Genomic DNA, 72,089 nt, shown 5'->3' with positions numbered 1-72,089 from the left:
TCATTTTTATGCTAATTCATTTATTAGATTACCAAATATATACTTTTATGATCTTTATTTTCAATCAATATAATTGAAGGGACACAGTTGTTCTTGGTACGTGAAAGGTCACAAAAAATTTTTGATAATTTATAAGTTTGAGAAGAATCTTTTTACATTTTATAAGAGAAGTCATTTAATATTTGGGAAAGTTCTCAAAAATCATCAAATTCTTTAATTTTGCAGAATGGAATACTACGTTCCAGAGAGCCTAAGTACGTTGTCACACACTAACCAGAAACAGACCTGGGCCTAGAACTCAGGTCTGAGTCACCTGACTTCTACTGGACCACAATCAAGGGAGCACACTCTCTTCTTACTCGTAATTTCTAATACTAAGGTATTTTCAAAAGCACAGTTGGGAGAAAGTGTAAATAAATAAAACAGATGATTTTATATAAAAAAGTAACAATTGCTACCCACAATTTCTATACCATATGAGTGTTTCCTTTCTTGAAGTTTTCTTTTTTTTTAATAGTAAGCCCATTTTGGTAACAAGAAAAAAGACATGAAATTTGTCTTCTTTAGTAACAAAAAAAAAAAGGTTCTGTTGAAATTAAAAAGACACTAACTAATGTTTAATCTACTACAGCAACTTAAGAATATTATTTGATTTTGGAAAAGCTCTGAGAGATTTTTTTAAAACTCATATCCATGTGACTATTAGTTCAGCCATGCACATCTCCACATAACATCTACTAGAGTGTCCAGTTTTCTGCTGGATCCAGCTGTTGTCAGGCCCAATGCTCTGGCTGGGTACAGAATGATGCAGCTTCTGAAAAGCATGTGCTCAGTTCCACTTCAAGGCTGATTTTCTCTGCAAAGTCTAAGTGGAAGAAAACATGCCTGTCCACCTGACTGGATTCCCCTGCAGGCTTAGAGAAACAAGGTTGCCTAGTCAGATGGGCATACAGGAAGATAAAGGAGAGTCTGTCACAATTTTATGATAAATAAGAGAGAAAAGGATTTGACATTAAACAAGATTTTCTTACCTGTTGAACAGCATTTGAGCATATTTTTCAGAGTTTCCAAAATAGCAGATTGAGATTCTAAGTTGGAAAGGAAGAAGATAGTCAATATATTAAAAAATAAATTTTCTCATTTCCTCAATCGGAAAACAAAACTAAATAAAATATATCTTTAACCATAAGTACCAAAAACATCTAGTTTATCTTCCAGTTATAATTCTGTGTTATGAGAACATAAATACTTTTCAATATATGTAATATGTACAGTGACTGACAGTCATGCCTTTAATTACTTTTGAATTAGACTAGCCCTATGCCCTTATTGACAGACATCAATCATAATTACTTTTCTCAATTCCTATTTTCTATTTTGTGTCAGAGAGTACCTGCTGAGACATTCACTTTTTATATTATTCACTTAGCATAAGTCTGTAAAATTATGGATGACAACTCAGCCATCTTGAAGGATGGGGTCTCAAATGCTATATCTCCCTATTGACAAATCACCTTCTGGTTTGAATGAAAGACAATGAGCACTGTCACAAGAGACGCTCGGAAAAAAAGGATCTTGCTCCTTTTGTCTGTCCTTTGGGAGTCTGTGAGACTGCAAACTCTTCATACTGGAAAACCTTAGTGAGGAACAGGTCCAGGAATCTTTTTAAAGCTTGGGGACACTTTCTTCTACGTGAAGCTTGCATCGAAGTTTATAAGCATAAGAAAAAAAACAAAGAGCCTTCAGGGCCAGCTGGGTGGGGCCAGCGGTTAAGTGCGCGCGCTCTGCTGCAGCAGCCCAGGGTTCGCCGGTTCGGATCCTGGGCACGCACCGATGCACCACTTGTCAGGCCATGGTGTGATGACATCCCATATAAAGTGGAGGAAGATGTGCATGGATGTTAGCCCAGGGCCAGTCTTTCTCAGCAAAAAGAGGAGGAGTGATAGATGTTAGCTCAGGACCGATCTTCCTCACAAATCAAACAAAGAAACAAACAAAAACCAAGAACCTTCAGGAATATCCAGTGCTCCATGGATCGGAGTCTGAAAACCACTCATCTTTTCCCTCCTCCGCATTTAACTGATGAAACATAACACAAACAGTTGGTGACAACCTGAAGACTAGAGTTCGTCTCCTGACTGTCACATCACTCCCACCCCCAACTGCTGTGCAGACCAGACGCCTGACAAGATACAGCAGTCACTCCTGGGGCTAATTTAGACATTGCCAATTTAGCAGCATTTTATTTGATGTGCTTGACAAGACTATAGAAAAATAAAATGTATTTACTACTTAAATTGTATAACGTATAGTTAAATGACATTGAAAGTTTTCATTTCACTTACAACACAATTTTTATGGGCCCAGGGGCCTTCTTTCATCTGCTCACCCTCCCCGGCATCTCAAACCTTCTCTGCCTTTCCCCTCTTGCTCACTGTGCTCCAGCCACACTGGCTTCTTGCTGCCCAACAACATCCGAGTCACAGTTCCTCCACAGCATCTCTGCAGCCCTGAGATATCTGCATGTCCTCCAGCTCTGTCCCTTCCCTCTGGGCCTTGCTCCAGCCTCCCTGTGCTCTCTAATTAAAGTAGCAACCCATTCACTCTCTAGCTCTCCCCATTGCCTGTCACTTACCTTCTTGACACAGATCATCACACGATAGACTAAGTAATTCACTTGTCTGCCTACTTATCCATTATCTCACTTAGCCAACAAAAACAAGTTCTGTGTAGACAGAGATTTTGTAGAAAAATTTTTCCTTAGTGTATCCCAAGCCTGGCATACAGTAGGTGTTTAAATATTTGTTGAGTAATTGTAAGAGGGAATGAAAGGAGTGATCGGAAGAATGATCACACCATGGAAGTAAGTGCCACCATGAAGAGTGGACATCCTGGGAAGGGAAAGAGGGAGGAAAGATTTTATATCAGGCAACATGGGTACCACTGTGCCTTTACTGCTTCCTGCACCTCAGCTTGTCGACGTAAATAATCCATAATCAATCTATAAATCAAAATTGGCGTGAGTTTATTATGAGCCAACTTTTGAGGACCATGGCCTGTGGCCTTCCTTCCCTAAGGAAGGAAGGGCACCAAAGAAGTGGGGTGTACAGAGCGGTTATATACCATCAAAGAGCATGTATCGCAAGTGATTGCAATGTCCCTTTTACAATAGCCACGAGATCAGCCCTGCCAAATTGCCCTGCCAGAAGAGCTATTGATGGACACAGCAGGGAGCAGATCTGCTGTCTCGATGGGCATGGCTGGTGTCACGTCTGTTGTCTGGAGCTGGGTGGTCACAGGATGACTGTATCAATCAAATTCAAGCCTAGGGAGAAATGCTTATTTTTAAGGAAATGTCAATGAGGGGGAAGTTACATTCTTATCTTAAGGGCATTTACTCTTCTCTTTGGGACATGACAAAGCTTATACACAGTGCAGGCGACAGATCCTTTTGGAAAAACAAATTCAGGCTGAATTAGCTTTACCCCAAATGGCTTCCTCATGTGTTCCAATATATCCTATTGCTTGCCGTTTATTTATCAAGCTCAGTATGTCTTTCAAACAGAAATCATCGAAAATAGCATCAAGTAGTCACTTATCAACAGATGTCACTGTGGCAACAGAATATGAACAAGTGATCTTCAAATATAACCATTCTCCCAAATACTGTATTTCAGTGACATAATCAAAAAGGGATTCTTCTCTCTTATACTGACAAATCTCCACTCTGAACTTAGCATTAGAGGTAGTCAATTTTGAATAAAGACCTTTAACATCAAAGCCAGCCAATAGTTCTTGTTAAAGCAAATCCAAACTCGGGAACACTTTTGTTTTCAGTCACCTCCAATCCTCTTAAACTCAAGATAAGTTTCTGGTTTTTTGCAGATGGAGAAAAGCTTCTCTTCCTCTTTTTCTATTCAGATAGTGCAGGGAAGAGCCCAAGGTGTCTCCTGGTGGAACACTAACAGTTCTTCACATTAGAAATGCATGCAATGTTTCCTAGTTTCTTTTCTATAGGCCGAGGTATGATGATATGGCCCAAGGAGCAAACATCTGGGCTCCAGCAATAAATAAGACTGTGTGCAGTTTACCACAACAATGAACTACAAAGATGTATCAGGAAATATTTTGAACACCTACACTTAAGCTCTCAGTTTCCCTCTGTCTAATTCCATGGCTACCTGAACTGAATTCACTCTTCATCCCCATCCCATTTGTGATAGTTTTTATTTCCTTGAATCAGCATGTTATAACATCTAAGAGAAATTTATCAAAATACTCTCTTCAAAATAGCTAGCTGATGGTCTGCCCCATGGCTTAGCGGTTAAGTACCCGCACTCCGCTGCTGTTGGCCCAGGTTCTGATCCCGGGCGTGCACCGATGCACTGATTCACTGGCCATGCTGGGGCCGTGTCCCACATGCAGCAACTGGAAGGATGTGCAGCTGTGATATACAACTATCTACTGGGGCTTTGGGGGGAAAAAATGAAAAATAGATAAAATCTTTAAAAAACATAGCTAGCTGAAGTATAGGAGTTGTAGAGGGTCAAGATTTTAAGGTGAAAGTGATGTACCGAGTAACTGTACTACAAAATAAAAAGAAAATGAATGAGAACAATAAGAGACAGAAAAAAATGATAAGGAGAAAGAATATAATAGAGAGTAAAAGTAAGAAAAAGAGAAAAAAGAAGAAAGAAAGTGTAAGCAAAGAGAGAGGGTTAGGAGAAGCATGAGAAATGGCAGAAAGGGGCACGAGCAGAGGGAAGACACCAGGCTCAGAGCGAATGACAAGTCAACTGGCTTCTGAGCAGGGCTCAGGTCTAGAGTCACTGGGCTGCATCTGAGAACTCCACTCACTTCTAACATCCTGAGAAAGACCATGCCTCATCCAAACTTTAATGGCGCTGGTTACCAGCGCTATCTTCTCCCAGGACCTGCTGGAGCTTTGAGAACTGCCTCTCTCAGCTCTGTGACTGACAGAGTCCCCATTAAATATTCATCAACTTGAGATGGTTGTTTTGAAAGAGTAACCCAAAGAGAGCTTTTTCAAGGGTACATTTAAACCTGCCAAATCCATCACTCATCCTTCCAAAGATTTAAGAAACTAAACTGTTAAAAAAAAATTTAAAAAACCTACTGTTAAGCAAAGTAGCAGAAAACTTTCCTGGCAAACTTTAAATGTTCCATCTTTTTTGAAGTTACCTCACAAAATTCTGAGCATAGTCTAAAATTCTGGGCTCCCTACAGTGCCAAATATGTTTCAGAAATGATCTCTTTTTCATCACAAAGTAAGCCTATGCCTTATGAAGCAAAATAAACTTGGATGAGCTTTATCTTGTAGAGAGAGGGCAGCAAGAACAAGAGTAGGATGTGCCTCTCTGCTATGAAGGATAATTAATAAAATCACACCAAAATATACAAAATATGCCTCTAAAACTGAATGAAGCAGACTCTAAAGAGTTTTACATTTTAAATGCACTTATATAAAATAATACATCAGTTTGTCTAAAATATAATCAATTTTATAGAAGAAGAATTCTTTAAGTTTCATTTAAATAGCATGACATGATTAGCTGCATAATAAATGGTAGATATTTTAATTCGGGTATACCATGTCCTTCCACCAATGAAGGTGGGCTTAAACCTGTAATTTTCCTAAAAGGCACCAACCGTATGTTACATTTATTTGATTATTTAATAGTATGGATCTGTCTTCATTGCCAATGAAGGATGTCTACACACACGCTTTAGCTTGCATATGTAAGAGGAAATGCAGGATGAGTTTATAAAAAGAAAAATTGAAAATGAACATTGTCTTTAGGAGACGTGGTCAATCTGTTCAAGAACATTTTCTCCCTTGGTCAAGTGAGAAGCTGTAAGAGAGAATGCTATCAGCCTCTTCCATGGCCCCTAATAGAATTCTGCATTACCTCAATTACACATGTGCTAAAGTGTTTGTAATAAACCTGGAAATGAGTTGATGATACTGTATTCGCATTACATCACACAGACTCTCTTTCATTAGGCACGATTCAAAACATTTTTTTGGACATTAGATGCCATACAAGTTTTTCTTCTCTGACAGACTGTAGCTTTTAATCTTATGGACATGAAATGATAGAGAATTGTTCCCCTTTCCCTTTCTACTTTAAACCTAAGTGATAAATTTCCAACTACCTTTAAAAACTACAGGTCTTTCTGAAACACATTTTAGTGTGCTGGTTTACTTTAGCTTCATTTCTTTGTTCTATCCTAAACTCCTTTCAGTGTGATCTATGTTCCTTTGTATTCCTAGATATTTAAAATCTGCTCTAACCTATATTGGAGGAATGTTGGGTTACAAATCTTTCACCCAGCATGTAAACTCAATTTTTAGGGTTTCTACACAAAAAGTTTCTGCCATGTTTCTACCAGCTCTCCTTCCATATATTTTCCTCCAGGATTTCCTGCGACAAAATTGCCTTTCTAAAAACCAATCCTCTGTTCACCCTCTTGGCCTGTCACATTTTCATAGAAAAACAAAGGACTGGATTTTCCAAAGATGCAACAAGAATGATCAAGTGCTGATTCACACCTAGATATCCTGCTTCTGTTCTCCATGAATTTTAAAACTATAGTTAATTATGTCTTTCATTTTCTCTCAATCTATTGAGTAACCTTGGCACTGAGCCCCTAAATTAGTTCACAGACTGCTTCAGCAGACGCAAAACTCTCTCTCAAATGCTTGCATTCATGTGCTGAGTAGGTATTGTATTTATTTAGATCTTATTCAACAAGAGATCTTCATTGATTCACTCAAATACTTAAGTATATATTATGTGCCCAAAGGTCTTGAAATGTTGAAGGTCTGCAAGGAAGACAGATATGTATAAACAGATAAATTACGTTATAGAAATAATTTGATAGAAAGAGATATGAATAAAATGCCATGGGACTCCAGGAAAAAGAACCACTATTGGTTGACCTACAACTAATATATATAACAATGTACTGGGGCTTTGATGGAAAAAAAAAAAAAACACCATGGGTGGTGGATAGGATTTATACCATATAACTAAAAGAAAATGAAAAGAGAGAAGATAAAGAGAAAACAAGATAAACGGAAAGGTTTTCTTCTTCTTAATGTTTCTGCCACCAACTTATGGAGTACACTGCTTACTTATGTCCTTTCTAGCCAGTCTTATCCTTCAGCCAGCTTCTAGAGACTTCAAAATTTCAATTGTAACAAGCTGGGGTTCTCCGTGCAGAAAATGACAAGTATGTAGGGAGCCAGGAGGTGAGCAAAAGATTCACAGGACTCTGCAGCCATTCTGCAGCTCAATGGTGGGGAGGGACACCGAGGCATCACCTTGGCCATTCTTTCCAAGTTCACATAAAGGAGGGTCGGTTCCTTCCTCAATATATGAAGATGGAGATAAACCTCTTTCACAGAATGGATTATGGAAAAATTAGTGTGAGAGCCATGAAAAAGACAGAGGAGATAGCACCATGATTCTGAAGTAACTGGACATGTGAATTAGTAATCAATATAAAGAAGAGCTGAAGACAAGAAAAAGAGCTAAAAACAAGCTCATAATTTTCTACAATGGAAATGAAAGTCTTTCTTCTTCAAAAGAAAAATGTCATTGAACCTTTTCCATTAAAATAAAATTGAAAGGGGCCACATGTTGCAAATAATGGTTTTAATCATGATGTCATTAAACAATAATGTGTAGCAATCAGTTGTTAAGTGCACTGCAAATTGTTCATTCCTTAACAATTATGTTATCAAAGTTTGCAATTGATATATATATTTTAGTAAATAGTAGACAGTGTGCAAATTTGTCACCATATTATTGACAATGTTACTCTTACAACTGAAAGCATGACTAGGAGCGAGAGGGTGGTGTGACCCCAGATTGCCAGAGTCACAGCAAGAAAAGTTAAGAAAGCGCCATCAGGTCATTTGGACAAAACTATGTTATATGGCTGTTGGGTTTATAACTGATAAATTGGAGAAAAACAAGTCACTACAGTAAATTATTGTCTACTTACCTCAGTCACCCTCTCCAAGAACACATATTTTAAAATGAGACAAGTTATTATATTTAAAATTACCAGTTCTGGCATTTTAGAAACTATATCAAATAATGAAGTAAAAACTAGGTTAGAAACATCCTGGTATCAATTCTAACTACCATCTTTTACCAAACTAAAACTCTAATTTTCACTAATTCACTTGCAATCTAGTCCTCCTCCAATATACAAAATCAACAACTTCAAATGTTTCATAACTTTTTTTAACTTTCCCTAAAATTTTAGAAGATAATATAAATATATCTCTTGGAAAAGTTGAGAAAGGTAGAGACACAAGGAAATGTAAAGATGAAAATATTACCTTAATAAATGATGTAAAACACAAGATATGAACAACTGTTAAAAGAATTCTCTGTGAAATTGATAATTCTACTATCTGTACACCTGCTTATTACCTATCAGTAATTTGATACATAAACAAATAGAATAATGTATTTAATGGGATCAATTCTTTCAGTTGTGTGCTTTTCCTTTTAAAACTACATCTGCTTTTATGTGCTGGCTTTATTTTCAGGTGGTATCACATTAGAACACCCTCATCTCTGAAGATTTTTGCAATAAGGAACTCTACCTTGGCCCTTGATCAACTGTACTCTGTGTTATGATAAAATCAGAGCCCTACATGGAACAATGTTTCCTAAATCCTATCTCCCGTGCGTTGTTCATGTCAGGGAGTACATTCCACCAAGTAAACACTAAACAGTGTTTCAAAGCATGGGATATTAAATGGAGGACATACAGAGTTGGGTGTGGGACCCCATTCAGTACCTCAGTGCCAAGAAGAAAGAGTTCCAGAGACTGGGATAAAAATAAGAGGTTATGAGCGGGAGGATCCATCTGCAGGCCATTAAGCAAGAGCCTGGAATAAAACTGTTGACACCATGGACCATGGTTGGTTTTACAGGGAACTCACGAGGAAGTGAAGGACATGAAATAATGATAATTATAATAACAGCAGCAAACACTTCTACTGAGCCAAGCACTACACTCTGAATGTTAATTCTGTGCTTGAAGATACATTAACACACATAATCCTCAAAATATCCCGACGTAGTAGATGTTGGTCTTTTCACAATTATATAGATGAAGAGACTGGGTGCAGTGACTAGAAAACTCATACAGGTTACACAGCTCATGAATGGCAGAGCTCAAGCTAAATGCTGTGATGCTATGCTCTTTTACTACAACTCCAAGTTAAGTCTCTAATGACTATTTCCACTGGCAACTGCCAAGACATTAGTAGTCCCTCCATGGAGGTAAGCATGGGCATGGCAGGGACACAGCTGAGGGAGGCTAAAAGACCCGAGGTGTGGCACAGCAGTTGCCAAGGGGCTCCCTTCACAGAAGGGGGCAAGAACACACCCAAAAAAATTGGCAGCAGGCACCAAGGCTCTTTCCATCGGACATGATCCCCCAAGGAAAGGGGCCCGGCGCAGGTGGATGAGCCAAGAGGCAAGCCTCCTTTGGAAAGAGCACGCGATCTGCGCCAGCCTTCATGTCGCCCTGGGTGTGGCATTTGCGCCCTGAGGCAGAGGGCCTCATGCCACACTCCGGCGCGGATTTCTCCCCAGAGCCATGGCCAGGGACTAAGAAGGCCAGACCTTCCCGACTCCAGAGAGGAGGCTGGGACCTGTTGCGGGAAGGGATTGCCCAGTAGGGCCAGTAGGGCCCTGGCTCCCTAGTCCTGCAGTGCCATACGTCTGTCTTGGCACTTCTGACTTCAAGAGCGTTTCATACACCTGGACTGGCTACACTCGCAAAGTGCAGGCATGGGGTGAAGCCATAGCTTTGTCTTTCCAGGAAGAAATGAGCCACGGGACAAAGCAGCTGGCCAGGCAGAGCCTTGAGCTTGAAGCCTGGTACACCTGTGGCCGTAAGGGCCAGAGCAATGCTTTCAAGGAAGGGAATCGGCCTTCAAGCTGAGTGGGAGTGGGGGAGGGGAGGGAGACAGCAGCTGAAGCCAAGTCCAGACGGGCGGCAATGGAACAGCTACAGCTGGGTGGCGCCAGCCAGTCAGTCAGAGTCTGGCGGGTGGGCGGGGCCTTCACTGAGGACCCCCGAGGCCAGCCCTAGGCCCCGCTGATCGCGCACGCGCCCTTGGCCTGTACGGGGGTGTGGGGGGTTGAACCCAAGCCCTCAGGGCTCCTGGAGCGGTCAGAGAAAGAAGGGCCCATGGGAGAGTTATGGAGGTGGGCAGGGCGAAGCATCTTACTTTCCTCAGGTCCCCGAGGCAGGGAGAGAGAGAGAGAGACAGAAAGAGAGAGAGAGGGAGAGAGAGAGAGACATCTGAGCTCTCAGTCACTGCCTCCACCGCTGGCTGGTGCCAACTGACACGCCATCCCACTTCCACCTACCACCCCCACGCCCGCCCCGGGGCCAGCCACACCACAGAGTGGCCGGTTCCTGGTCACCTCCATGCTGGCCCTTCCAGACCTGACCCCAGTGCAGGGGAAATGGTTCAGACAAGCCTTTACATGTTCATCTACATGACAATGGCCTTCTTCCCCTCTCCCATCCCCCAGGCCCACCCAAGACATATACCTTTGTCATTAGCTCAGGAGAGGATGCAAGATGAGAATCTCTGCCCTGTGTGGAGAGACTCAGTTTCCCGGGTTTCTCCCATGGACATATGTTCTTCAGCTGGGTCTGATTTTCTCCAGCCAACCTGTTTTGTTAAGGATTTGGCCAGCCATCAGAACCTGAAGGGAAAGGGCAGAGAGGGATTCTCTCTCTGCCCTCGACAGCCCCGAGCTGGGTCGGTGCCTCAGACCTGGCCAGGGGCAGCCCACACCCCGGTGCCCTCTCACGGGTCATCCAAGGGCAGGCTTGGTGCCAGCCTCACCTCACTCGCCACTGCCACGACCATCGTCCTCCCTCAGGAGGCCTGGGCAGGACAGGGACCCGGGTGTGGAAGGCCTCCAGATCTCAGGTCTGGCACACCACTTGGCAGGCTGCTTCCTCCTCTGACGGGGCCCAGCACACGCCCCAGGAGACTTGGCAGCTGTACCCAGGGCTATGTCCCCCAGAACTCGTCCCCTTCGAAGGGGCCTGGCCCAGGTGCCAGGTTTGGCTGGTTGGCCAGACTCCTTTGGAGGAAGCAGTGAAGCCAAGCCAGGCTTGCAGTGGCCCTGCGCGTGACACCTGCGACCTCAGGCAGAAGGCCTCACGCGTGCCCTCCTTGGCGGATTTCTCCCTGGAGCCGTGGTCTGGGCACTAGGAAGGCCAGGCCTTCCCGACTCCAGGGAGGAGGCTGGGACCTGTCACCGGAAGGGCTTGCCCACTTGGCCCTGGCTCCCTAGCCCTGTGGTGCCATCTACCTGTCTCTGCCCTTCTGACTCCACAGAGCCTTTCCTACACCTGACCTGGCTGCAGACGCAAAGTGCAGATGTGGGGTGAGGCCATGGTTTTTTCTTTCCAGGAAAAAAGGAGCCCCTGGATGAAGCAGCTGGCCCAGGCAGATCCTTGAGCTAGAAGCCCAGTATGCCTCTGGCCATCAGGGCCAGAGCAATACTTCCAAGGAAGGGAAGCGGCCTTCAAGCTGAGTGGGAGTGGGGGAGGGGAGGGAGAGAACAGCTGAAGCCAAGTCCAGAAGGGCCGCAATGGAACAGCTGCAGTGGGGAGGCGCCAGAGGTCTGCCCGCCGGTCAGAGCCTGGCGGGTGGGCGGGACCTTCACTGAGGACCCTTGAAGCCAGCCCTAGGCCCTGGCGGTCACGCATGTGCCCTTGGCCTGTGCGGGGGTGTGGGGGTTGAACACAAGCCAGCAGGACACCCGGAGCGGTCAGAGAAAGAAGGGCCCATGGGCGATGTAGGCGAGGTGGGAAGGGTGTATCACCTTCCTCTCCTCATGTCCCTGAGGGAGAGAAAGAGAGAGAGAGAAAAAGAGAGAGAGAGAGAGAGGAAGAGAGAGAGAGATCCATGACGTCTGAGTCGCTGCCTCCACCGCTGGCTGCTGCCAACTCACACACCATGCCACTTGCACCCACCGCCCCCACACCCGCCCCAGGGCCAGCCCCACCACAGAGAGGAGGGTTCCTGGTCACCTCCGTGCCGGCCCTTCCGGACCTGACTCCAGTGCAGGAGAAACTGGTCAGACAAACCTTTACATGTCTCTCTGAATGACAATCGTCTTCATCCCTTCTCCCATCCCACAGGCCCACCCACGACATCCACCTTTGTCATTAGCACAGGAGAGGATGCAAGATGAAACTCTCTGTCATTGTGGCGAGAGACTCAGTTTCCCGGGTTTCTCCCACGGACTCATGTTCTTCAGCTGGGTCTGGTTTTCTCCAGCCAACCTGTCTTGTTAACGATTTGGCCAGCCCTAAGAACCTGCAGGGAACGGTCAGAGGGGGATTCTCTCTCCCCCTTTCCTTCCCTTCTCTCTCCCCCTCCAGGTTTGCAGGAGGTGATTCCCCTCTCCTCCTCCCTCGCTGAGATATTTTCTCTCAGAACAGACAGTTTTCTTCTCTTCTTCCTTTCTCTCTCCTCTCTCTCCAGGGCTCCTTGCTACTCCTTCATTTATTTATTTATTTAATTTTAATTTTTGTTTATTGCAGTTACATTGGTTTGTAACACTGTATAAATTTTAGGTGTATATCATTATGCTTCTATTTCTGCATAGATTACATCGTGTTCACCACTCAAATACCAATTACAAACCATCACCACTGCTTTCTAATCATTGGTTTGATTTCCTGTTTGACCAAACAGTTATTCATGAGAGTGTTTATTGGCTTATAAATTGTCTGATTTGCTTAAGATATGTTGGCACTTAATGAGGATTTTTGCGTGCAAGTTGGTTAAGGAACTGGATTTCAATTCTGCCCGTTCCTCTGATGAGCTACTGAGTCAGAATATCTGTGGTTCGCCATGTATCTCTCTTCTGGCAGCTTCAGGAATTGATTGCTATGTCGATATTGCTTGCTGGACAAGGATAGAACTTAATTTTATAATAATATGCTTTCTTTGCTTTGAAGTAGGGTGTTTGATATTTATATGCAGGCACGTGTGTGTGTATGTTCCAAACATATTTAATGATAAATCAAGATTAACAATATATATGATTCCTATATTGACTTTTTTTGGACAAATACTGAGAAGTTAATTGAATACTCTTACTTTGGTTGTAGTTAAGTTCACTTTACTTCATATTTTTAAAATCCTTTTTTAAATATATGATACTATAATTGAACATATACATTTTGCCTGCTAACCACCTTTTAGTCCCTAAACATTTTGCCTTCAGATATGTGTACCTTTATACACATTCATATATAAAAGTTTCATATAAGTTGTGGCTTTACTTTTGTGAGCACGTGTATGGAATATCACTGACTATCTCCTTTCTTTCAGCATCTATGTTCAGTGTTAGTTTCCTATGTCTTCATGGAGTGTAGAGTAACAGTCAATATTGAAAAAGTGATTTCAGTAACTTCAGTATAGTATAACTGCTATATGTAGCATTATCTCTGTGGTTCTATTTTTAAAGTTTGTACTTTGCTTTTTTTCTTTTTTCCTTGTTTTGCTCCATTTAAAGTAATTTTCCTTATTAAACTTTTCTCCACCATGTTGGATATATACATCTTTTTCACATTCTATTTTAGAAATTTTTTCTGCTGAGGAAACTTGGCCCTGGGCTAACATCCATGACCATCTTCCTCTACTTTATATGCGACAACACCACAGCATGGCTTGATGAGCGGTGCAGAGGTCCGCACTCGGGATCTAAAGCCATGAACCCTAGACTACCAAAGCAGAGCGTGCAAACTTAACCAATATGACACCAGGGTGGCCGCTATTTTACAATAATTTTAATTTGAGAAATAAGAAGAACCCAGAATCTGAAGTCTTGCCTCACTGCCTCCTCAATGTTAGATGAAAAATTAATTAGTATTTTACTTCTTTTCTTTTTCTCCAAATCCAGTGTCTCTAAGTATAGATTAAGCTCTTGGTTCAGGATGGTTTTAAATTTTATGCACATTCTTTAAAGTAGTTTGTGTTTTGCATTTTTTAAAAATCACATTAACACAAAGTACTGAGACAATTGTTTTAATTTTTCAGTGTTCACTTCTTTGGTACGGTGGTTTTTTTTTGAAACCTGTCAACCTCAAACTTGATTATGGATCTGAATTATCTGGAAGGCTTGTTAAAACACAGAAGGTTTGCTGTACCCCACCCCAAACATTCTGATTCAGTAGGTCTTGTGTGGAGACTAGCATCTCCACATTGTGATTCAAAGCTCCTGTGCCTAACATTCCTTATTTTTTTTTCATTTCAGAGGCAGTAAAATCCGTATCTGAGTGTGCGGGATGTCCCTACCCAAGCCTTTGATTTTTCACAGGTGTTATGCCACAATAATCTTCTTGTACTCCTAACTCCATCTCAGCATTTGGAGGCCCCAACTGACATAAAAACGTTCTTCATTTTTCCTCTAAAGTGCTGCTTTATCTTCAGAAATGTGACACAATCTGCAATAAGTTTAATGTGGATGCTGTTCTCTGCTCTTTAGACATTGCAATTTATTTATACAACACATGCACAATTCTTCCTTGTTCTCAGTATTTAATGCTCTATCATTGGAAACACATGGGGCTTCTGGACATTCTGGACACTCTCCCTTCTCCAAGTTTAATTGATCATGTCATACCTGAACTAAGTTGAACTAAAGTTGGCCATATCATGGCTTGTCACATGATGATCAGGTATATTTGTAGTATGTGTGCACCTCACAGAAACAGAATGTTCCTGAAGTGTGCATCTCAATGATTCTTCTCCTAAAATTTGATTAAATATGTTCTAAATAGAGGTTCTTAGTTTCAGTTAAATGTACCTAATCCATACATACATTACTGTAAAATTTTCTATATCTTAAACTTATTTTGTTGAATAGCGTGTAAATTATTTCTATACCCCCAAGCTCACACGTTTGATTTTAGAATTTATTTTCTTTTCAAGTTAAATAAAGAATTTATTTTAAAAGAAAGAAATGCAAAGAAGTATCCAAAAAAATGAAATACTAGGAGTATGGAGGACTAGATACCTCAAAGGAGTTTCCCTCCAAAAAACACTATCTTCCATAAAATATAATGATATTGTATTCTTGAGTTTACATGATGTAAGCCAAGTCTCAAAGGACAGAAGAAGGAAATTGTAGGCACTAGACAAATTTGGATTCACCCAGTGGTCAAAGGCCAGTATGATCCTCTAATGAAAGGATTTGTCTTTGAGTCACCAGTGACTTGAGGGAATGAATCTGGGAGTCACAGACTAGTTGTGAGTCACACAAAAAAGGCACTTAACTTGGTGTCATCTCACATGACTGTGAGCAGAAACCAGTGACATAGTTTTCTGGAGGAAAGAATCTAAACTAAAGCCTTACATTCTGTACACATTAAAATCAGACAAATATGAGCTCATAATCAAAGTTCTCCAAACAAATAAGGAATACATGCCATTGTCGATAAGAGTCATAAGACATAAGAAAATTAAAAGTAAAACAATAGATTTAAACACTAAAACCTTCACTATTAGACTTACCAACTTCAAGATATAAAATAACTGTGTATAAAAAATGGAACAACAAAAAATGGAATAACAAAATCAAACAGGAGACTCTAGAAATGATCTGACATATTTGGCAAAGGGCCTTATAGAACTTTAAGAGAGGAAAAATACATAACTGTTGAGTTTTAAAACTTCATAGATGTGTTCTCCAACAGAAGAGAAAATAGAAAACCAAATTTGAATTCTGAAGGAAATAGAATGCAGCATAGAAAGACAAGGAACTAAAAAACATGAAAGATAATTTAGATATGGAGATGATGAGAGAGAGTAAAGAAAAAGGAGAAATAAAGTACTGTACAACAAAAACAAGTGAGTCATGAGGGTAAATCTGAAAGTTAAAGGGTCTATAAATTTCTCAGGAGATGAGAAACTATATCCACGTCAGGCAATGTGGGCTGGTGGTAAAATAGAAGTAGAGAATATAATTCTCACCCAAATAGAGGAGATACAATAGAATATGGAAAACAAGTATAAATCAATAAATTTTAAAGGGAAATAACATAATAAAATTTGTGGAAAAAATAGAAGGAAAACATAGTGCCAGCAAAAGAAGGATATAAATAATCACAACAAATGTAAATGGAATAAATTCTCCAGTTAAATACAGATTGTTAAATTTGAGGTGACAATGATAAATTTAGCTATATCTTGTTTACAAGTCTTGTGAAAACTAAAAAACATGGAAAACTAGAAATTCAAAACAGAATAGGAGATATAAAGATATGCTAGGAAAATATCAATCAAAAATCAACCCACGGTAGCTATAATAATATGAGATAAAAAAGATGAGGGAAAAAGCATCATTAGGAATTAAGTGGTTAAACTCCAATGGTATATAAGTTCAACTTATCATGAAGATATAGTCGTTGTACTACACACGATGTCATGTGAAGATAATATAGCCTCAACTAGGAAAGGAAGGAGGAGAAGGAAGAGGAGGAGAAGGAGAAGAAGGAGAAGACAAGAAGAAACAAAAGGAGGAGGAGGAGGAGGAAGTACAGGAGAAGGAGTCAGAGGAAGAGGAGAGGTAGACATAATATATCATCATAGTGAAGAATTTCAACTTTCCTCTGAGACAGAGAATAACATATATCTAATAATAGAGTATTTTAAAAAAAAATTAGCAAGTTGGATTTAATGGATACACATCGAACCGAATACCCAACAAGTGAAGAACACCTATTCTTCACAAGGAGAGTGGGAACATTATCAAGCAGTGATCATGAACTAGGGTACTAATCAATCCTCAAATAATAGAACACTTGAAATAAGTACAAGTGACTGCTCTATTTTATTCCTGATGCTATTACAAATCCCAGGCAATAGAAATGCAGAGAATTTTCTTTGGCTTAGGTGTTATTTGTGTGTAGAATGTCTGTAGAAAACATGAAGACAATATGGGCTATCGGGAATAGGTACAGTTAAAGATGTTAATGATTAATTTTAATTTTATATTTTTAAAATAAAAAATGGATGAGAAGCTTTTTAAACTTTACAATGCTGTGTCTCTTAGATTCCTAAGTGTTTCTATTCCCTTCAGTCCTTCTTGATTCTTTCAATTGTTCCTGCCTGTTGATGATTCCTCCTTCATTGGATCTCTGAAGTTCACCTTAGTTTCCTGGTTTTGATGGTGGCAGACGCACAGGTTTGAGGGGACAGAGGTTTAGGCAGTTTGATTGACAGCCTTCTGTTGCATCATTCTCAACGTGCACATGTCATGCGTCTATGCTTGTCACGTATCTTCCAGTTGCAACTATTCTTCCTCCCCAGGGCTTTCTCCAATCTCATGCTAATATTGTTGCTCTTATAGGAAGGATTTTATGGTGTGCTCACATAAACAAGCATTTTGGATCCTGAACCAAAGAGCCATTTACAAGTCTACTCTCAATGTGATCTGTTTTTCCATTCATTATACTTTCTTCTGTGTATTTAACCAGTTTCTTTCATGAGTGTGGAATTCAGTAAGGACGGTCCACAGCTGGAGTCATGTGATTTTCTTTAGTTATAAATTCTAAGGCTTCAGGAGTGTCATCTGTTGCCAGAGACATTCGAATCAATAGCAAATTCATTTTAGTAAAGTCATTGTATTGCATTTGAAGGAAATCATTTTGAATATTTTCCCTAAGGATCCTTATCCCTCTATGCAGGTTTCAGTACAAGAACTATTAGTATGTTCTTGTCTTGGTTTTTGCCATTGAGGAAATCAACAGGAACCCTCATATCTTGTCCAACATGTCTCTGGGATTTGATCTCTATAATGCCCTGCGCAGTGAAAGGAGGACATTGGAGAGTTCCCTGATTTGGCTCTCAGGGTTGGGTAAGGAGATCCCTAATTATGACTGCAGGAGAGAGAGTAAGTCTCTAGAGGTCCTTACAGGAACTACCTGGGCAATTTCTGCCCAGATTGGAACACTGCTGGAACTGTACAAATTTCCACAGGTAAGACAGGGTGGGATGGGGAGAGATGAAACCACGTCTCCTTTGGTGCCATTCTCAGGGGCCTAAAAAGGAAGAAAGGAGGACACTGTGTTTGTGCATCTCCCAAAGGATATGGTCTCAAAGGGTCCGTGTACAGGACCTCGATGGAGTATGACATTTCCTTTCTTTGGAGTAGAGAGAAGTTTGAGGGGGAAGGAAACAAAGCAGTTTCCTGGAACTCTGACTGATCTTATTTTATAGAAAGCTTTCAGGGAGTGGAAAATGATTAGAAAATGAAATGAGCAATTGTCTCCTTCTACCACTCCAGGTGTTGCTGAACAGCCTTCAGGACTGAGAGTGTGATTTTTGCCAATCCTCTCCCTCATATTGCTTCCAATTGTCGTTTCCTTTTAGCTTACATATTGTCCTTTTGATCTTACCCTGAATGATGAATGAACAGTTTCCATCTCTCTATTAGATTGGCCCCAGGGACACATCTCTAGCCATTGTCATGGACTCTTTGCTGCTTCATTTCAGTTGGAGCTGGGTGGGGCTGGTCATCTCGGAAGACAAGAAAGGTGTTGTGTTTCTCTAAGACTTGAGAGGAGAGATGGACAAGAATGGAATCTGTGCAGCCTTTGTGGAAAAGTTTCCTGTGACTGAAAGGTCATATTACTGAAGGACATTGTCATATGATTTGCAAGTAGAGGAAACAGAAGGGAATGTGGTTATCATTTATGGTGATGCCAACTCTCTCGTAAGCTTGAGCTTTTCTACTTGGGAGTATTTAGTGATATGGAAAGTCTGGGTCACGACATCAGAGTCGGATTTTATCCACAGTGAGAGAGATTTCATCCTCGACTCATTCCATGGGACTCTCATTTTTTCACACCACCATAGTGAGGTCCCTGGCTTTGGAAAATTTATTCAGACAGTTAACACTTCCAAAGATCCAGAAGACATTTACCTCACTATGTTGTGGTTTCCCTTTATTCCTTGCACGATTTCTGAGTCTTACTGTAAAACACTGCAGAATTGTCCACCTAATGCCTCCTTAGGATGGCTGCCTTGGCAGATTTTTGACACAAGCATGACTGAATGGAGTTACAGTGTGTAAAATGCTGTGTATGCTGTTGCCTGGAACCTTCACAAGATGCTTCTTCAACATGCAGAAATGCAGCCAATGCGCAGTGGGGAAGGTCTGGTGTTTTGTCCCTGGCAGGTAAAGTCTCTTCGACTCAACAGAATGTACACTCGTAAAAGTGACTTTCTTATGGTTCCACAGGTGCTCAAACCAAGCAGTTAAGATTCTTTCTCCAAGAAAAACACAAGAGTTTCTATACTTGTTTCATCTCTAGGAGGTATATCTAGTCCTGAGAAGTAAGTCATCTACAAGAAGGTTCTAGTGGCAACGAGGAAGTGAGCTATGAGTCAATATCAATGCTTTGTGTTACAAAGGATCCCAACATCCTTCTTGCCTAACGTTTCAATAGGGAATATCCTGTCTTCTCCCATGAAGCTCCTCAATGACAAGAAGAGAACTTGTCCTTTATGTGCCTATCTGGTGCTGAACATCATAGTGAATACTTTACATAAATGATCTCATTTAATTCTGCAACCACTTTAGGTATTGCTAACATCTTTTTGCAGATTGATTGTCTGGGAAAATTCAGAGAGTGCATGAGGGTGGCTAGATTGGACCTTGTACTCGAGATTTGTCTGAATCCTATCACCACTGATCATCTTGATATTCTTGTCCTTAGGCATTTTCTCTTGAAACTAACTGATATTTTAGAAACATTATGATATTTTAGTTCTCCATATGATTTCATTTGCTTTACTTCATTGGATAATTGTAATAAAGGTAAATTATGAAGCAAGGATTACAGACAATGAAAGGCTGTCCCCAATTCAGGATTTTTCTTTTTAACACCCGTGCCCACTTCACCACAGGATGATGTGTCTCTTTTAGCTGCACCTCTTTCTGAGGCACATAGAACTTAACAATCCTGCTGGTGACTCAGTGAATTTGGCTGATGAAGGAAAATCAGATTCAGAGTAAACCATTCTCAGCTTTTGGAATTTTCCCGAAGGTCTTGGACTTAAGGTAAAAGTAGGAGAATATTCCCAACAGGCTCCATGTGGTCAAGAATTGTCTTTAGCTGAGGCGGTGATTGAGTGGGACACGGGAATTACTGAGGTGAGTTGAACCCAATCACAATTACTTACACCACACATGAATAACCAAAATCTTGTTGGGGTTTTGTGCCCCCTCAGAGCTTCATAAAGGGCCACATATGGGAATTTGACAATTCACTTCCAACTGAAGTAATTTTTTCATTTACCAACAATCCAAGATGGAAGCAAGACATTCATAAACAAAAGATTGCAAGTTGCTGAAGGTTCAGAAGGTGGTTAGTAATTTTCAGGAATAATTTTTTTTCAAAAATTAAGTTATGTACATGTTTTCTAGAGATAATTTTATTGCACACTTAGTACACTACAGTATAGTGTATACATAACTTCTTTATGCACTAGGAAATCAAAAAATTGGTGTGACTCACTTTATTGCAATATTTCATTTATTGTGGTGCTCTGGAAACAAACCCACAGTATTTCTGAGGTGTGCCAGTGTTTCATATCATACAATAAGCATGGTGTCCAAACAATGAATTGGATTTAGATATTTCAAGATTAAGTTTGTTAAGGCCCAATACTCTAAAACACTCTAGTTACTTGAAAATTAGGTAAAAGTCACAGCTGTTACCAAGTGTTATCTGATTTTCTCCAGACTCCACACTCTGTACGCAGTGAGAGTTGCAGTCCGGGATTCAGGAAGAGCCCTCAAGAGAGCAAGGCTGCCTGTTGTATTGCTTGCATTCCCAGCCCAGAGAATGTGATTTCCAATGAGATAGGTGAGTATATGCCTTGCAGCGACATTCTCCAATTCTATTTTTTTTTTGAAGGGAAACATTTGTCCTGAGCTATCTAACATCTGTTGCCAACCTTGTTCTTTTATTATTGTCCCAAAAACTGTAGTACATAGTTTTATATCCTAGTTGTAAATCATTCTAGTTCTTCTATGTGAGCCACCACCACAGCATGGTAATTCACAGAGAGATGGTGTGGTTTCATGTCCAGGAAACCAACATGGGCCACTGAAGTGGTGAGCACTGAACTTTCACCAATAGGTTATCAGGGCTGGCTCTCCACCTCTCTTTTGTATGCACCGTTCTCCCAAAGAAACAGAAAAGCTGTGATGAGGACTACAGGGTCAAAATGTTGCCTTCCTCCATTTAGTAATTTAACTTTTATAGCCAATAATATTTCCTCCCAAAATGATACACTCTCTCTCTACCTTCAACTAGCTTGCTTGTCTCATTTTAGCATCTTTGCCGGCATTATTATCTCAAGGAAACCTTTTTGACCACTCCACAGTAATTAACTTAAATCTCTCTCATGGAATCTAACACATGGTATTGTAAGTCCTTACTTTTCATCTTCTTTAAAGCTACATTTAGATCACATTGAACAAATCCTTATTTTTCCAGTGCCTGATGCTGTTCTTGGCACAGAGCAGGAGCTCAGAAAGGTTGTGTTTGATTTAAGAAGTAAGTATTTCCATGGTGTACAATGAGCTTATGGTACAGCTTGGTTTCTGCTCTCCTCGAGTTCACAGGTGAGTAGAGGAGACAACATACAGTGATGCGAATTCAAGCTGGTGACATATGGCTGCAATATAGGTACACAGAGACACATGGGATGAAATAAGTGATAGTATATATGTTTGTGGCGACGGAAGTGTCATGGACTTCTTCATAGAGGCAGTAGCATTAGTATTATATCAGACTAATGAAAGCGGATTAAATTCTTGGTGGAATTCTTAGAAAGGGCAGAAACTGGCACATTAGCCATGCATTTGATATTCTAGGGAGCTGAGAAAAGGTTCAACATGACTAGAACACAGACAATGTGGGTTTGGGAGTTGGGTCATGAAGTAGAAGAGGAACAGAAAACCAAAACTGAAGATTTTTCATACAATAATTAACATCTTGGAATTACTCAGATTTATGATCTTAACCGGTGCAATGCTGGAATCCCCTCAATGTTGGCTTTATCTAATTTTATTTTTGTGATTGATATGAAGCTTAATTTCACAACATCTTTTGTATAATTTCAATTTTTTTGAAATGTACTGAGATTAATGATATAGTCTGGCATATCGTCAATTTGGATAAAGTTTCCACGTGCACATTTGGCATGTGGTAACTTTGGGTGTATGTTTCATATGCACATCTAAAGAACACTACGTCCACTAACTTCAATTCCTACATGCTTGGAGATTAATAAATACACTTGTAAACAACCGATGATTAATGAGTAAACTATGATGGAAATTAGAATGTATTTCCAATTAAAAATACTATTCATCAAATCTTAAGGGGTGGAGTTAAATCTATCCTTAAAGAGAAATATATAATCTTAGATTGTATATACTTACATATTACTGTGTATATTTAAATAAATAAAAGTTGAATTTCTAAGTTCTAAGCATTCATCACAAACTAGAAAAAGAGCAGAAAAGTAAACACAAGGAAAAGAGAAAACACAAAATGATAAATATTAGAGGAAGTGTTAACAAAATAAAAGACAAATATCAAAAGGTTAAATAAAACTTAATTAGATTCTAATAAATGACAAATATGCTCAATAAAATCCTAGTACCAGTGTTCAAACAAAGAGAAAAATTACAACAAAATTATACCAAGGTTGAAAAGGGAGTAATCTGTGCAGATCATATGGAAAATTTTTAACATGAAGAAAACATAAATAACATCATGTTGATACAATGAAAATTTAGAGAAAATTCACAAATTTCTAGGCAAATAAAAGTGACCAAACTGCCTCAAGAAAAAATGAAATATCTGAATATTGCCATACCTATTACAGAAATTGAGACCATCCTTTAAAATATTTCTACACAATTTTATTGTAGGCTATTTATTTGGTACAAAGCTGATGAATCTTCCCAAATATTCAAGAAAGAAATAATATACATCTACTCAAACTCTTCCAGAGAATAGGAAAAAGTGAAAACTTTTTGACTCACTTTGAGAGACGAGATTAACATTGGTACCAAAATCTAACATAATCATTGTAGGAAAGGAAATTACAGGCCACTCTCTTTCTTGGATTAAATTCATTTATCCTAAAAAAAAATCAAATCAAATCAAGGTTCCAAATCTAGCCATATTTTATAAGAAGGACATATCATGACCAAATTAGGTTCATGCAATGTAATTCAATACACTAATCTCTGAAAAAAGAGAAATAATAATCTCAATAACTGTAAGAAAAACTAGTAAAATTAAACACCTATTCATATTTTAAAACAAACAACAACAACAGAAAAAACACTTACCAAATAAGGAACAGAAGGAAACTCTCTTACTCCCATACACAGTATTCACAGAATGGAACTTTATCTTACACTGTTGAAAGCAAGATTAAGAGAAGAATGTTCAACATCACTGCCTCTATAAGCGGTTTTGCTGGAGGTCTTGCCTGATACAATAGTGGCAGGAAAAGAAATAAAAGGAATAATTTACTTCAAAGGAAGAAGTAAAATTGATGTTATCTTAAGATGATATTATGGTATAAATGTAAAATCCATATAAATTAAGGTATTAACTGAGTTTATTGGTGGCTGAATACAAGGTTAATATAGAAAGTTTTGCTTCCATCTACCCGTCATAAGCATTCAAAATTTAAATTTTAAAAAATGACGTTTACAACATCTTAAAGTATGAAGTACCTAGAAATAACTTTAATGAGACTTTCAAAAGATATCTGTCCACAAATTTATAGAACAGCATTTAGAAAAATGAAGGAAAACTGAAAGAAGTGGAGGGATAAATCAAATTCGTGACTGAACAGACTCAAAATTCTACAGATTTCACAACTGTCCAAATTAATCTACAGCTTCCACAAAATTGCAGCGAAAATGATGACCCGTTCTTTGGAAATTACAATTGATACAATTCTTATGGAAATGATAAAGGAAAAACTTAGCTACAAAAATGTTGAAGACAATGAATAGAGTGGGAGGACTTACTCTACCTGACATCAAGTATTATAGCATCACAATAGACGAGGTTCATCAAGAGGATAAACAAGAAAATCAATGGAACCAAATGGTAAGTTCAGATACAAGCTGCTCATATAAGGACTCACGTATAGATGTCTGATTTACAAGGAAACACTGAGGAGGAGTGGGAAAATGAAAGACTTTTCAAAAAACCATGTTGGGTAAATTGGCTGTCTTCATGAAGAAGACAATGACTCGCCAACCCTACCTCACACCATCCACAGAAAACGTTATCAGGCAGATTGTAGTTCTAAACGTGAAAAGTAAGAGAATTTAAAGGGACATAAAGAGGAAGGAGCAATGCCCCTGTAGAAGGAAAAAACATGTATTGATCCCTGCAGGGATGAGTGGGCACGGAACAGTTTCAGAACCACATGAAGATTTCAGAATCTTAAAAATCAGAGCAGAGGTAGTAGAGGTAGGCAAGACCAAGGTTATACAGTCTTTTTGGTCTTCCTAAGAGTTTGTCGGATTTTTTAATGGAGGATAAACATGATCCCACTTACATGTAGAAGTATCACTTGTGATGCAGGACAAGGGTAGGGAACCAGAGTAAAATGATATTATGATAACATAGGAGAGAAGTGACTAAAATCTTAACAGAAGTGGTGGAAGTGAAATCAAGATGAAATGTTTTGGAGATCATTTTAGATGGTAGAAGGGGTCTCATTTTGAAACTGCCAAGGAGTGAGGTCTATGACTTGGTCATCTCTGTTTCCCTAGAATGTAGCATATTATCTGGCTCATGAAGGTTTTTCAATAACTGCTTGCTCATTGAACGAGTAAATCTAGGCCATAGCTTGTAAAGGGTATAGCTGAGAGATACAGGGAGAACATTTGGTTTTCTGTTGAGAAAAAAGTGCTTTCATGAATATGAAAGATAAATACTGAGAAGGATAATAGCTTTGTTTACTTGACCAGAAAGAAGATGGGCAGTATTAACTGGGAATGGTTCTCTGCAGAGCATTCTGTTATTTGGTGCCTGGAGCAACAAAGGAAGACAATTGGCTAAACTTATCCAATGCCTTCTTTGGGGGCATGCGAATGAGAGAGAATGACTGAACCTGGGCTGAGGACAATTTGCATCTCCCCCAGACATGGATCAGTGTGTGAAGTGTCCAGATCATCAGTATGCCAACAGAGGGTGTGACTGCTGCCTCAAAAAAGATGTGACCTTTCTGGCTTATGCAGAGCCCTTGGGGATGGCCCTGGCCTGCACAGCTCTGTGCTTTTCTGTCCTCACAGCTGTGATCCGGGGGTCTTTGTGAAACACCAAGACACTCCCATAGTCAAGGCCAATAATCGGACTCTCAGCTACGTCCTGCTCATCTCCCTCACCCTCTGCTTCCTCTGCTCCTTACTCTTCATTGGTCGTCCCAAGACAGCCACCTGCAGTCTTCAACAAATCACATTTGGAGTTGTATTTACTGTGGCTGTTTCCACTGTCTTGGCCAAAACTATGACTGTGGCTGTGGCCTTCAAGGTCACTGCACAAGGGAGAAGGATGAGGCAGTGGTTGGTGGCAGAGGAACCTAACTTCATCATTCCCATCTGCTCCTTTATCCAGCTGAGTCTCTGTGGAATCTGGCTGGGAAACTCTCCTCCCTTCATTGACACAGATGCACAATCTGAACACCGCCACAACTTCATCGTGTGCAACAAGGGCTCGGTCACTGCTTTCTACGGTGTCCTGGGATACCTGCGCTCCTTGGCCCTGGGCAGCTTCACTGTGGCTTTCCTGGCCCAGAATCTGCCTGACACCTTTAATGAAGCCAAGATCCTGACGTTCAGCATGCTGGTGTTCTGCAGTGTCTGGGTCACCTTCCTCCCCATCTACCACAGCACCAAGCGCAAGGTCATGGTGGCCGTGGATGTCTGCTCCTTCTTGGCATCCAGTGTGGGGCTATTAGGCTGCATCTTTGCTCCCAAGTGCTACGTTATTTTCCTAAGGCCAGAGAGAAACACATCAAATGTGTTAACGAATTAAACACATTCAGCGAGAAAATAATCGAAATGTAAGTTATTTTCATAGGTCACAAGAACTTGTCTACACTTAAAAAATAAACTACCACACTTTTGCAGATCCTCTTTAAGTACCAACTAAACTTACCTTACATCTCCACTTAACTTTTTGCTTTACGTTTGTTTTGGCTTTGTACAATATTCCTCAAGCATTCAAATGAACAAATACAAACACATTCATACTAATTCTCCTCTAAAATTATGTGTGAAAGATTGCGAAAATGGCCACACATCAGTCTTACCCCACTGTCTGTTTGGTCGTAGCATCCCACGTTCACTCTGGGTAGACTTGGCCTTGTAACTTGCTTTGGCCAATGGGACATAAACAAATGACATAAGCAAAGGCATGAAAAACATTTGCTCATTGTTGGTACTTGTCCTTCTCTGTCTGCCCTTGGGAAGCCTGAGGCCATCAATATGTGAATGAGTCTAGATAGACTGCACATGTCTATTACTCCAGGTGACTACAAGTCAACAATCAGATATATGAGTAAGGCCGTCCTAGACCAGCCAATCCCAGCTGAGCCACCAATAGGTCCAGATCAAAATAACTGCGCAGTTAGCCCACAAAATCTTGAGAAAAAATGAACTATTCTTATTTGTAGCCACCAAATTTTAGCTTGGTTTGTTATACAGCAGAAGCTAGTTGATACATTATGCTACCATTTATATATGTCCTCTCATTATTTGTGTAATTATCACAGATTTCTATTTCTTTATCCAATATCGTAGACTGGAATATTTTTCTCTAGATTAAGTGACTGAAAGAAAATCAGAGACCATATCACCTTCCATTTTACTTTTTCTCCTTCCTCTTTTCAACCAGACATTTTTAAGCATATATATTAAGAATATCTTCACTAATTTTAAGATTATGGATATTCTTCTATATTGTCATCCACCACTGCTATAGGCGGGGGATTTTTACTTTTAATTTTAGCCCTTATAATCCATTTGGAATGATTTACTTGTGAATAATTTTAATTGATGGTCCAATGTTTTATTTTACAAATGGATATCTTTTAGTCTATAAAACAAATACTACATCATTTTAAAAGTTGATTTTAAGCATATGGAATCTGAATAATGTTTGGAAAATTAATTTCTTTTAAACACTGTTTTCAATCACAAGTATAGTATATCTCTGCATTTAATCAGAGCTTTTACACGCTTTGTATCTCTTTATAATCTTCTTCATATAAATAATGTGTAGTTCCAATTATTTTAACTACTCATCTTAAATAATTCATTGCTCTTAGGAATGGAATAATTATTTACATGTTTAAACTAATTCTCGCTCATGTAACAGTATTTTTGATGTTTCATAAAGGAATCTAGCATCCTTATACATTACTGCACTTATTTACCAGTTCTAAACTTTATAAGTTATGTCCCACTAAATTAATAGATTTTTCTCTTCTCTAATATTATTTACCTATTATTCTTTGGATTCTCATTTTTTCATGACTGTGGTCGCCAGTGCCACACTGAATCACAAGTGTTTGCCAGGAGCATTTTCCTCTTCTTAAGTTTAACATAAACATCAGATAAATTCTTTGTCAGGGCAGAGCAGGCATCTAAGGGAGAAAAAGTAAAAACGTGAAGGGGAATCATTTCTGTCTGGAAATCAACAGACTTGCTTCTCTTGGCTGTTTAGAGCTGGAGATCTTATGACAACGTGGCCAGCTGAGAATCAGAGGATCTTTCTCTAGTTCCAGGCATTAGTGTTGGTCAAATCTGTCAACCTCTTTAGACCTCAGTTTCTTCTCCTGTAACATGAAGAGTTGGACGAGTCTTTTTGAGTTCTGAAATCCAGTGACAACAAGATACCCTTCACCCAGATGCACTTGACAAAGACCAGAGAGAATTTCCACTTGTCTTCTTCTGCATCAACAATACTATCCATATCACCCCTTAAAGACATATCAAATGTCTACTTTCGCATGACACTGATAAAACTGTTTCCATACAAAATCACTGTTCATTGGGATAACAAATCTATAGTTAATTGTTTAGAGGTAAGTATAGAGATGGGCCCTGCTAGAAACAGCAATCAACGGGCCAAAAAATATTGCTTTATTTTACAGAAAGGCTGTGGAAACACTCCCTAATACACCAGAATGCTTAAGTACTTAGAAAGTATGAAATAAATGGGAGCCTTGTATCCATGATTACGAGCTAATAAGGATACGATTTTTAAAATTTTGTTAATGATGCCATGTGTCTGCTATTGGGCTGTTCTCTGGTGAGTAAAGAGCAGATTTATTCAAGGCCATTTTCATTCCTTTAATATATATTTACTCAGCGCCTACTTCTTGCTGCACCATAGCAGTGATCTACCCTAAAAGCATTTATATTCTAGTAGGGTGACACAGCCCATAAACAAAAAGAGAATCTTGAGGTGATCAATAATGTTACATATACGTCAAACTTTTTACATTCTGGACTATTATTCACCCTTTCCCTTCTTTGATTGTTTTCCAGAAGTCTAATCATGGACTTGAAAACCCAGAAAGCATTGGTTCCAAGTTACTTCTCGCAACACCCCTGTTTCAAAGACGTAGTTTTTATCATCTGAGATTATGTCTCTTTAAGAATAAGTTCCTATGAATCAGCATTATTTCATCACTTTCTTGTGAGGATCGATGGTATTCTGAAGGGGAAACAAAATATCATATAGGATTTGTACTTGAAATGATGTTTCCACTCTAATTGTGTTATTTTATGTGGTGTGATTTGGGGCCAATCAGTTACTCCTTCAGAGACAGTGGTAATAATACCCTGAAAAGCATTCTATAGAGATTAAATGAAACAAAGTATGAGAAACTGCTTTGTAAATTGCAAAGCAATTTATTTCAGCTTATTTTTTCTAATAATATTTTCATCTATCCAATCCTTTTTGACTCTACCAAACATGCCTAGACTGAGTTTTATCATTTATTCAACAATAATAATGGGTCAAAATGGTTGAATATTAGAAATTTCATATGGTTCAACTTAATTAATAAGCCATCACAATATTTAATTTGGTTATAATTACAGTTAAATTTTTCATGATGCCTTATCATGTGCCAGGCACATTCTAGGCATCAGACATGTATTCACTCATTTAATGCTCACAACAATGCCATGGAGACAATACTATTAACCTTTATTCTATGGATGAGGAACATTAGAGGTTATATAATTGACCAAGGTCACACAGCTGATACCCAGGCAGTCCACCTCCAAAATCTCTTTTAGGGATCCATTAGATGTTGTTGCGCTTATGTTGTAAAAGGATCACCCTGGTTCCTGGTTGGTGAAAGGACCAGAGGGGACTAAGGAAGAAAGCACATGGCTACAGAAATTATCCAGGCAAGCAATTCTGATTACAGGATTTCCTTCCTTTTTAAGGCTGAATAATATTCCATTGTATAGATGCCCCAGATTTTCTTCATCCTTTCACCCACGGATGCACAATTAGGTAGCTTCCATCTCTTGGATATTGTGAATAATATTGCAGTGCATTTTGTCAAATGATTTCCTGGCACTTAGTGAGTTTGAAAAAATTCTTCTTATACACAGTAGTTACTGTAATGAACTACCTTTCTAAATGTCTAAAATTTAAATATTTGTCATTCTACAGCAATACCTTACTTAATCATGATTTGTGTTGTTATCAGTTCATGAACGATCTAAGATTTTGGTACAAAAATTTGTTATAATGTCTTTTTTTGCATGTATTCAGGAACCTTGCATACTATGGGTATTCCCTGATTCTTGATTTTTAGTAGAGTTTTCTAGTAAGCCTTTAGGATAGGAAGTATCTTCGTAGATGTGAGGCAGAGAGCAGAAAAATAATAAAGTGATTGTTATATTTAATTATATAAAAAGAAAACTCTAGTTTTTCTAAATTGTTTTTACACAGCCTTTGCTTATTTGTAAGAGTGACACATTTTATTAATGAAAAGAAAATTCAGTAAACAATTTTAACATAAAACAATATCTATTGAGAACTTATATGAAAATTTTAGCAATATGCTGTCACAATTTCCTCTTCTGCAAAATGGAGATAGATAATACCATCTTCATTACGGGTTGCTGTGAGAAAACTCAAGAGTAATGTATGTAAAATGCTTATCACCATGTGGGTTGGAAAGTGATGCCTCATTCATTTTTCCACCGGGATGGTGACAGCTTTTTTAATGCATGAAGTCTGTAATTTTCAAAATACGTTCTACTGTTGTAAAGTGAATCCTTTTTACAAATTCTTTGTAGAGTTAGATGATCCCTTTGGAATACAAATTCAGGCTCCCGTGTGTGTGCGTGTGTGTGGATGTATACGCACATCTCTCAAATAATACTCCAAGCCTTATAATGAAAAGCTACCTTCCCCACTCTTGACTCTGGTTCCAAAAACAACAACTTTAAATTTCTGGTTGAAAATCTATATTTCTAAATTAGCTACTCATATAGCTTTTTCATTTTTCAGCTTTTGACTATTTATAGTTTATTTCTTCTCTGAAAAAATCAGCATGAAATGTTAGTACATATGTGAAAAACATAATTCCCATTGCCAAATATAACTATTTAATTAATTAGGATAAATCAAAATTCGATGTCTACTGTTTTATGACATAAGTGTTTACCATTTTATAGCATATGAATCTTATCCAGAGATGTGCTACGTCAGATAGTATGAATACATCTTCTTTCTCACTTTTTCTTTTGACCTTTTAAATGGTAAAATTCTCTTGTTTCTTTGTTGTCTTCCTATGGATTCATCACTGGTTCATCTCCTTCCACCAGAAAATTAAATCTCTTCTCATTAACTTCTGATGCATGAGACAATTCATGGGCTTCAGGTTTTGCTTGGGGACATCCCTCTTGGGCTTGAACATATACACAGGCCCACATATACACAGTATGTCTGGAAGGATAAAGCAAGAAAGGATGTTTATCTCTGTGCAAAAGTACCGGGAGACTGTGGTAGAGTGAGTATATTTTATTGACTTTGCACCACTCTTTGAAGTTTTCCTATACATGCACTTACGACATAGGTCTCCCTCCCCCCAGATTTTTAAAATTAAAATAGCGTTATATCCTTATCTACTGGCTTGGAACAGCAAGTTGTAGAGAAATGTGAATATATGATCCAATTTTTTAACGAAATTAACAACAGCAAATGCTCAAAAAGTTTAGAATTCTAAATATGGGCACATCATTCTATGAGGCTGTGTAAAGGTGGGGAAATGAATGAAGAACAGCTGTTCAACATCCAGCTACCTGTACAGTCTAGGGGTCCACGGAAAGCCTTGCTTCCAGCCCCACCCCTGGAGCTGATTTCTTCCCCCTGTGAAGTCTGCCTGAATTATTCCAGCCACAACCCCGCCTCGTCCCACCCCTGGAACTGGTCTCCGCCCACAACGTTCAGGTCTGGCTCCGCCCACAGCCTGGACACGCCCACAGCCTGGTTCCGTCTCATTGCCCCGCCCACAACCTCTTCCCCGCCCACAGCCTGGTCCCGGATCACTGCCCCACCCGCACCCTTGTTCCCGCCCACAGAACCGCCCGCCAGGCCTGCTGTCACTCACAGCCTTGTCCCCGCCCACATCCCGCCCCTAGAACTGGTTCCCGCACACTGCCCCGCCCCTAGATTTTGTCCCTGTCCCTGATGCTGACCCAGCCCGCTTTCCAGCTTCTCACGCACTCTAGAAACTAGACACCACCCCCAAGGCTGGGGTGTGCGGCCTCGCCCCGCCAGCCGCCTCATCCCGCAGCCCCCAAACGTTCGTCCTCCCCGAACGCCCGCCCGAGACCGGAACCGGAAGCGCGGGCGGCGCCGTGGATGGAGCGGACGTTCTGCGCGGTGTGTTCCTTCTTCTTGGCGCGGACAGCATTCCTGTGGACGTTCACCCTCATGGGCGGGGCTCGGTGAGTGGCGGGCTGTCCCAGCTCCAGTCGCGGTCCAGGGAGGGGCCTGGGCCTGGGGAAGCCCCTTCAGGGCCCGGCGTCCCTCCGTCCTCCCGGAGCCCCGTTTCCCCCGGGGCTGTTCGCTCAGTGCGCCCGAGGTTGCTGTTCCTCCTGGCTCCGGGAGCCGCTGTCCCATCCTCAGAGTCCCCATCATCGTCCTCCGTGTGATTTTGTCCCCAGAGGGCTTATCCGCGTCTGCAGATGGTGTTTGGGTTGTTACAAATGGGGCGCTCCTGTCATCTAGTGGGGGAGGCAGGGATGCTGCTCAGTGTCCTCCAGGGCACAGGACCGCCTGACAGAGATTTATTAGGCCCGAAATATCAGTTGTGCCGAGGTTGGGAAACCTGCTCCAGGGCCTGAAAATCTCCCAAGCCCTGAATGAAGTGTGGAAAATGTTGACAAGTCAGCGAGTAACTTACAGTGTCCCTAAATGACAAGCTTGTTTAAAGGGTCCAGAGTCACCAAAAAGTCTCTGGCCAGCCAAGTGAGTTGAGCGACTCAAGTGCACACAGCACAAAGCTGCTTTCTCCCATCTCGGGGAGCAGCAGGTGGCTGGATAGGAATCGGGAAAATACAGTCACAGCTAACAGTTACAGTCAAATCAGTAAATACAAAGAAAGAAAAGTGAATGGGATTGGCCTTTCCATCCAACACCCTATAAAAGGCCTCAAAAGCTTGTTTGCACTTTTTTTCCCCCCTCAGACACGAAAAGCGTCCGTGGAGATCAAGTTTGAGGTGAAAACAGGCTCAGAGTCCACCTGTCCTCACTGATCTGTGGATTTCTGTGTGACCAGGTGAGTACCCTGTGGACCTGGTACCAAGAGGTTCCGGCAGCCTCCGCTGTGCAGAAGACCTGCCAGTGGCCTTTCCTGGGCTCAGGTTGTCACCACATGGAGTCACTGAGAGTGAGGGTATCTTGAGAAATATTGTTGATGTTTGATGGATGGAAACATGGTAAGCTGTGTGTGGTTCTGTGTGGTAAATATTTCAGTAAGTACAGTTGTATGCAAATAAAACCACATGAAACAAACGTAAATAACTGCAAATGTGTATTATAGTAGAAAATATAGATTTACTTACATTGCATAATACTCAAAAGTCAGGATTTATATATAAGATAAATACAGAAATGTTTTGCGTGTGTATGTAGTATTAGAAGACATCCCATGAAATATTAGCAGGGATAATCAGCAACATTCCTTAGACCCATTCAATTTGACTTCTAAAGTCCTATAAATCCTCCACATAAATTTGAAATAAAGGAGCATTCAGGGAAAAAGATGATTGGAACTTCTTTGTATTAATAACGAATTTAAAATTGAATTTGCCAGTAGCCAGATTTATTTTGAGCATTTTTTTCTTTATGACATTTCAAGTCATTTGGAGGAGTACTAAGCAACAATGTAGGTTGAAGGGAAGGGCTCTAGTCTCCAAATAGACTGTCCTCTCCACCTTGCCATCTAAAGGGAATTAACTTTGTTTCTTGAAACTTTTCTGAAATAACAGTCTGGTGATTCACGTTGCAGAGAATCTTGTTAAGTAATTTTGTATTTAGTTGTTGGCCTCTACTAATTGTGTGTGTATGTGTGTGTGCCTTTTTCATTCTAGATTTCCTGTGATGTTCTTGAGGGGAATGTGTGCTTGTCATGCAATAGATAGTCTTTGAGTGTATAATTAATGGTGACCAACCATCCTCGTTTCTTCAGGACAGTGGGGATTTCCAGGACACAGGACGTTTACGGTTCAAACCAGGGCAGTCCTAGACAAACCGGGATGGTTCCTCATCTCATGAGCCAGGCCCTGGGCCACATGCATGGGGACCTGGAGAACCAGAGAGACCTTGTCCCACCTCTATGGAATTTATATTGTATTTGGGAATTTGGATTTTGAAAAGTTAATGATGAGAGTGATGTAGGAGTTTGGCACAAGGGGAATCAACCTGAGGGGGCAGTGAAGCCCTCTTGAGAAGGACTGATATTTAGCTTGAGAGCTGGAGTTGGCACTGGATTTAGCTGGTCGGAGGGTTAGACTGGAGTGAGGGTGTGAGAGTGTGTTCAAGAGAGCGTTTCAGGCAGAGGGACCGCATGAGCACACCCTTGAAGCAGAGAGCTTGGTGAGTCCATGAACTGAGAAGAGGGATGGCTGAGCTGAGTCAACACAGGGGGAGAGGTGTGAGCCACACCAGCGAGGGGGGACAGGCAGGACCAGATCAGGGGTGACTTGAGACTCTGTTCTAAGAACAGTGGGAAGACTCTGGAGAGATGCGTGTAGAAGGATGATGTGATTAGGGTTTGGTCTAAGCATGTGGGTTAAAATGGACTTCATGGTTAAGAATGAAGACTTAATATGCAAGATGGGAGGTGCTGGGAATAAGATTAAGAATAAGATGATTGTTCCCTACGCCTGGCTGATGGCTGTGGAGTAGGAAAGAAGTAGAAAGAAAAGATCTTGGATTGTAGAACCAAGAGAACATAACGGTACTTTCTTGCCTGCATGTGTCAGATGGCACAGGGCACTGACTTTGCTCCTCGCTGCTGTCCGTGCAGACCTGCAGGCGTCCCCTCACCCAGGTCTGTGTGTTCACCCCTCTTTGCCACTCGCAGGCACCCCTCCACATCCTAAAAGAATTCAGGCCTTACTTGTGAGGGGGTTGTCTCACACGGGAGACACCTAGGAGAGACACTGCAGGCATCAGAGCAGCCCCTTCAGCATCTCCATCAGCCTCCTCCCTTCCCCTCTCTCTTTTTCCACACCCAGAACTACCCCTGCTCAGTATTCCACATCCCCATGATCTTCCTCCCCCAGGCTTGAGAAGGGTGGGGCAGCCACTGTGGTGGACATCATCTGCACCTTCCACTCTGACTCCCGCAGGTCCCAGGCTGGACAGAGAGTGACTCTACTGGGAGCTGAGCCATGAGACACAGAGCATCACCCACCTGGGCTCCTTCACCCTGGACTGGGACAGCCTCTACGTCAGTGGTGAGGGGCTGTGATACAGCCACGCTCTGTCTCCCAGTTGGAGGTCTGTGTTCCCTCTGTTGCTCTAAAGTGAGCTATGATCCATCTCTCTATCCTCATGGTCTGGGTTCAGTCTTCTCATCACTGTGTGATCACTGGGTCCAAACACCTTCCATCTCGTTGCCTTCTCCCTGAACACCCCTCTACTCATCCCCTCTGCTTTCCTCTCTGCTTTTCCCTCAAAGGTCCCTACATCCTTCCTTTCCCTTAATTCTTTATGTTCACCCCAACTGTTGCTCAGCTCCTCTCGCCTTCTCCCCACAGGTTACACCTATGGAGCCATGGACCCGACTACCAACAGTGAGTATTCCTGGCCCTGATCTCCTAGGTCCCGTCTGCATTTGGGGTTGTGGAGCACTTGTTCTCCTTCACCTGCTGTCCTTGATGAGGGAGGCACCTGGAAGTGCTCTAATTCATCCCTTCTCTCCCTCCCGGGTTCTGGTGGAGAGTCCCAGCCCATTGTGACAAAGCCTTAGACACAGATATGTTCTCCACCACATTCTGACCCCACGTGGTTTTCACTTTAATTCTCCTTTAATTCACCCTTGGTCCTCCTTTTCCAGGTATCCCATTCATCTTCCCATTTTTCTGCCTGTCTATCTGTCTCTATTCCGAGTTCAGTCTCTCTTGTTCACCTATCTCTCTCTCTTGGGCTCCTCTCATCCACAGTCTTGCTCATCCATCTGCTAGCACAGTCACCCGTCCCCTCACTCTCATTTATGCTTCACCTGTGAATGGTGGTCCTGAGACAGCCAGTGCTGGAGCCCGTGTGAGCCTGGGGGCTCCTCCCACTCTGTCCCTCCCTGCTGACAGCCCTCTCCACAGCTCCCAAGCCGACCACCAGGTCCCTGCATACTTGATCATCACCTGTGCCACCAGAAGCCACCACAGGTATCTGGGGGCCCCTTTTCCTTCCCAAGAGAATCTCTCTGGCCCCACTCCCCATGAGCCAGGTGTTATCCAGGAGCTGGGAAGCCAGGGTGTGAAATTCTGGTCTTACGGCAATCATGCTGATTACAAAGATTATACCAACGATTCAGTCTAAGGCCAGACCTCAGAGAGCCCCTAGTCTTGTGAAATTAACACACCATTATAATACAATATGGGATATTTCGGGGAGATGCACCTGGCATAATTTGGAGGGGAAGAGCTTGCTAGAGAAAGTTTCACCAGAATGAAGTCTTTAAGAATGAGTAGGAGTGACCCCGGCAAATAGAGGATGAAGGGTTTTCCTGGCAGAGGAGATTCCATGAGCAAAGGCTCCGGCCAGAAACAACATTCCGTATGGGGAGAATTGAAACGAATTTGGGTTGCATGAAGCATAACCTTTAACCCGCAGTAGATGGATAAAATGAGACTGAAAGGTCAGCAGGAACCAGATTGAGTAGAGCCTTGAGTGCCAGGTCAAGAAGGTTGAACTAAACACTGAAGGCCATAGGGAGCCATGGGTGGTACTAGAGCAATGGTGGCCCTAGTGGTGTATTCATTTCAGAAAGATTCTTCTAGTAGTCCACGTGGAACATCCTTTAGAGCATTCAGTGAACCTGCTGGGGTGTTTGTCCGGGTGAAGGAAGTTAAGACCTGAGCTAGGACAGGGATGGAGAGAGGGAGTGTATGTGAGGACCAGTGTGCAAGGTGAATGGGTGTTACTGGGAGGGAGGTGGAGCTGAGCAGATATGCTGGTTCTGACTTGGGTGACCGCACGTGTGGATGGTGTTGCCACTGGGAAAGAAGACGACAGATTATAATGAGTGCAGGACCCTGGTGTGGTCTCAGCCCAGCTTTCAGAGACGGCCATCGCTCTCCCTCTCGTCTTGCAGCTTTGGGGCACAACCTGAGGACCCTCACAGTCAACGTCACCATCTCCACCCTCTGGTGTTCCTCAGACATGAGCAAAGACTAAGCCACGATCAACTTCACTGAGAGGGTCCTGCAGAGCCTGGGGAGACCCTGGTCCCAGCAGCTCCCGGTAGGTTAAATCCCACCCAGCCCCTCCTTCAAACCCTGTCCCTCCTGCTCCTCCTCCTCCTCCTTCCTCCCCAGCTGGATCATTGTTCAAGAAGAGCAACCTGGGCCCCTTCTACTCAAGTTGCAGACTGGTCTCCCTCAGGTGAGACCCTCCCCTCAGCATTTGCCCCTAATGACCTCTTTTGTGACCACCCCTATCTGTCACCCCACTGTACTCCCATTTCCTCCTTCCTGTTCTGGCCCCCACCCCCAGAGGTTTCAGGACCTCTCTCTAGAGTCCCCACATCCCTCTCTCCCCAGGCCTGAGAAGGATGGGACAGCCACCAGTGTGGACGCTGTCTGTACCCACCACCCTGACCTCGTGGGCCACCATGCCTCTGTGCTGGGAGCTGAGAGTCTCCACCTGTCTGCTCTTCCTCTCCGTGGCTCCAGGCTCTGCAGCCCAGAGTTTATGCATCCAGAGAGAGCACCAGCTACATTTCTGCATCATCAGCTGGAACCTCAGCAACTCGGAGCCCACATCCTTGGAGTACACCGCCCTGCTCGGGGACACCCAGGACCAGGTGGGGTCTCCCTCTCCCGTCTCTCCTTGCCCTAAGTGCACAATCATTCCTCCATCTGACTTACATCTGTTATGTGATTGTTTCAACCCTTCATTTTCCCTGCATGTCTGGGTTCTCTCAGTGTCCAGAGGTGATGTCCTAGCTGCCATCCCCATTTCTCACATGGGTAAACTGAAGCTCAGAAATGGGAGTATTGTGCTTAAGGTCACACAGTGAGTTAGGGAGAGAGCCAGGATTTGAAGTCAGATCTCCCTTGCCCCAAGGTCTGTGATCTTTCACTGGCACCAGTGGCGCCTTGCATCCCCAGGAGACCTCCACCTCACCCACTCTCCCTCACGTTTGTTCTAGGTCACCAAGCTCTACAGAGGCAGCCAGCTTTGAGACATATTTCACTCCTGCCTGGTCACCAACTTGATGTAGCTTGAGGAGATTGGAAGCATTGGCTGAGCTGGTGGCTGATGACTCTGAGCTCCCATGACACATCATTGATCTGGAAGTCACTTACATCGTGCCCATTCTGCCCCACATCCCTGTCAACTAATCCTAACATCTCCTTCCATAGGTTTTCGGGGGATGAGAAAAGCATTAACATTTGGTGCCACCAACCTCCAGCATCCTGCTCCTCCTCCTCTTTTGGAGACTTTCAACAAATATCAGCAGTCTAACTGTGCTCTCCAATAGTGGAGCCGCTAACCACATGGGGCAATTTAAATTTTTTATACACCTATTAGTATACGATTCACATATTATGTGTGGGGAGGAGTGTATTTTTTAGGTTTTTCTATATTCAATATCTTCTCATCTGCAAAACAAATAGTTTTACCTCTTCCCTTCCAATCTGGGTTTCTTTTTTTCCTTTTTCTTGCCTAATTGCCCTCATTAGAACCTCTAGTACCTGTGATTAACATACGAGATATGGGAAGACATCATTGTCTTGTCCCTGGTCTTAGGGGGAAATTTTCAGTCTTTCACCATTGAATATGGTGTTAGCCGTGGGTTTTTCATCGATGCTGTTTATAGGTTGAGAAAGCTTTTTTGTATTCCTAATTTGTTGAGTGTTTTCTTTTTTAGACATGAAGGGCGTTGTATTTTGTAAAATTATTTTCTGTATATGTGCTCGAGATTTCGTGGTATTTGCCCTTATTCTATTAATATTGTGTAATACATCATCCAGTTTTCAGATATTAAGCCAACCCTTCAACTAGAGGTGAGAGATTAAGATGGTCTCAAGTCTTTCCTGGGCGTGCCACAGCCCTGAGCATTTGTTGCCTTCTAGATGCCCGCAAATACACTGGAGCTTTTCAAAGCCCCTTGTGGACATCTCATTCCCCCAATTTTTCTTCTGAGTTTTTGGCTCACCATTGCCTGCCTCAGCTGGTGTCACTCCCTCAGGCAGCTACAATAGAAAACAATTAGCCCTGAATATTTTTAGCAAGTGTCCTGGGGACAGACTTTCCTCCCTGGGCAAGCTCTGAGTCAAGTAACATCAAGCCCTGAACATGGGGCTTTTTCGGGAAGCTGCCAGGCAGGTCAGCTAGTGACAGTTCAATGGGGATGGCTCTTTTCAGAGCTCCAAACCCATCATTTCTGCTTGGCTGCTGGTTGTCTCAGCTACCATGGTTCTGAGACTGATGGTTTTCAAAGTTATGCAAGATATTGTGAGAGCAGGATGGGATAGTGCAAGTTATAATGCCACAAAGTTTGCTCCTGTTATCAAGATTCTACCATGTTTCTTCACTAAACCCTCCTCAGATTCTTACAAGCCATTGATTAATTTCTAGACTTTTGAAAAGTTGATTTTGACCTTTTTTTTACCAGTGTATTCATTGTTTTTATGCATTTGCAGAGGTCCTTTCTCAAATGTTTCAAAAATGTTCTCCCTGTGGTTATTTATTTATAAATTAATTACTTAAAATGAAATTACGTGATAAATTGAGTTCCACACTCACACACACTAGCCACATTTTAAGTGCTTGATAACAACACGGGGCTAACAATGATTGTATTTGGTAGTGCAGACAAATGTTTACATTATTGCAGAAAGTTATCTTGGACAGGACACAGAGGCAGGGAATCTAGAATCAGGGTAGAATTCTAGACACCCTTGTTCATCCCTTGTGCCCTTCCAGGTCTGTCCCCCACAGTAACCACACTGGAGTGGACTCCCTGTGTACCTTGCCGCCTTGGCACAGAGACTGGACAGAGTTGCCATCTAGGAGGAATTCCTGTGGCTGACCCAGAATGGACCCAGCTGCAGAACTTGACCCTGGTCAGGAAGAGTGTCCTTGGGAATGATAAGGCTCCCTGGTCATTGTGAAAGGAAATGCGGACTTTCTGGGGATTCTGGATGCCTGGGGCTGAGAGAGCATTGAACTTTCTCAGGCTGGCAGGAGGTGGCATAGACCCCCAGTCTTTACCCACCATTGAGAGAGAGAAATGGACACCAGTGTAATATAGGAGGCCGTCACCTTCTCCTAGACAACTCTGTGACCTCAAGCTAGGCACCTACCCTCTCTGGACTTTTGTTTCCTTATCTCTGCACTGAAAGCCACTGGGCCAGATGGTCAGTGAGGGTCTCCAGCTGTGTGTGAAGAAGACTTACAGGTTTGGGCGTCATGTGGTTTCTGATCCACAGGCTATAGTTTACCCAGTCCCGCTCCAGATGAGCACCAATGCGCTAGAACTTTCTGCAGTGTTGGAATGTTCTATATCTGTGCTCTCCAGTGCATAGTCACATGTGGCTGTTGAGTACTCGAAAGATGGTATTGTGACTGGTCTTTATTTGTACTGATTTTTAATGTTACTGAGGTACTAGATTTTTTATTTTATTTAACTAAAATTAATTTTAATTCAAAAAGAGACTTGTTGCTGCTCCATATCAGACAGCACACCTCTAAGAGTTTGTCTGGATAGAGGTACAAGTAGAGGGACCTGCACCCTTCCACCCATGCCCACTGGGTGCTGTGTGTCCTCACCTCCTGGAGTTTATGTTGTAGCTGGCAATAACAAGAATAGAGAATTCAAACTTATCAATTATTTGATGTGAACAAACTCATACTTGGAGGTGGTAATCAGAGAAGACTTCCTGCAGGAAGTTACATTGTAGGTTAATTCTAGAAAATGAATATTAAGCAAATAGATAGAGGAGAAGGGGATGATGTGTTTCCAGGCATGGAAGAACACATTTGAGTGGGATTTTACAAATTTAGAGAGATCCCATAGGCTTGCCAACTATGATGACCCATTCTCCCCCCGACCGTCCTAAGAAAGTCCAGGCCAAAATCATTCCTCTGTGCCCAGAGGTATGAATTTGGTTTAATTTATTACACTTTTGTTCTGTGATAATGGTCTTGGATTTTGTAGCAAAGTGTGTTCACATTTTAGAGATGGAAACTAAAATTGTTTGAAACATCATGATGTCTACTTGACTTTAATATTTCATTGAAAACATTTGATGAATCAAGGGTGGCAAGTGTTAATAATTTATACATTGATGAAATATTGTTTTAATTGGATGGAATATACGTTGTTAAATCTAGATGGTGCATGTTTATGAAACTGTTCCTTTTATTTTTCTGTGTCTAAAAAGTTTTATTAAAAAGAGTGAAACACACTCACATGCATTCTCCATTTCATTCACTTCCAGAATATTTTCCCAATAGATATGACACCTTGACTGAGAAACCTTTTAAACCTGCAGGAAGTCCTAGCCCATGGTAGGGGATGAGTATCTTGATGCTATGTCTCATCAAAGAGAACCATGTGCACAGTGTCTTGGATGATGAAGAATGTTGGCCAACCCTTGTCAAGGAGAGTTGAGGCACAGTGGGGTCACCAGGAGCCCTGGGGTGATGACAGGACATGGCTCACCACACCACTTGTCTCCCCAGACCTCCCCTTCTGGGCCCTCATCCTCATCTGCTTGGCGGGCCCCCTGGTGCTCATCACAAACCTGATGTGCTGTCTCCTGGCAAGCCATGACGTGTTGATTGTCTTCTTACTATTAGGTTGTAAGAGGTCTTTATATATTATAAATACACATCCTTTTCTAGGGATATGATGTGCAGATGTTTTCTCCCAGTCTGTGTGTGGCTTGCCTACTCCTTCACAACATGAGTCATTGGGGAAATGTAAGTGACAGTCACCATAAGATTCCACCACACTTGAGAATGGCTAAAATTAAAAAAACTGACTATAGCAAATGTTGTTGAAGATGTCAAGTCACTGAAACTCTCATCAGTACTGGTGAAAAATAGCTTGGATGCGTCTTTAATAATTACATATGTCTAACCAGCCATTCCTTTCCTAGGAATTCATCTAAGGGAAATAAATACATATTTCTATACACAGACTTGTACACACATGTTGATAACAACCTAGTTATAGTAGACAAAAACGGAAAACAACTCAAATGTCCATCTACTGGTGAAAGGATACACAAAGTGTGGTATATCCCCACAGTGGAATACTATTCAGCCATAAAAAAGAATGAATTATTTTTTTCTTTTTTAATTATTTTCTTGAAATTATAAAGGGTTTTAACATTGTGTAATTTCGGGTGTTCATTATTATCTGTGAATTTCTGTATAGACTACATCGTGCTTACCACAAGTAGTCTGACTTTTATCCATACCATGCACATGTGCCCCTTTAACTCTTTCACTAAACCCCCAGCCCCCTTCCCCTCTGGTAAGCACTAATCTGTTCTCTTTATCCCTGTGTATGTTTATCTTCTACATATGAGTGAAATCATGCATATACCTTTGTCTGGCTTATTTCATTTAACATCATATCCTCAAGGTCCATCCAGGTTGTTGCAAACAGGACGATCTTGTCTTTTTTTCCTGGCTGAGTAGTATTCCATTGTATATAATACATACCACATCTTCTTTATCCATTCATCTGTAGCAGGGCACTTGGGGTGCTTCCATGTCTTGGCTATTGTGAATAATGCCACAGTGAACACAGGGGTGCGTAAATCTCTTTGAATTGTTGATTTCAATTTTTTTGGATAAATACCCAGTAGTGGGATAGCTGGAAGTTATGGTATTTCTATTTTTAATTTTTGAGAAATCTCCATACTGTTTTCCCCGGTGGCTGCAACTGTGTGCATTCCCACCAGCAGTGTGTGAGGGTGCTCTTTTCTCCTTATCATCTCCAACATTTGTTATTTTTTTTGTCTTGGGAGATATAGCCATTCTGACAGGTGTAAGGTTATCACTCATTGTAGTTTTGATTTGAATATCCCTAATAATTAGTGATGTTATACATCTTTTCATGTGCCTGTTGGGCTTCTGTATATCTTCTTTGGAAAAATGTCTGTTCATATCCTCTGCCCATTTTTAGATTGGATTATCTTTTTTTTTGTTGTCGGGTGTATGAGTTGTTTATATATTTTGGAAATTAACCCCTTGTCAGATATATGATGTGCAAACATTTTCTCCCAGTTCGTGGGTTGTCTTTTCGTTTTTTAATTTTTTTGAGGAAGATCAGCCCTGAGCTAACATCCGTGCTAATCCTCCTCTTTTGTTCTGAGGAAGACCGGCTCTGAGCTAACATCTATTGCTAATCTTCCTACTTTTTTGTTTTCCCCAAAGTCCCAGTTGATAGTTGTATGTCATAGTTGCACATCCTTCTAGTTGTTGTATGTGGGACACGGCCTCAGCATGGCCGGACAAGCGGTGCATCTGTGCGCATCTGGGATCCGAACCTGGGCCGCCAGTAGCGGAGCTCGTGCACTTAACCACTAAACCACGGGCCTGACCCTGTCTTTTCGTTTTGTTCATCATTTCCTTTGCCTTACAGAAGCCTTTTAGTCTCATGTAGTCCCACTTGTATATTTTTTCTTTTCTTTCCCTTGCTTGAGTAGACATAGTATTGGGAAGGGTGCAGAAAAGACTGATGTCAAAGACTGTACTGCGTATATTTTCTTCTAGGAGTTTTATGATTTCAAGTGTTAGATTCAAGTCTTTTATCCATTTCGAGTTAATTTTTGCGTATGGTGGAAGATAATGATCTACTTTCATTCATTTGCATGTGGCTGTCCTGTTTTCCCAACAGCATTTATTGAAGAGACTTTCCTTTCTCCATTGTATGATCTTGGCTGCTTTGTCAGAGATTAACTGACCACAGATGTGTGGTTTTTTTTTTCTGAGCTTTCAGTTCTGCTCCATTGATCTATGAGTCTGCTTTTGTGCCAGTACCATGCCATTTTCATTACTGTAGCTATGTAATATATTTTCAAGTTAGGATTGTGATTCCTCCAGGTTTGTTCTTTCTTCTCAGGATTTCTTTGGCTATTTGAGGTCTTTTGTTATTCCATATATCATTTAGGATTCTGTGTTCTGTTTCTATGAAGAATGTCATTGGGATTCTGATTGGGATTGCTTTGAATCCGTAGATTACTTTAGGTAATATGGACATTTTAACTGTGTTTATTCTTCCAATCCATGTGCATGGAATATCTTCCCATTACTTCAGGTCATCATTGATTTCTTTCAATAATGTCTTACAGTTTACATTGTATAGGTCTTTAACCTCTTTGGTTAAATTTATCCCTAATCACTTTTTTCATTTTGTTGCAGTTGTAAATGCGATTGTACTCTTGAGTTCTCTTTCTGTTAGTTCATTATTAGAGTATACAAATGCAACTGCTTTTTGTTAGTTGATTTTGTACGCTGCAACTTTGCTGTAGTGGTTGATTATTTCTAATAGTTTTCTGATGGATTGTTTTGGGTTTTCTATATTTACAATCATGTCATCTGCAAACAGCAAGAGTTTAATTTCTTCCTTTCCAGTTTAGATTTCTTTTATTTCTTTTTCCAGCCTAATTGCTCTGGCCAAAACCTCCAGTACTATGTTGAATGGGAGTGGCGAGAGTGGGTACCTTTGTCTTCTTCCTGTTCTCAGAGGAATGGCTTTAAGTTTTTCACCATTAAGTATGATGTTGGCTGTGGGTTTGTGATATTTGACCTTTATTGTGTTGAGGTACTTTCCTTCTATACCCATTTTATTGAGAGTTTTTATCATAAATGGATGTTGTGTTTTGTCAAATCCTTTCTCTGCATCTGTCTAGAGGATCATGTGATTTTTATTCCTCATTTTGTTATTGTGGTGTAGCACATTGATTGATTTGCGGATGTTGAACCTTCCCTGCATCCCTGGTATAAATTCCACTTGATCATGGTATATGATCCTTGTAATATACTGCTGTGTTCGATTTGCTGATATTTAGTTGAGGATTTTTGCATCTGTGTTCATCAGCGATATCGGCCTGTAATATTCCTTCTTTGTGATGTCCTTGCCTGCTTTTGCTGTCAGGGTGATGTTGGCCTCATAGAATGAATTATGAAGTCTTCCAACTTCTTCAACTGCTTGGAATAGTTTCAGAGGCATAGGTATTAAATCTTGTTTGAATATTGTGTAGAATTCTCCAGAGAAGACATCTGGTCCTGGACTTTTGTTTTTTGGGAGGTTTTTGATGACCATTTCGATCTATTTACTTGTGATTTGTCTGTTCATTTTCTCTGTTTCTCCTTGAATCAGTTTTGGGAGGTTGTATGAATCTAATAATTTATCTATTTCTTTTAGGTTATCCAATTTGGTGGCATGTAAGTCGTTCAGTGTATTCTTTTATTTTCCTTTGGATTTCTGTGGTATCTGTTGTAATTTCTCCTCTTTCATTTCTAATTTTATGTGTTGAGCCTTCTGTCTTTTTTTCTTAGTGAGTCTGGCTAAGGGTCTGTCAGTTTTGTTTCAATCTTCACAAGAACCAGCTCTTTGTTTCATTGATCCTTTCTACAGTTTTTTTAGTCTCTATTTCATTTATTTCTGCTCTAATTTTTATTATTTCCCTCATTCTGCTGACTTTGGGCTTCATTTGTTCTTCATTTTCTGATTCTATTAGGTGTAGTTTAAGGTACTTATTTGGTATTTTTCTTGTTTGCTGAGATGCGCTTGTATTGTTATGAATTTCCTTCTTAGAACTGCTTTTGCTGCATCCCATAAGAGTTGTTTTGTTGTCTTTTCATTTTCATTTGTCTTCAGGTATTTTTTGATTTCTCCTTTGATTTGTTCATTGATCCAATGTTTCTTCAGTCGTGTGTTCTTTAGTCTCCACATATTTGTAACTTCCCCATCTTTTGTCTTGTAGATGATTTCTAGTGTCATAGCATTGTGGTCAGAAAAGAAGCTTGATATGATTTCAATCTTAAATTTATTCAGGCTTGCCTTGTTTCACAACATATGGTCTATCTTTGAGAAGGTTCCATGTGCACTTAAGAAGAATGTGTATTCCGCTTTTTTGGGAGGGTATGCTCTATATATATCAAGTTCATCAGATCATATGTTTCATTTCATTCCACTATTTACTTGTTGCCTTTCTATGCATGATCTATCCATGGATGTAAGTGGGATGTTCAGCTCCCCTGCTATTTCTGTGTTGCTGTTAATTTCTCCCTTTAGGTCTATTGATAGTTGCTTTATATTTTTTTGTGGTGTTGCGTTAGGTGCATATAACTTTATAAGTCTTATGTCCTCTTGGTGGAAAGTCCTCTTTATCATTATATACTGCCCCTCTTTGTCTCTCATAGTCTTTTTTATCTTGAAGTCTGCTTTGTCTGATATAACTATGGAAACACCTACTTTGTTTTATTTGCCATTTGCTTGGAGTATTGTCTCCCATCCATTCATTCTGAGCCTGTTTGTTTTTAGTGCTGAGATGTGTTTCCTGGAGGCAGCGTATTGTTGGGTCTTGTTTTCTAATCCACCCCACCACTCTGTGTCTGTTGATTGGAGAATTCAATCGATTTACATTTAGAGTGATTATTGATACCTGAGGGCTTAATCCCTCCTAATCTATAATTCCATTGTTTCTCTTCCTTTCAGTTTCGGACTACTATTTCATTTTGGGGGTTTTCTGTGAAAGTTTTCTCTTTTTTTATTATCTATGGCTCTGCTCTGATTCTTTGTTTGCTGGTTACTGTGAGGTTTGTATGAAGATGTCATAGATGACATAGTCCATCTTCTGAGAGCCTCTTATCTCCATTAGACTAAGCAGGTTCCATCCCTTTCCTCTTCTCCTTCTGAGTTATTGTTGTCACAAGTTATTCATTTTTGTGTTGTGCATTTGTGACTATGCTGAAGTGTTTATAGTTACTTTTTATGCTTTCCTTCCATTCTTTTTTTAAGTTATAATTAAGTATTTGCTACCTTGTTGTGAAACAGAGCTGTAGCTTTCTGATTTTGTCTGTCTATTTATCTCTTTGTTCAAAGCTTTGTAGACATTTGTCTTCTATTTGTTTCAGGTATGATGGCGTTCTTGATCATTGCTTGTATGGGACATCTAGTGACGATGAACTCCCTCAGACTTTGTTTATCTGCGAAAACTTTTATTTCTCCATTGTATCATAAAGATCATTTCACTGGATAGAGTATTCTTGGCTGAAAGTTTTTGTCTTTCAATATCTCTATTATATCATTCTATTCTTTCCTTGCCTGTAAAGTTTCTGCCAAGAAATAAGCTGAAAGCCTGATAGGGGTTCCTTTGTAGGTTATTTTCTTCTGTTTGCTTCCTTTAATATTTTTTCTTTGTCATTGGCTTTTTGCCAATTTTACTATTATATGCCTTGGAGGAGGTCTTTTAGCATTGATGTTATTAGGCCTTCTGCTGGTTTCATGTACTTGTAAGTCCGGTTCTTCCCCAGGTTTGGAAAGTTCTCAGCTATTATTTCTTTTAACAAGCTCTCTGCTCCTTTCTCCCTCTTTTCTCCTTCTGTGATACGTATAATTCTTAGGTTGCTTTTATAATTGAGTCATATATTTCTCCAAGAATTCCTTCATTTTTTAAAAATCTGAGTCCTCTCTCCTCATCTACTGAAAGCATTTCTGTATTTCAATCCTCTAAATCACTAATTCTTTCATCCATAATATCAGCTGTTTTTTAATGATTCTAGATTATTTTTTATCTCAATAATTATGTTTTTCATATCCAGAATTTCTGCTTGTCTTTTTTTTAATAGTTTCAGTTTCTTCGATGAAGTATTCCTTTTCCTTATTAATTTTATTCCTGAGTTCATCGAACTGTCTGAACATTCTTGTAACTTGGTGAGTTTCTGTAATGACAGTTATTTTGAATTCTCTGTCATTTAGATTGTAAATTTCTGTGACTTCAAGGTTCGTTTCTAGAGGTTTGTCATTTCCTTCTGCTCTGAATTGTTAGTGTAGTTTCTTATGGTCTTTGATCAACTAATCTTTTGCCTGCATATTTGTGGTTGTATCAGGTCACAGATTCCACCTGCTACCGCTGTGGGGGAAGCATGAGCTGTCTTTCTGATCCCACCCCATATGCTGAAAGTTGCGTTGGTAAAGTGGGTGTTCCCATCCGCTGGGAAAGCATTAACACTGAGCTCAGAGCTGCAGCCACACGGAGGCACCTACCCAGTTGTGAGACTGCAGCACTACTATGGGTATTTGTGCCATCTGGGAAAGCATTTGCATGTGTGCATATATCTGCTGCTGCCTTTTCTCATGCTCATGCCAGCCTCTGTGCTTGGTGGGTGGGACTTCTTCACGGGTTCTGAACATTGGCCAATCATTGGGACTGCAGTGGCATGGTGGGCTTTCCAATCATCCAGGAAAGCATTCATTTGAGGGTCCAGGGCACCCGCCAACCCCTCCCAGATTTGCACCAAGGTGCATTCCTACTTTGGGGGATGCAGCAGTACTATTGGCTCTCACTCCAACCTGGGAAGCACTCGGGTGTGTGCACAGTGCTGCCAGGGAAGCATTGGGGATAGGAATGAATTCATAGTACATGCGATGACAAGAATAAATCTCAAAATAATTATTCTGAGTGAAAGAAGCCAGTAAAAAATGAGTACATAGTATATGATCCCATTTATAAAAATCCTTGGAAAATACACGAAAATCTATAAGGACATATACCAGACATATACTGGTTACCTGGGAATGAGACTGTGTTTGCAAACAGCAGGGAAGGAGGAATTAAAATGAGCATGAGGAAATTTGGGGAGGATGGGCATTCCTTTTCTCGATTGAGGTGATGGTTCAATATGTTATAATCAAAATGTATAAATTTATTCACTTTAAATGTATGCAGTTTACTGTATGTCGGTAATACCTCAATTAAGCTAGAACATGTAGGGGAAAGAGAGGGAGAGAGAGCCAAGAGAGGGAAAAGGAAAGGAAAAGAAGGACTGAGGGTGAAAATTAAGTGGACAAAAGGAAGAGGGAGACACAGGAGACATTGGGTCTCTGTGGCTTTGGCATCTCCTTCTCCTGGAGTCTCCCATACTGGGCAGCTGACTGGACCATTCTGATGCGCTCTCCTCACCTCACCTCGTCTGCCGGCGGAAGAAGGAGGGCGACTATGAGCTCCAGTGACGATGCCTGGGCTATTACCTGCCTCATGGCAACCTACGGAAGCTGCGATGAGTAGATCTGACTATATCTGATGTCCCCTTTTCCCAGCTGGGGTCCAGAGGAGCTGGGCTGGAACAGTACGAAACCACATTGGACGGACTCAGGCTCCAAGCCTTTCTAGACTTGACCCCTGACTGGCTCACAAAGGACTAAGCTGAAAGGTTTCACCTTCCTTAAGTCCTGAAAGTGACTGCAACTTCTGTCCTGTGGTGTCACACCAGTTGATCCCTCAGGGACACCAGAATTGGTGAAACCAGCACAGACATTTCCAACATGTAAAATCGTATCCCCACTTCAGTGCAAGGTTTCCCTTCTTGGGAAACTTTGGAACATCCCTCCCCTTGACTCTGTGCGGCCATCACACCCCTCTCGGTTCCTCCATATTCCTCCCCCACTGAAGCCCTGACAGTCTCATGTTCCCCTTTTCTTCTTCATTCTCTGAAGCTCAGATTCACCAGGACTTCCAGATCAATCTCCCTCAATGTCTCCTCTCCCCACTCATGGGTCCTCCATGACGGGAAACAGGCCAAGATGGGATGAGTGGGTGATACATGACTCTGCAGTCACCTTGGGCCTTGGGAGCTGAAATGACTAGATGTCTGGGAAGCCTGAATCCCAGAGTAACACCAAGGTTCTGGGAAGAGAGTATCTGCTCTGGATGTAAAAGTGAATAAAACTTGGGGGGAGAAATCTGAGGGAAAAGAAAGAGTCTTTTTTCATCTTTCTCTGTTCAGAGTCCAACTAGTCTCACAGCAGAGGCTCCCCAACAGGCAGCCCAGAGCAACCCAGGCATGAGGCAGGCTGTGCTCTTCTGCCTTGGGTCTGTGGGAACAGATTACATTTTCTGTACACACTGTGCAGACGACCACAGCTGAAGATACCCAAGGGCTGAGAATTAAAGTCACAGTCATGCTACTCGTTCATACTTTTTGTGTGTGAGCTTCACATTCTCAATCTTAAGCAGTGGTTCTCTGAGAATGCACACTCTGAGGATTATAATGATTAATAATATTAATATATTATTATTATTCATTGCATACATTATACACTGTACATTATAATTATAAATTAATGTATAATTATTATTATACATTAATATTATTATATGTTACATTATTATGATATCATTATAATGGTTAATAATCTTTATCATTATTGACTATTTAATTCTCCTAAGCAACATGACTAGCAAGCTCTGCGTGTACTATCTCAGTTACAGTCACAATATTTAGGGTTTTATATCCATTTTAAGGTAAAGATGCGTAGGATCAGAAATATTAAATAACATGACAAAGAAGGAAAAAAATTACTACAAAGCTAAATTAAACACCTATTCGCACTATGTGTCAAAGAAAGAAAGACGTTTTCTGAATTACAAACAGACTCAAAGTTGACCTCCCACAGGCCTGCAGTGAAAGAGCCGGTAAAGAATGTACATCAGGAAGAAGAAATGTTAACCCAGGAAAACATAACAGGAGTCACAAGGAAAGGAAAAAAACCGTCTGTCTAATTTAGTATTAGTTTTCAAACAAGACATTAAAAACACATTCACACCAAAATTCCAGATGATTACCACATGGAAGAATAGAGGAGAGAAGATTTAGGTAAAAAATAACTCATTTTTTAGGGAAGATATACATACTAAGATACTCTATTATTAACACACTGCTCTCAGAAACTGATAAATCTGTGGGACAAAAGTAAGTAATGATAAAGAGGATGTGAAGAGTGCAACATACTCGATCAGACAAATAGACAAATCCCAACACACTGTCTTATTGTGAGACTTGTGATGCTGAAAACAGTCGTTCTCCTGACAGCATGATACCGCAATGTCATATCAATTTTCATGAATCAAATTTCCAACGCATATAAATCTAATAACAGGGAAAATCCAGTATTTCATTGTATGCAACTAGTGATTCAACATGCAAAAAATACCAGAAAAATGAGACGCAGAAGTAGGTGTGTTTTTAGAGAAGACAGATATAACAGCTCTTTAGTGAAATGTTATGTTGGAATCTATTGCAATATTACATAAAAAGGACAATCCATTTGGACTAGGTATGTTTTCTCTGTGACTGTGAGGGTAAAACTCTAAAGAATCCCCTGACTGTGATAACTCTCTGTTGATCTTAAAATACAAATACATAACACTCAGGAAAGGAAAGGAAGGAAAGATCACCTTTCTCTCCTCACCTGAAACTCAATCTCCTACCTCAGAAGCATCACTCTCAGTATCTTCTCTGTCATGCAAAGGAATCAAAGAAAAGAAATTATTGGTATATATTAAACTTTCAAGAGCTCAAAGCAAGAAAACCTAATGACCCTTGCAGAGGCATTAATGTAGTGTGAGCTCCATGTCATCTGCCCCGTCTTGTCTTTTATAACCGTATTTGTCGGGACGTCCTTCTTTGCCCTTCACTCTCCCTGCCTCTCTAGAGAGTCTGTCTGCCTCAGTGCTACCGCCAGTCTCTCTCTTGCCATCTTCACTTTCTCTTCCTGTTTCCTGATATCTTCCTGAGTCAACAGAAGTTGTTTGCAAAGGAGCTGTGGGATGTACAGACCAGCTCCTGGGATCGTCTCTGCTGAATCTGAAGACCAGGCAGGGGTGAGCATGGGACTGGAGTTCAGACCACCTGCAAGCACACCTGGCAGGGATGCACCTGTGCAACCAGGTGAAAGATTTAGCAGGGCTTTGGCAAGGTCTAAAGGACTTAACGGTTCTTCTGCACTCTGCAGGCCTGGAGACCTTGCAGTCTCTTCTGCCAGCAGAGTTGTTGGGGCTGCTCCAACGTTTCCTCCCATTGATGGCATCTGACCTCGTTGCCAGGATAAGATGTGATTCTAGTAACTGGCTTCTTGAATATGTAACTGGACATCCTCAAAGGGATGGAGATGCTCAAACCAGGCTTTGGGTTGGATTGGTTTCCACAATCATGTCGCTTCCTCTGTGATGATTTGACCATCATACTTCTTTTCCTCTTATCCTATAAAAATAAAATATGAATGTGGATCAGAGTGATAAATGAAGCCCGCCTTCCCAGGACAATTATGTCAGATGCCTTGTACTTCTACCCTCCCTCTCTCCCTGTGGGGATTAATCTGACCTGTGTCCTGGGACATCATCAAAGAGATTTGGGTCAAGAACAGAAAGCTCGAGGTCAAAACTCAGGACTACTGCAGGTCATTTCTTCTCCCCCATGTTGTTAGACACTTATCAGTATGACTTTATTCTCTTTTTGTCCTTGTCACTCTCAACAAGAAAAGCTCTGGTGCTCCCTGTCAAGACACACGGTCCCCAGTTTTTTTATAAATCCCAAATCATACCATTCTTCTGTACTATATGACTATTCATTTGATTAATCTATTGACCAGTTGGTGTTCATAGCTCCATTAGAGTTTAAATCAGTAGTGAAATTATCATCTACCCCACTCCTAGTGACACTTATTTGACAACTGTGAACATTAAATCTCAGTACAGAGAATGTATGTCTGAAAAAACTCAACTTCCAAATGGAGATTGTTCTGTAAGTGGGAAGTACACACTGGATTTATGAAACCCAGGAAAACAATATAAACTCTTTCATTATTAAGTTTTGTATAGATTGCACCAACATTGATGATATCTAGGTTATAGTGGGTTAAAATATACTATTAAAATCAGTTTCACTTGTTTGCTTTAATTTTTTAAAATGTGGCTACTAAGAAAAAAAATTAAATTCTATAATATGGAGTGCTTAATGTTACTATTGGACAGTGCCGATGAAGTCATCAGTGAAAATAAATTCCAGAGAAAGTGGTTAGGGACATTTTTTCCCTAGAAAATGAGTCTACACTGACCCACACTGCAAGATGGAGCAAAAACTGTCATACACACACACAGACACACGCACACACTGACAGAATGAAAAAAACCTCTTCCTAGTGTCCCACCTCTTCTCACATGGCATGAGGTTGCACTCCTACTTAGTCCTAAGTGGACTAATCTCAAGAAAGAAGGCAGAAGTCAAGGTAATTTACCAGTTAGGAAGATCTAAAACCAGAGACTAAAGCTCAAGATATGTGGTGAATTTCCTGTCCTGGCTTCTGTTATTAATTCAATATGTTAGGGAGACTTTTCCAAGGAGGGTTGTTTTAAAACTCACTTTTTCTTTACTATTTCATAATAGACAGGCTATGTAAAGAATAATTACTCTAGCCAATCAATGAAAAGGAGATGATAGAACACGAATACCCTTATTATAAGTCACTACTGGATTAGAGAGTCAGGGAACAGCTGACATTGGGTTAATTTGACCTTAATTAGGCTGATTCTGATTTCATGACCGTCATATTGATTGTATTATGCTAGAACCTACGAAACTTCCCAGCCCCCTACTATTTAACCACCAAGGCCCACCAACCAGACTAGTCCTTGCTGACACCTTCCCTGCCTCCATCCCTTCTGACAACACCTGGAGGATTTTCCCCAAATCCTACTCTGTCCCTGTGCTCTTCTACCTGCCCCAGGGCCAGGGAATTATTTTCTCCGAGGCTCAGGCTCTGCGTGTGCCCAGCTCTGGGGATGGCACTTCTCTCTCAAGTGAAGACAAGGATCAGAACGCAGACCCTGTGAGCTGCAGCAATTGGACAAAGACTGGGGTTTGCTGACAGAAAATAACCTTTAGTGGGCACGGTTACCAGGGTCCAAGAAGCCCCAGTGATTCCTCCAGGGAATGTGATGCAGGACAAAGCAGGAATGTCTGCCAGTTGTTCGGCTTGGGAATGCCTGTAGGATGACATAGGTGACATTGGTAATGCATTCGCCAATGTTGTTCATTCATTTATTCATCGTATGTCATTGAGTGCTTTCTGTGTACATCCAGACAACAGGCTCACCCTCTGGGGCTCACAGGCAGAGTTAGAAGAATTTCTAAATTGTATTTCTAATATATAGGTACAGCACTGGTAATACACTAGGTGTTCCAAGCATTTTTCAAACATTAACTCCTTTAATACTCTCCATAAACCTACAAAATATGTATGCTGATCATTATTGCCAACTGACAGATGAAGAAACTGAGGCACCAATCAGGTAAAGAACTCAGTCAGTACAAATATCTAGTAAGGGATTGAGCTGGAATTTGGACATGAGGAGTTAGCTCCATACTCTGTGCTCTTAACCACGATATTTACTCTCTAAAGACTTCACATCATGAAAAAATTTGATCAGTTATCCATTTTCTTGGTGCATTGAGTAGCCACACTATTTTATCTGTGTCTGAAAAATAGAATACCTGCGTAGAAACTACTGCACATACACACTCAAATTACATCTACCAATGCCCCCAGTCCCTGAAAATTAATACAGAGAACATTTCAGAATGTTTCTTGCCCAGGTAGGGAGGACTCTGAGGAAATCTCAGTGTTACTGTTAGAAGCTGAGGACAGGCAGGGAGTGGGTCTCAGGGGAAAGGTGTCCTCAGGAGTCACCATTGAATGACAACATTGATGGGAGGGTCTCTGCAGTGACTGAATTCAGGATCTGGTGGTGTTTTAACCTGGTGCTTATCTTCTGGCTGTGGGTTTATGGTGATGCAGCACAGGGAGAGGGGATGGTTCACTGTGTTCTTGGGGAAACCAGACCCATGAAAGAGAGGGAATGACGGTTTCCTTAAACAATGGATTCGTGGTTGGGAAAAATTCGGCCTGGAAGAGACAGTCGTGTTCCTGGTATAACCAGAAGGAGTTGCCTCTGTATCAGCCAAAGCAGACAGCCATTCCCCGTGCACTCATTTGATCTCAATGGGAAGAAGGAGGAGGAAATCATGTAATGCTCTTCTGGATGTAAGATCTGTGATGGTAGAAAATGTGCTAGGAGGTTCTGAAAGGCCTCTCTGAGGCATTTCAGACCTTTGCTGTGACCAGAATGACAAATGTAAGCACCCCTGCCTATGTCTGGGAACAGTTAGTGTGTCAAGGAGAAGGCTCCCTGGTGCAGAGACTCACAGGAAGAAGCGAGTTTGACCAGGGAAGGTCAGAAATGTGGCCAGTGTGGCAGGAGGGAGTCTGAGAAGAGAGAGTGAGGGGAGAGAGGAGGGTGATCAGGCTGGATCCTGGGACATGGTAGACTGTTACTTTCTGTTCCTTTGTGACAACATTACTCCAAAACCTGCCACCTATAAAGTACAAATATACAACATCTCATAGTTTCTGTGAGCCAAGCATCTGGCATGGCTTAGCTGGGTGCCTCTGCCTCAAAGTCTCTCTGAAGCAGGTTTGTGGTCTCAACAGGGCTCAAATGGGGGAGGAGTCCCACCCAAGATCACTCACATGGGTTTTGTTAGGATCCATTTGGACTGAGAGTCTGAGCTCCTGTCTGTCTGTTGTCTGGACACTCCCTCAGTTCTCTCCTATGGAGCCTCTACATAGTGCAACTGAAAACATCAGCACTTGCATTCCCAGTTCTGGTGATTTGATAGAGAGCGAGAGCGAGAGAGAGAGAGAGAGAGAGAGAGATGGAAACAGAAGGAGGGAGGTAAGTAGGGAACCCAAGTAAGCCAGTAAGCAGGAAGTGACAGATGTTTTGTAATTAAAACTTGGAAGTGACATCCCATCACCTTGGCTGTGTTCTGTTGTTCAGAAGCCAGATACTGACCACTTAGTGATGACAAAAGGATGTGCACTTCAGGAAGCAGGGAGCATTGGGGCCATTGTGGAGGCTGCCCACCACATAGGCCAACGTGAGGCACTTGGGACTGATTCTGAGTAAATCAGGGGACCGTGGAAGGGTTAATGCCAGTGGATCACAATGTCTGAATTTCCTCTAATTTCAACCCCTTCAGGATGCATACCTGAAAATGAGGCCCAGAGGGGCAGTGACTTTCCCAAGATCACACATCTGGAACCCAGAGAAGTTCTGACTGGTATTCTATGTGATGTCCTACTCCTTCTTGTACTTCCTCCTTCTCTAAGTGTGTACATTAGACACATGTGACACCAGCCCACAGGTGTTGTACGTATTATCACATGTACCCTGACACGGTCCCCAGGGAGCTGTGTTTAGCCCAATCCTCATTGTGCAGCTTGGGAGACTGGACAGATCTTGAGAGGCACAGCAGCTTTTCCAGGACATACATCTAGTAGGAAAAAAGAGGTCTGACTTCAGCTCTGTCTCCTCAAAGCTGGCCCCCTAGATCCACTCCCAAGGAGCTGTGGGGAGGGTGGTGATGGGTATTTGTGTACAGTGATGGAGATGACATGGACAAGGAGGGAGAGCAGCCAACAGCCTAAAGGGGGCTTTGGGTGGGTCTGATTGAGTGAAGGGGCCAAGTAATAGAACCTTTAATAAGTGACCTCACTTCCTTGGTGACAGCCCCCAATAGAACTTAGAACTCTGGTTACCAGGCACCCACATTGTAATCACAGCCTCCATTCCACTTCATTTGAGTGGAGGCACTCGACAGAGTAGGATGTTCTCATGTTGTCTCGTGACTTTCCGAGGCTCTGGTCCCCGGAAAGCCCAGAATGAGAGCATGTTAAGTCGCTTTAGACATTGGCTCAGCCCTCACCTCGAATGTGTGTGGCCTTTTGGCAGGAGGAACCATGAGGTAACAGTGTGGGCCAGGGCAGGCCACTCTAGATCAGGCCAGAACTGTGATCCCAAAACGACAGCCCCACACCCCTTAACACTCATTGTGTGTGTGTGGGTTGGAGGAGGTGGAGTTAGGGAAGCTGGGGATGAGGAGGACCCAGCATGGGCAGGAACAGGAAGCTAGATGTTGGGAGTCAGGCAGTGTGTCATGTTCATACTCAATATCTTGGCTGCAGGAGAGTCAGGTGAGTGCTGGGGATAAAGTTCCTCTATCTGCATGTGAATCCTGGGCCATCAAGGTGTCCTCCCATTCCTTCCCTGGTGGAGTCTATGCAGATTCCCCTCTGTGCCTGATCTGTGGCGGGGTTTCCCCCTGTGGCAAATTCCAGGTAGGCCCCTGATCCCTCCTGGCCTGACTGCTGGGCACTGTCACTGTAGAGCTGCACCCAAGAGATGGTCGAGGAGCTGGTGGATGGTTTCCAGTTCACCCTCTCCCTGGAGAGAACACAAGTGCACCAGTCCATCAATGACCAGTGCTGCTCTGAGGTGAGTGTGGGTGAAGAGGGGTTTTCACACCCAGGACTCTGAGATGACCAAGGCAGTGCTAGAATGCAGACTTAAATCTGAGAACCCCCTGGACTCCCCACCCCCAGGATTTTCTCACTAGAGTACCCCACAGTCCCACTCCCAAAGGAATCTGGACCTCCACTCCTCCCCACCAGCTACACAGGAGGGTAGAAAGTCACCTCAGTCCTCCTGGTGGTTCACTGTGATATCACTTACTGTATGTCCCTCCTCCTCTCCCCCAGTGTGAGGATGAGTTCACTGTGAATTTAAATGAGGCCTGCAGGATGCGTGCCCTCCAGGCAGCGTGATGGAGAAGCTGACAGAGTCCATGGCACCAGCTTTCCTGAGTAGGAACATGTCCAGCTTCACCACCTTCATGATCAACTACTTGGCCTTAGACACATCCCACCGGGCCCTGGACCAGCTGTTTACTAGGTGAGTAGCCACTCCCACCTCAGCACAGTGGTGACTCTGCCCACTGCCAGCTGTGTACCTTGGGCAAATCCCCACATCTCTCTGAGCCTCAGTTTGCTCTTCTCAAAAGTTGGGGGGGAGGATAAATTTCATGGTGACCTTGTAGGGACTAATGGGATCAGCAATGGCAGGTGCTTACCTGGGGCCTGGATCTGCGTAGAGGGCTGTGGACGTGCTGTGGTTATCCATGGTGTTTATTTTTCTCTTCCCCGTGAAAAATAGTCTGCCTCACTGATCTCTAGGTTGTGGTTTTTCTGAGTGTGGAACAGCACATGGAAAGCACCCTGTCACGGAGTTGAGATTCCATCCAGCTGGTCCTGATCCTTTTCCTTGGGGTAGCCAATTAAGGATCTCTGGGGCACCAGAGAGGCCCTAGGCCCACTCAAGTGTCTGGGATGGTCTGGCTGCACTTCATTCATTCAAGTGTGTAGATTAAGCACCTACTACATGCAGGACTTTTGGAGACACTTAGCAAAGTCAGTGAATGAAGGAGACACAATCGCTGTGCCTCAATTGTCGTCTGAGAGTCAGACAGTGACATTAGACATCTTTCGCAGGTCCTGTCTTCCATGGTACATCCCAAGTGATGCCCTGATAGCCTCCTTTATAGCTGGAGGCATCTTCCCTTATTCCAGCCAGGAGGGCAGAGCACAGGCCCATCTAAAAAAGTGAGTGGTCTTTGGGTCCAGAAGAAGGGCTTCCTGTCTCTACAGAACAAGTTGTGGAGGGAGAGATGGGGGCTGTGGCTGTGGTAGGCCTGTCAGAACCTTGCGTCTCACACATCTTTTGATTCCCAAGGGAAGGCTGAGGTCTGGTGGCTTCCACTCTAGGAGGACAGGAGTCAAAGAGCTCTGGATGGGTGCCAGGACACCTGGGAAACAGAGGGGTGTCTAGGCTGAGTTGTCTCCAAGAGCCCCATTCCCATCACAGAACCATCTTAATCTGTCTCCCCTTCTCCATATCCACCTCTTCTGACCACCACCTCCAGGCCCAAGACAGGAAGTCTGTGAAAAACCCGCTCAAAAAATGGCCTCTGCTCAATCCCGTTGCACAAGTACATGGAGGGTTGGGCTGGGCTGTGTCCCGGCCATTCAGGAGAAGAGTGTCAGCAGGAAGAGAGTCGCGACAGGCTCTGTTTTCAACGTGCTGTATGAGCAGGGTCTCATCCCCAGGATGGGAAGGGACAGACATCAGTGCCTTGCATGAGAAGTGTGGAGGGAAAGGCCAGGCCTCTGACTCTGTTGCCAAATTGCCTCCCCCAGTGCCATCTCTTCTCTGGTGGGAATCTGCCTGGACCCAGGGCAGGATTTCTGGGAACCCCTGCACTTTCCCTGCTTCAGGATGAAGCTGACCTCTCTGCATCTCAGCTCGCCTGGCTCGGAGCTGGGGACCACGCCTAATTTCTCCAGGTCCAGCTGGAGCATCCAAGGCCCATTGAGGCAGATCTGGAAAGTGAGGAAACTGCAGTATGGGAAGATGATTTGCAGGGTCTTCAAAGGCTAGGTTCCCTTAATGGCAGTAGTGTCTTTCCTGGCTTTGACAGGGACCGAGGAAGTCAGCTACTTGAGTGAAACTGTTTCTTTCTCCTGCTGCAGTATCATCTCCAGAGCTCCCTCCAGCTCCAGAGCCAGAGCAAGGGCCAGCTCCACGGCTAGATCCAGCTCCAGCTCTTGTTCCACCACCTGTGCTAGAGCTGGAGCCAGTGTCACCTCCATCAGTCCCTCCAGGGCCAGAGCCACCACCAACATCAGCTCCAGCCCCAGTGTCAGCTCCTGAGCTGGAGCCAGCTGGACCATTGGCTCCAGGGAGACTCCTCACTCCACCTGGAGAGATAACAGCAGAGCCAGATCCAGCCCCAGAGCCCACCTGCCGCTGGGATGTGACCAGCAAGAACCTGCTGAGGCAGGAGAAGCCTGGCTTCTTGGAGATCCTTCCCAGGCTAGTGGCAGAGCAGTTGACACTGATTGATGTGGTGAACAGCGGGGCACTCACGGCATGTGGGCTCAGCCTTCCCTGTGCCATGAGCTGCCCCACACCTGCCATTTCCTGATCCAGAATCCCATGATCTTGGTCCAGCTTCCCTGCTTACCCTCATGTGACCTGAGCAGCTTTCTTAACTCCCAAGCCTTTGCTGTCCTCATGTGGAGAGTAGAGCTTGACAATGAAAGCAGCTGCCATGCAGAGTGGCTGTGCAGATGGACGAGGTGGAGCAGAGAGGAAGTTGGGCAGAGTCTGCGGTTTGGTGGGGGAGGGGAGCACACTGAAGTGCTGTCTCATCCTTGGTTAGTTCACTCATTTGACCAGGAGGCCTCAACAGCCTCAGCACTAATAAGCACCTCATGTGTTCATGACTGCAAGGCAGACAAACAAAGCCTGTGGTTGTTGCTGCCTTGGGAGAACGTGCATCTGAAAGAGGAGTCAGACCCCAGGATGGTCAGATTGGGTGGGATATGCCCCTAGAGACGGTCAAGCAGGAGCCGAGTTCTGGTGCTTGGAGGAAGTGAGACTGGGCGGCGAACAAATGTGACTTCCCGGTGCCACAGTATCGGGTCCTGGGTCATCCTGTTCTGGGTACCCTCAGGGGACACAGGCAACACCCAGGGACTCCCACAAGCCTCAGGCCACATTCTCAGCTTCCTGTGCTCTAGCTCTCACCACTGACCCGGCCTGGGACTGGGGGCTGCGGGCGCTGAGCTGGGCTGTGGCAGGGCTGGGTGACATGCCCGGTCCTCCCCAGGAGCTCTTCAAGAAAGTGATGCCCCACGACTTCCTGGACTCCATCTGGTCCCAGTGTGACAACAGGGGTAATGAACACCTGACACCCACCATCCATGCCACCACGACCCACTTTAACAGAGTGGTCGAATGTGTTGTCACCACCTGCATTGGGGACCCGAGCATGACGGCCTAGCACAGGGCCAGGGTGGTGGATCTCTGGATCCAGGTGGCCAAGGTAAGATGTGGGAGGCCCTGAGAGCTCCTATCTGGAGTCAGGGGAACTGCCTCTTCTACTTTCTCAGCTCTCATGTTTGAAGTCTGTGGTCTGAGTCTTTGTACAATTATTAGGCCCCTCCTGCCAGTGCCTCGATGACCTGATTCCTGGTCCCAGTGGTGGGAATCTCACCCCTTCCTGGGCTCCTTCCTTACCTTGAGCTAAAATCCTCCTCCCTGGAAGTATTCTTCATCAGCTTCCAGCTGTGCCTTTCCCGGGTTCCCTGAGCTACTGTCTCATCCAGGAGAGGAGACGTCAATGAGGCGACAGAAGCCAGAGGAAGCAGGGCTCCAGCTCCCCCTCACAGCTCATTCTCTTCCCTTCCCCAGGAATGCCAGGGCTTGAGGATCCTTTCCTCACTCCATGCCATCCTCTGGGCTCTGCAGGTCCCCTCCATTCAGCGTTTAAAAGAGACATGGAGATGGGTGTCCAGGTGGGTAGGCCTCTGTCCATATGAGCACCACCTGGGTGGACCAGACACCCCCCACAGGGCTAGCATTGTCCTTCAGTCAGTTGGGACCTCCTGGGAGACAGCAAACCCTGGCGATAGGGTCTGACCTGGTTGGAGGCTTGGAGTCGTTCTGAAAACTTAGGCCAGTGGTTCTGCTTCAGGAATCAGCTTCCCTAAGTGACAGATCCTGGCTTGAGCCAAATTGAAGATTTTCAAGTGTTTTCAACAAAAGAACTCTCTGTCCACATGTAATTAATACTGTTTAAAACACTTCTGCTGAGGGGATAAGAGAATGGAGGCCCCAGGTGACAATAGGAGAGCCCCCTCCTCAGTCCCAGACACCTCAGGGCTCAGAGGACACAGTGAAAACGCTCATCCAGGCTGTCTGGATCTTCTGGGTTTTCAAACAAAAGGGATTTACCCTCAAACCACTCCACAGTGTCTCTTTCCTTTTTTCCCTCCTCAGGAAGAATGGTACGAAACTTAAAAAGTTGATGAAAACAAGCCAGCAGGAGAGCAGGAAGCTGCTCAAGGAGGTGAATGGAGGCTGGAGATCTGGAAGGAGGGGAGGTGAGGGGGGGAGGGACAAGGCAGGATGTGCTTTGGGAAGTTTTTCACTTAAGGTTCCCTGAGAAATAACGGTCTGTCTTGTCCAGCTTGACAGGAAGCGGGGGGTGTGAACTGCAGGGGCAGGTGGGGACTGTTTGGGGAAGGAGGCCTTGGTCACGAGATACAATGATGTCGGCTGGACTGTTCCAGGAGGTGAAGAGCTGGCAGAATGAGCAGGTCTCTGGCTTCCATGTGGACCCATCAGCTGGCCTTCTTCCTCCAGGCTGGCGGGTGGATGGAGTGGGTGGGGGTTCCTTTCTTCCTACAGCAGCCCAGCCTGTCCTCAGGAAGCCAGGCCCCTGCTGCTTCTTCTGTCTTCACTTTACCTCGCAGGGTTGGGCACTCTGCCTGCCCCAGGGATGGGCACTGTGAGGTCACACAGGTCTTGTGGACTCAGGGGCTGCCCAGCCTTGGGCCAAATGGTGGATCTGGGACAGAACTGTGTGGTCTCTGGGACTGTGCACTCTAGCCAGATAGTGGTCACTGCTGACAAACCAGTGAGTCTCGCCCGGTGCCTTGTTGACAAGGATATGCCCCAGATGGCAATGAGAATTATCGGGGAACCTACAGATTCTTAATGGACCTTCCTGACAGGACATTAGAAGTTTCCAAGTAAAAAAGGATGCAAATGTCACCATTACACAGTGCCCCGGTCACCCCCTACACTGTCATTCAGATGTGGCACAAGGGGGATCCTTCCTGAGTGAATAAAGGAGGAGTTCTGTGCAGGGTCCATCATGAGGGGATCCTAGGGAGCTGAGGCCTTTGGCATGGCCTCAGGTCCAGCGTGATGTCAGAGAATCCCAGGGGGCTGGAAAACACAGAATCCACTTGGATAGGACCCCGAGACACCTTGTGCCTCCCAATCCTTGGCTCAGGCTGATTGAGGGCCACAACACACCCCGAGAGTCCAGAGGACAGGACATTGGTCAGAGGTGTGTCTGGAGGAGGAGTGAAGGTCGGGGGCCAGGCCCTTTGGCTGGGAAGGGGGACGGTCTCCTCTGTGGGCCCCTGAGCAATTCACTGCCCCTCTGTGGGCCTCAGTCTCCTCATCTGGGAAATGGAAGGAGATGATCTGTGGTGCAAGTCTCATAGGGGTGATGAGGTACAAGGGGGAGAGGAATGAGCAGAAGCTTTGTGCTCATCCTCCTCGAGGGGGGAGGGGAGAGTACTGGTGACAGTCAGATGACACTGAGTCCTCAGGGGACCCTGGGAGGCATGGGAGTCCTCCTCACACTTTCCTGATGAGGAGAGAGGCTTAGGGGCCTGGGCAGGCCTGAGGGCACAGAGGAGGGAGTGTTGGAGCTGGGAGTGATCTAGAATCAGAGCACTCTGGAATGGGATCAGCCATAGACACCAGATGTCCAGGGTCAAGGATCAGGGGCCTGGGAGACATGGGGAAGGGAGCATGGCCTCCCTGAGCCTGTCCTTGACCCTGCAGGAGGTGACCTCAGTGTGGGCCACCCTGGAGATGGATCCCCAGGAAGCCCAGGAGAGGCAGCAGCAGCAGGTGAAGGGGCCTGAGGGGGAGGGTTCAGGTGTTAGAAGAGGGGGTCTCTCTCCTCACGGCTTGAGGTCTCCTTAAGAGAGGGGTCCCTCCTCCTCCAGCCCAGCTCCTGGAGCCCCAGAGCCTGAAATGCCTGCCCTGTAAGTGACCAGGATGAGGCCTAGAAGGGCTGTGCCCAGGATGGATTAGGGAGGGAAGGGGCAGGGAGCACATACTCTGGGATTTGCCAAAAGCCGCCCCTGGGAGGTGACTGGGGAAGTTGAGTGGTCCTGGAGGGGGCAACTGGGGGCAGGCCGCTGAGGGTCCTAGGCTGCTCTCTGTGGGAGTCTGTAGTGGGCAGGAGGATGGTGTGAAGTGATTTGGGGGAGGGTCCATGGGTCACCTGAGAGGTGGGACTCATCTCACCACTCCCACCCTGAATTCACAGGGTGTCGTCCCCTTCCTGGGCATGTTCCTCTATCACCTGAAGCTGCTGAACATTGGGATGGAGGATGATCTGGAAGTGAGTGAGCCTGGAGGTGGGACCAAGGAACAGGATCCTGAGGTTTGGGAGGCGAGAGCCCTGCACTGGGCCCTGAGCTCTCAGTACCTGGCAAACCTCCTCTCATGAGAGCCCCATGGCCACCCCTGGGAGCTGGGGAGTCAGGCCCATCTTAGCAATGCATGAATAGACGCTCCGCATAAGCCCCCCACCAGGCTCCCTGGGCTAGTGAAGCTCAGAGCTGCCTGCCTGCAGAGCTGCAGGCTGTGTCTGAGCTGCACTCAGCCTCCCACTCAGGCCCTGCCCCTGGGGTAGTGCCATCAGCCCCTGCAAGTGAGGAAGCACTTCTGTGGTCCAACTGTCCCTTCCTCCCTGAGGCCTCAGTCTCCCCATCTGTCATCAGAGAGGGTGTGCTACATAAGATCTCTGGCCTCAGCTCCCCTGTCCCTCCTGCTCTGGGGGCCAGAGCCTGGCCCAGTGTCAAGTTCTCTTTGTGGAAGCTCTGCCTTCTGCTGGGCCCTGATATTCTTGCAGCCTGAGAAGGGGTGGGATGGGGGTTGGTTATGGGCTTAGGGGGCTGTTTCTGATGGACATTAACTGTCTCCCTTCAAGGGAAATCGGGTCAACTTCCAGAAATGGTATGAGGTGAGCAGCTGTAGGAGGGTGGGGAAGTGGAAATCACAGACTTCCCCTGGCAAGACTTTCTCTGGCCTCATCCCTTGGGTCTTACGTTCATTGGGAGAGTCAGATCCACAAAGCTGGGAATCCCATCACGTTGGCGTGTGTGTGAGGGGCTGACATCAAAGACACCTTCCTGGATAAGGAACTAATTCCAGCCAACTGTGAGGACAGGCAAGTCCTGAATGGAGTGGGAAGGAAGGAGGGTTCCCGAGTGAGCACAGACCCCAGACCAGATCCTCAATCCGCACAAGTCCCTGGCAAGGTTCCCCACCCAAGCTCTGTCTGCATCCTGTCCTTCCTCCCAGAAATTAAAAGTCATCAGGAGGATCCAGCTGCTCCAGCAGGCTGCAAATGCGTATGACCTGGAGCCCAAAGAGCGATTTGGGGCCTGGTTCCAGGTCATGGAGCCCATCAGTGTCCATGAGAGTTGAGGGGGACAGGAGTTGGGTGAGGGCAGGGCAGACTCTGTCTGATGGCCAGCTCCAGAGCCTGTGGCCTGGCTCGCTATTCAGCCACAGAACTCGTAGCGGGGTGGCCCATGGGGCACTGGGATTCAGCTGCTGGCAGGCTCTGGGAGGGGCACCTGAGGTGTGGCTCCTGGTACCTCACAGGTCCACTCTGTCCTGTAGCTACTGGGTCTCCTGCTAGCTGGAGTCCGCACAACAGAAGGCGAGCAAAATGCGGCTCTTCAAGAGAAAGAGGAACCAGACATCCTCCAGTTTAGGGCCGAGTGAGTGTTGGGACCAGCACCAACTGCATCCAGGGGCTCAGTACACCTTCGGCCTAAGCATGGGCCTGGATCCCAGCTCCACTGCTGACCAGGCCTGGGACAGGCTGCTCCCCTCTCGTCTCTGGGATTCAGTTGCCTCCTCTGAAATGGGTGATGCTAAATGATGCCTCCTGCATCAGCGACAAATGAGGTGCTGTTGATGGACTGAGCACTCTGCACAGGGTTTGGATGAGAGTGCAGGGGTGCAGGGAGGTGTGCCATGAATCTCAGGGAGGGACCCCAAAATAGTCTGTTTCTTCTCTTCAGCCACCACGCCCTTGGCGATGAGCCGTCACACTCTGGAGACCACAAGTGCAGCTCCTCCTGACCAGCAGGGACACTGGCGCCCTCGGGGTGCACCGGGCCAGCTCTTCCCACCCTGAGTGGAGGAGCACATTCTAAGACTTTCCCTGGTTTTCCCTAAAGCCCCAGAGGGAGGGAACCACCACCTCCAACTCCCTGACATCAGCACCCCAGCGACTGTTAACCCATTGGGGAGGAGTGATATTATTTCTTTACTAGTAAATGGTAGATTTGACTCTTACGATATATCCTGTTTCTGTCACAGCCTGGGTGTTGTGGTGTGGTTCTTTCACTTCTTATGCTCATGTAAATGAGACACAGAATCTCAATTTCCTCCTTGAATTAAGAACTTGTGTATGCTCACAGCTTATTGTATGTGGGAGAAGGGAGGAGGGCCAGCCTCCACCCTGGCTACTGAATGAAACCCTCAAGTCTTCCTTCCTCAGAGGAGAGGTGCATTTCTGTGTGGTTCACCTGGGCCAGGAGCAGAGACAGCCCCTCAGATCTCCCTGGAGGTAGAGGTTGGAGGGACTTTCCCAGGCAGAACAATAACCACTGAAATGTGGGTGTCTTTCAAATAGCACCTACCAGGACCATGTCCTTCCCCAGGACAGTGGCTGTCTTTCTACAGTTTTCCAGGAAGAAGGAAAGTTTTTTGCTTCTCTTGTTGAGGTTTCTTTGATCAGATATTGGAACTTGCCATTTTCTAACCAGTCTCTGGATTTGCATCAACACTAAATGAGAAATAAATGAAAAAAGATAAATGTTTGCATGTGTAACGGACAAGGACAGAGGAAGACCATGTGCAGATGGACTAAGGGCCCACAGGACATCCCCATAAGCTCGCCTCTAGGGCTCCCTGTTCACCCTTTGCCTAGATTGGAATCCTCCTGTGATCCTGGCCCATGCACTTGGAAGTCCTTTTCCCGCTTGTTTTATATCCAGAGGGAAAGATTCATGATGCAGCTTTTAAACCTACAACAGGACTTTGTTCCATAAACCTCACTGCTCCCTGTGAACTAGGACTTCCAACATCCCTGCACAGCTTTGTATGATTCTATTTGGGCAAAACTTCCCAAGAAGGCCCTTAGCCTTTCTGTCAGGCACACCGTAGCCATTCCTCCCCAGCTGGGCCTGATGGATCAGGGGTAAGCTCTGGTTTGCCAGGACAAGAGACCTTAATCTTGTCCACTGAATGCCCCACACCGTCCCTTGCTGCCCTGGGTGACATCTGGGCGCATGTGGTTCTGAGGTCCCTGGTCTCAGACAATCACTAGTTTACACACTCAGTCATCTTGTTACTGACTTGTCCCAAAGTGGCAGGTGGGCCTGAGGGAATAGAGCACATAGCCCCTGGGACAGCTGTATTCTTTTCCCCAGTCTGTGCTGTGGTTATATGGATTTGTGTTACAGGGATGTGAAACTTTCCTGTTGGGAGTTTTGAAAGATGAGGCAGGAGAGGGGCAGGTATAGAAGTGGGTCCAGCAGGGGAATGCCACCAATCTTAGACACCACAGACACAACCATACCAATTAAAATGGTGAAATGCTCCCCAGGTGGGTGGTTAAAAGACACTGCTCAGAGCTCATGCCGAGAACCCACCCCACGACCTGGAGCTAAAGGGTGAGCACCCAGCATTTTGAACATCATGCCCTGGAAACACTCTGTAAGACAAGGGCCATTGCCTTGAATATCTTGGTACCTCTTCCCCCTCCTTTCTGAAGGCTGCAAGTGTCATCCAGGGAGGCCTTTTCAGTTCAGCCAGAAGCAGAGTAGAAATCTTAGTTCCCACAGCCCAGGCCCTTCCTTTCAAGGCACTGCCATCCAGGAAAGAAAGAATTAACACATCCGTGTAGACAACACAAACACACACACTCATATCCCACCCAAATGCCAAGATGCATGAACTACTAAGAGATTAAAAGTGACTTCAGAAACAGATCAACCAATTGCAAAAGAAGGGTTTCATTAAGATCTTGACTCAAATAAAATGTAAAACCAGGAAATAACCTTGACAAAACTGGGAGACTTTGGAAACTGACTAGATAGTTGATTATCCGAATGACATTTTTATTTTTGTATGTGATAACGTTATTGTGTTTGTGTTCCAAAAATCCCTCATCTGTAAGAGAAACTGAAATATTTACAACTGAAATGATGTGCTCTCAGCCATCTCCTCTGGTTAATTCTTAGGGTCTTGGTGTGAGGATAAACAAAATCAGATGGTATACGAGTTGACAATGTTTGAAGCAAGTAACAGGTTCACAAAGATTGATATTTCTCTACTCTGAGTTTTAGAGATTTTTGAAAACCTTCAGAACACACTTTTGATAAAAACAGTATACTTGGTGTTCACATTACAATGTTACAAATTAAAACATCACAAATATAAAGGAATGCTTCTCCTTCCTGACCTAAGGAAGCTCTCTCTCAGTCTGGCTTCTGTGAATGACCTGATGATGCCACCAATTATTCACTTATCACATGTTTGTTGAGTAATTCCTATGTGCTCTGTGCTGTGTGCAAGGCGAACACATTTCCATGACTCTGGATCTAGTGTGGGAAGTAAGGCAATGAGCCTGTTGCCAAGGTTCTCTAAGTGGAAAATAATGCCCCCAGGGGAGTATGCTCATTCTTGAGATTCCAAAATCAAAGCTACACAAGTTTGCCAAGTAACAGATAAGAGATACTTAATTCATGATATAGAAATCACCTATGTCTGAATTACCATGGGACCATGAAGAGAAAGACTGATGGATTTTACGTTATAATTAGATGCAAAATAATCGTACTGTCCCCTGGCCAAGTGGTTAAGTTTGGCATGTTCTGCTTTGGTGGCCCACGTTCAGTTACTAGGCACGGACCTACAACACTCATTAGCAGCCATGCCGTGATGGTGACCCACACAAAAAGTAGAGGAAGATTGGCAACAAATGTTAGATCAGGGTAAATCTTTCTCCGCAAAAAAACAAAAAAAAATTAGATACAAAATCATAATAAAAATTTATGGAATCGGATTTAATACACATTCAAAGAGAAATCTCATTCTAGTAGATATCATCACTTCATTGAGTGTAAGTTCTAGAAAAAACAAATATAAGTTCAAAACACTAATTCCTCAGCTTCAATTAGCCTATCAATTTTAATATAAAAAGGAGAAAACTCATGGTAAATAAAAATTGAGGTTTACCATGAAAGGTCAAGATCATGATGGACGTTACAAAGAGATGCTGTGAGAGTCAAGCCTGTCTAATGGGGAATTTCTCAACGGCACCACTCACCTTTTCTTCAGCACCAATGTTGCTTTCCTCATTGTTTTCAGGATGCCTTTCTTGGCTCCTTGCTCTCTCTGCCTCCACGGCAATATCGTCTGTCATCGAAACCACAGTCAGTCTCTCCCACGCTTTTCCTCACGTTCTGTGTCTGTCTCCTGATATCTCTAGAAGATGCCTGTTGCCTGCAGAGGGTCTGTGAGCGACCCAGACCCATTCTTGGACTCATGTCTGCCCAATATGTACAGCGAGCCAGTGTGGGATCAGGGCTGGTGTGCAGATCCCTCGACCCCTGCATGGTCCAGGGATTCACATGGACCAGACTGTGTGACTGTTTTGAAGGTATTTGCGACTCCCAAGAACTTAAGAGTTCTCCCTCACTGCTGCAGGCCTGGAGTCCCTGCAGTCTGCTGTATCCACAGACTTGCCGCGGCTTCTCCATGGTCTGCTCCCACTGACTGCACCTGACCTCACCACCAGGATGGGAAGTTATTCCAGCAACTGGACTCTGGAATATGCAGCTGCTTAGGCTTCAGGGTGCATAGATCATCAGTTTTCTGATTGGGTTTAGTTTCATGGTCTTACTGTTTCCACTATGAAGTCGGGGAATATTTTTGGAGCTTTCTCTTTCAAAACAAAATTAAATGTGAAATTTCAACAAAATGGAGGATGAAGACTACCATCCATGGAGAACGTTCTCAGCTCACGTGGACATTCCACCCTCCTCCTCTCCCTGGAAACATGTGTCTCAAATCACACTGTGCATCACAATCATTGGAGAGTTTTTAAAACTCAGACTGCTGGATCTGAAACCAAGTAGGTCTGGGGAAGGAATAGAGAATTTTCATGTCTAAGATGTGATGATCAGCTGCTGGTACACGAACCACACATGGAGAACAGGATTCAGTGACATCATCAAGCTGATGTGAGACAAGGACAGAAAGCTCAAGGTCATTATCCAGTGTCAAATCCAGACCAACTTCCCTCCGCCATCTTGCTTCAGGACGTTCCTCTCTTCCTCTCTCTGTCATGGTCAAATACACACATGCTGGTGTCCCACAGCACACTGTTATTGGGACACAGAGTTCCAAGGACTCCAGAGCTCCTTTCACTGCCTCATCTCTAATGAAATTATTCACTACTCCATCCTTAGTCATTCACTTCCACACCCTGATCCTATCTTCACCCCAAATTCTCCTGCTCACCAGTCAGTAATTCAGAAACACCATATTCCCAACACAAATTTCCACATTTCCAGTTTGTACACAAAGAAATCCACTCTAAATAACCGTTCTTCAATAAACTAGATTACTCCAGTAGGAATATCTTCACAAGCCTCTTACTTTTCTTCTCCTAATCTTTTCTAGTAATCTCAGATTCACAGTCCATCATTTCAATCATCCACTGACCATAGTCCCAGATACTTTATTGCCATCATATCCACCCGCACACTTCAGATGATTTCAAATACCTGCCATGTCATGTTGACACTTGCACTGAACAGAGAATGCACCAGGAGCCTGTGGATCCCAACAGAGTATCAACAGCAACCAATGGACCTATATGCATTTCTCTAATGCTTCCTGAATGCTCTGCTCATTTTTTCCATTTCTTGAGTTCCATAAATTTCTATATTCCGACCTCCTCCATATTTCACAGATAAATTGTTAACCACCAGACAAGAACTATTTCACTCTCTAGTCATCAGATCTACAAATATTCCTCATAAGGAATTCATTTATCACAACTTTTCTGTTATTATATCCAAAGAAATTGATTTTTTGGCTGAAACCACTCTGATTTTTATCTTATCCTTCCATTTCAATGACATCATGCCCTCAATATTTGTTGTGCTTTCCATAACTTCCCTACTGGAATCATCCCTCAGGTTTCAAATATGCACAAATCTCTACCGTCTACAAACTAATCTCTCAGCCAGCGGTCCTAATAGTCCTCACCCTCCACGCCCCTCGTCTCCTCCTCCTGCCAGGGATCCATTGTGAAAAGTTCACATATATCCCAATGCCTCTGTTTCCACAGTGCCCACCCAACCCTATCCCCATTCTGTGGATACTTCTCTTGCTAACCTCACAAGCCGTGTCTCTTACTAATCCACTGGGGACTTTTCATGATTTTTCTGACATGCTCTGCAGTAGCACATGACATTGCGGACTCCAATGTCCTTTTAAAAGACCATTTGTCCTTGGGATCCACCACCCTCACTGTCTTGCTCATGTCTGTCTAAATGTCCTGAGCAACTTCCAGGCTTCTCTTTATTACCACCCCACAATGACTGATGCTTCCCAAAATTCAGCACTGCTCTGACACCTGTTCCACATCTGCATCCTCCTTCTGGGGCAACCCCATCCATTTCCTTGGCTTCAAATACCACTAATGAGCCAAACATGTCCAAAGAATCAGCAGAGACTAACTCTGAACCCCAGACCCATTTATCCACCTTCACATTCACCACATCAGTGATAACTCACAATGACCGGGTCCCAAGTTGAACAAGTCACTTCCCCAAATAATTTGCTTCTCTCTCAGTGTCCCCAAACTCACTTATTTTTGGTAATAACCTGTCTACCTCTGGATGTCACCCTGGACACCCTGCCACCCCCCATTCACATAGCAATGAACCATCCATCCACCATTCTGAATCTACCTACAGGTTATCCACTTCTGATTTATTTCTAATCACCTTTCAGACCTCATACAAAATATCACTTCCAGACAATGAACACTCCTGCTCCAATAACCTAAATTACAAAACTCCATTTTTCCTCTTCGTTGATTTTTTTTCTATTTTAGTTATATGTGCATTATTATCTATTTCTTTCAAGATTTCGTTCTTTCTCACTAAATTAGATATTCCATGAAGACAAGACTAATGTGGATTTTCCAAATTTTCCCACAATAGTGTTCACATATGGCTTTGCACACAAAAAGGGCTCACATATATTATGTGTACAATATATAATTTATATTCATATATATTTATAAAATTCAAACACTAAAACATTGCTTCATGAAATATTTTAAATCCATCCACTTAACTATTCTTTTTTTTTTCCCCGAGGAAGATCAGCCCTGATCTAACATCCATGCTAATCCTCCTGTTTTTGCTGAGGAAGACCGGCTCTGAGCTAACATCTAATGTCAGACCTCCTCTTTTTTTGCCCCAAAGCCCCAGCAGATAGTTGTATGTCATAGTTACACATACTTCTAGTTGC

General features: G+C 43.3%; 1 protein-coding gene and 1 long non-coding RNA gene across 4 annotated transcripts; both read left to right on the top strand.

Annotated features, from left to right (window-relative positions):
* Positions 1-37,500: 37,500 nt before the first annotated feature.
* LOC131401675 (mucin-16-like) lies at positions 37,501-41,395 on the top strand. 3 transcript variants are annotated; one of them, XR_009217831.1, is made up of 2 exons: positions 37,501-37,732; positions 41,379-41,395. XR_009217831.1 is itself a non-coding variant. In XM_058536915.1 (2 exons), exons 1-2 carry the CDS (start codon positions 37,541-37,543, stop codon positions 38,111-38,113), a joined length of 225 nt encoding a protein of 74 aa, XP_058392898.1. In that variant the 5' UTR covers positions 37,501-37,540; the 3' UTR covers positions 38,114-38,140. The 3 variants fall into 3 exon arrangements, 1 of the variants encoding a protein (XP_058392898.1); XM_058536915.1 differs by lacking the exon at positions 41,379-41,395 and adding an exon at positions 38,081-38,140; XR_009217830.1 differs by lacking the exon at positions 41,379-41,395 and adding an exon at positions 39,877-40,040 and having other exon boundaries at positions 37,716-37,732.
* A 20,309-nt stretch (positions 41,396-61,704) lies between these two features.
* Positions 61,705-64,476, top strand: LOC131401703 (uncharacterized). Its single transcript, XR_009217861.1, has 3 exons — positions 61,705-61,804; positions 63,778-63,852; positions 64,444-64,476. It is a non-coding gene; the product is annotated as an uncharacterized LOC131401703 (long non-coding RNA).
* Positions 64,477-72,089: the final 7,613 nt, after the last annotated feature.

Source organism: Diceros bicornis (genome assembly GCF_020826845.1).
Source record: "Diceros bicornis minor isolate mBicDic1 chromosome 13 unlocalized genomic scaffold, mDicBic1.mat.cur SUPER_13_unloc_1, whole genome shotgun sequence".
Classification (NCBI taxonomy): domain Eukaryota; kingdom Metazoa; phylum Chordata; class Mammalia; order Perissodactyla; family Rhinocerotidae; genus Diceros; species Diceros bicornis.
The sequence above is the reverse complement of the archived record's forward strand: the minus strand, read 5'-3'. Positions and strand labels throughout refer to the sequence as shown.

Excerpts from the sequence above, each read along its gene's own strand:
- LOC131401675 (XM_058536915.1), top strand. The coding sequence starts at position 37,541 with ATGCCTCTGTGCTGGGAGCTGAGAGTCTCCACCTGTCTGCTCTTCCTC. Across the intron at positions 37,733-38,080 it reads TCGGGGACACCCAGGACCAG|GTCACCAAGCTCTACAGAGG; the intron begins GTGGGGTCTCCC and ends CGTTTGTTCTAG.